Source organism: Medicago sativa, chromosome 7, assembly GCF_051527215.1.
Source record: "Medicago sativa cultivar Bolivia chromosome 7, Bolivia_mono, whole genome shotgun sequence".
Classification (NCBI taxonomy): domain Eukaryota; kingdom Viridiplantae; phylum Streptophyta; class Magnoliopsida; order Fabales; family Fabaceae; genus Medicago; species Medicago sativa.
Window position 1 is genome coordinate 18,696,223 of NC_140755.1, and position 72,089 is coordinate 18,768,311.

Genomic DNA, 72,089 nt, shown 5'->3' on the forward strand with positions numbered 1-72,089 from the left:
TTGCTCATTCAGAACCAATGATGATGTAACTTTATAATTATGGTCCTGTACACTTGAACAAATATTAGCTAGTCCAATTTACAATTTTTAATACCTTGTTATCATCAAAACTCTTTAAGGTTTATTGTTAAACAAATTTTGTTCCAACAGAGCTTACTCAATAAACATGAACATTATTTAGATATCTAGATTAGGGAGTAAAATGATATAATGCTAATTGAGAAGAGGAGTTTATATAAATATCCTTTCTCTCTGTGCGACACTATTCATTTTTACATTAAAAAAACTAAAATGTTAATGTTGTTCTTCGATCCACCATAGTTATTGTTGAAGTGTAATTATACAAATATATTAGTGAGACTCATTTAATTAAAAAAATTGTTCTAAGGTGTTTAGTTGAAGATTGAGTGTTTATTAAATATTTCATATTAAAAAATTATAAACAAATGATTTGTACACGTGAAACTCATGCAAGTGTTTAAAGTGGACGAGCTCTTGTAAAGCTCTTACAAAATAAAACAAAACTAGTGTTTGGTTGGTAGATATTAAGCTTTTTCTTTGACAAAATATGTTATCATGAATATATATATATACATATATACATACATATATATATATATATATATATATATATATATATATATATATGGGGTTTGCTAGGATACACCCACTAGTTTTTATTAAGGTGTGTTTTAGCAAAGATATAACTAAAAAGTTGTTAAATACACCTTAAGGTGAATGTTGCTAAAACACACCTTCTAAAAAATAAGTGGGTGTATGTTAGCAACTCCTATAGGCATTTGCTAGGATACACCCACTTATTTTTTAGAAGGTGTGTTTTAGCAAGTTATAACTAAAAAGTAGTTAAATATACCTTAAGGTGTAGCTTGCTAAAACACTTCCACATAAAAACTAGTGGGTGTGTTCTAGCAAACCCCTATATATATATATATATATATATATATATATATATATATATATATATATATATATATATATATATATATATATATATATAGGGGGCTGTTAACTTGCACCCACCTAAAAACACTAAGGTGCAAGTTAACAAGCTGCACCTACTAGTTATTTACCAAAACACCCATGTTTTTCTATTATAAACAAATATTATTTATGCTATTTACAAAAATGTCCTTTTAATTAAAATAAAGTTTAATAGAGACAAAATGGTGTTTTAGTAAAGTACAAGTAGGTGCAACTTGTTAACTTTTAGGTGGGTGCAAGTTAACAGATATATATATATATATATATATATATATATATATATATATATATATATATATATATATATATGGGTTATGATAGAAGACACCTTTTGTGAAGGTGTCTTTTATCAAGTTACTCTATGAGCATTTGTTAAAATACACCAACTACTTTTTATGAAGGTGTCTTTTATCAAAGTTATAACTAAAAAAGTGAAAATCACACCTTGAGGTGTGACTTGATAAAAGACACCACACTACTTTTTATGAAGGTGTCTTGTAACATAACCCTATATATATATATATATATATATATATATATATATATATATATATATATATATATATATATATATATATATATATATATATAATAGTTTTTCTATAGATAAGGAACAAAAACAAGACATACCAATAAACATGAACAGCAAATTATTAGTATTATTAAGCAATTAAGTGCAGTGTATTTTCACTATTCTATTACTATGTTGGTTAATAATACCAATAATCATGTTGAGGTCCCTTTGACAAGATGTTCTCCAATTAAATCTATCATAGATTGCATATTTAGACCTTAGGTTTTATTATTTTATTTCGAATGTCAGACTTTAAATTTTCCATTACATAATTGACATCTTTTAATAATTCAAAAACCATAGTGATTCTTTACCATAGGAGACAAATTCAATGTCAAACTTCTGGCTAATATACCACCCACTAACTATTGTAAATTGTGGATGTAATTGGCCATTTTACTTTTTAAATCAATTGACTGTGTTGAAAATCCTACATTATATAAAATTTGACCCAAAAATATGTTTATATATGGGAAAAATATTCTTCACCTTACAAGTAGGTGCGTAAGATTGAATTACACTTAAACCAAATTTCAAAAGTATCAAAAGCAAACAAATATCTATTATCACTTAACATGTTGGAAATCTATGATCGAAAGACATGTCACTTTACATGTTTGATTTTGTAAGAATGAGTTACGCTCAACTTTTAAAGAACAAAGATTTGGTTCACTTTTTTTTTTTTTTTAGCCTATCTTTTATCAATCAATATAAAAACGAGAGAGAAAAAAGGATATGAAACATACTCAGAAATGCCCTGCCGAGTAATAATCCAGTAATACAAAGGTGAAAAACAACCACAAAACCTTTCACAAAAATAAACCAATGTACATAGGATGCACAAAACCCTAGCCTAATGTATCACATCTTCATCACTAAAAGAAACAAAAGAAAAATACACAAAAAACATTACTAAATTGTTGCTTGGCTCTTCAAGTACACCAGTGCTCTTGACTCAGACCAATGCAGTCATTTTACATTACAAATCTTAGCACTATCTTGTACAAGATTACCAAGGGGCAGACATTACAACCTACCACACTCCTTTTTAACTCTTCAAACTAGTGGTGTTTCCTTAAACAAAACAAAAAAAAAACATCTTTTCGATTCATAAAAAATACAAATTTACATAATTCAATCTTCAATATCTTATATATAATATACTTGGAGTTCCAGAGAGTTTTCTTATTAGTGTCATCCATTAGAATCATTTGATGGAGCATGGACTACTCTGTCATCAGCATTTGATTCTGCAGCAAGCTCAATAGGGGTTCTTCCATCCTCATCCACAGCTCGAGGATCGCCTCCCCTGCATAGTTACAGATTTCAGAACTATTCAGTTTTCACAATTCATGAACCATGGATAGAACTCCTTATATTTTCACATATATTAAGAAAAGTATGTATGTATTTAATGTATCTAAAATTAGAGGTATATTTTGTGCATAGATGTCAAACTCGTGAAGCTATATTTTGTGTGTAAGTGTTCCAAAATACCCTTTCATGTATATAGATGTGTTCAATTCTGACTCCTCATCTTCCAAGACACTTTGTAGCATTAATTAGAGGTATATTTGAAAAAATAATAAATATATTTAGCAATTTGAAATAGAACTTAAATTTAAGAAGAAAAATTCAAATGGGACTTATATTTAGGGACAGAGATAATGAATCATAAAAACTAAGTACACGAATCAGCAAATAGCCCATTAATACTTGAAATGGTCACTCAGTCAAATGGCAATGTCACAGAGGTGAAGCTGGATAAACCAAAAACCATTACATAAAGTTACCACACTGACCTTGAAAGTAGCAATCTTGCAATTATAGATCTTCCTTTGAGAATACAACGATGTAAAGGAGTTCGACCTCTCAAATCAGTTGCATTAATATTTGCGCCATATTGCAGGAGGAGCTCCACCATTCCAATGTCTGCAGTTTCACAAGCAATGTGAAGTAGTGTGCACCCTTCGAGATTGACCATCGGCTGGCCTTCTTTAGTACCCACCAAATTCATAGAGCAATTAGAAGACCAGTCCAATGCGTTCCCTGCCAAATTAGGGCCGTGATCATTGTTAGCCTGTTCTTGTAATAGCATTACTTTGGCAAGGGTTAAAGAGTTGTTGCATGCTTGCTCATAAACAACGTTGACATCAACATCCGAATTAACAATGTAGCGGTATACGGCTTTCTTGTCATTAGCACGAACAGCCTCCCAGATCTGTTGTGCTACCAAGAGTCGGTACTGATTGTCCTTCGGTCTACGAACAAAAATCTTCTCTGCATACTGCCAAGGGATTTAAAAAAACAGAAATATGACTCATGGAAATATCCATTTTCAGTGTAACATCAACAACAAAAGAACAAGATCACATGATGTATATACTTTAGACATTTAAAAAATATGTTGGCAGAGGGAAGACGTATTCAGTTGCAACTATCATAACTTCGATTCCAGACCAAGTTGAAAACAAGAAGGGTGAGAAAATGCAATATTAGAAATGTGATTCATCTATTTCATGTGATGCCTAGGAATTCTAGTGTGAATCCTATATCATTTTCTTCAGTTTCCTCAATCTGTTTCTGACAATAGTACTTTAAATTAGTACAAAATCAAAACCTTCCTCCATTCTCCATCATTTTCCAAAAAACCAATCAGAATCATAAAAGTAACTTTTTACAGGTTTTGATTTAAACACAACATCTTTGTCCATTAGCAAGAGCTTATGTAAAAGAATACCTTTGCCTGGATGAACTTTTCCTTCACTGCTAGAGAATCATATTGACCAGGTTTGGTGATGAAAACTGTTTGTGGCTTATCGGACTTGCTCGAGCTTCATAATTAGCGAAAATGTGTATATCAGGAATACTTGGTTAAAATATAACAACAATAATGGGTGAAAGTAATGCAAAGATAATAGTGGGGATTATTTACCCTGTAGGGACAAGATCAACCTGAAAGGCACTTCTTGATTGCAAAAGTTCCTCCCAGACAGAGTTGGCAAACGTATTCCCAAGAGACTGAAATAAAGTTATCACAGAAGGTTCCCACACCTTAACGTCCAATGTAAGAGAGCGAACCTACAACAGAATGGAGAAAAAAATATACCAATTGAGAGGAAAGGAATTAAAACAGGCACATGTTGTGATAAACATAGTATCAAATAAGATATTTCGGTTACAAAATTGTCAATATGAAAGAAAACATGTGATCAGTCATGAAAAGCTAACATTCCTACATTTCACACGAGAAGAGTTCCCTATAAACAACCAATTTGAACATGCATAATTTTTAAAACAATAAATACAATGTCAGCAACATTTTCATGTGATACAGTATATGAATCAGCTGTAATCTCCATTACAGTTTTAACCACTAAAGTTAATGGCACTTATGCAGTGTCTTGCACTTCATAATACATATATCAACATTTATTTTTAGTTCATTGTAAAAGTTGGATTTCTACCTTTATTTTATAAAAGAATTTAGCAGACGAGAAATAAAGAACAGGGCAATTGAAACCCCAGTTAAGACAAGATACATACATGGAAGATAAAGAAATTTAAAATAAAATAAAATAAACTATTATCATTGTCAAGTATCCTCACAAATGATATTCACATGTAAGCAAATGATTTGCAGATATAACATATACAATGATAAAGGGTGTGCATTTGTATGGTCTACCTTTGATATGTGCACACCAAGGTTTCGATGAACACCGGAACATTCAATGCAAACAAGAACGCCAAGATTTAGTGATGCCCAATCTGGTTCAGGGGCCCCACAATCAGCACATTTATCATTCCCAATAACTCTTCGCAACACATCAATTGGTTTTTCACTTTTATTACAGGATCGCTGCTGGTTCAAATTTCTGGACGTACGCTCCAGGTGTGAAGACACAAAACATCTATCAGCTGTACTTTCTTCAACAGCACAGTGGTCAAAATCTGAACTTTCAAAAGAACTACTCTCACTGGTAGACCTGAGATGACCACTTCCCATTGGACTTGCCGGCAACAACTGATAGAAATGGATAACATTAATCAAACTGACTAATTCATTGTTGTATGGTAAGCAAAAGTATACGAAAGTTACCCTTTCAGGAATCTGAGAGCTCAGCAATGAGGCAATAACACCTGTGATTTTTTCAATCCAATCCATTTGGTCCAGCGCACTCTCTGCCTGCACTGACAAGCATAATTAAGGAATGAAAATATAAAGCTTTAATCACAATCCTTATACGGATAAAACACTATTCAAAAAGTCATTAAAATAACCTGCAAAGTGTAGTTCTTTGTTGGTGAAATGATGCGGAAGCAAAACCTCAAATCTGATTGGTCAGCATCAACTTTGATTGTTGATGTAAGCAGGTTCACAGTGTGATGAGCAACGGATTTCTCATCATGTACTCCACCATGATGATGATGATGAGAAGACAGCCATCGACTAAGAAGTCCAGAACCAAGCTCCGAACTATTCCTCTGACCAGAATGTTGACTGCTAGAGCCCTGCACGTGATAAAAAACCACAATAATATCAGATGAAATTTGTTACAAAGAAACATGGCGGCTCAAATCTTTCATAAACCAACTTATTGTTCACATTAAACTTCTTACAGATGGTTTGCTGCATTGTTTACGGTAGTAATACAGCATTCCCCGACTATCAAGAACGAAAAATCTCCTTTTCCAGTCCCCCCTTAAGTTTGACGAACGCTTGGAGAGATAACCTTGTCGAATAGTCTGAACCTAAAATGATAAAGAAAAATAAAGATTAAAATAAACCAATGGGAGAAAGTAAAATAACTAATAATTTAAATCAACTATTTCCAGCTCTCTTTTCAACCTTTCCCTTGGCAGCATTCTGCATTACTGCTTCTATCATCTTATGTGAACTTCTACCAATGGCTTGTATACCATCTCCATTAGGAGATCCATTAGAACCATTAGAAGCCCACCTACTTTCTCGATCAATCTGTCGCTTGTAATCTTGCATTCTTTCATTGAGAGCTGCTTGCTCATAATTGGACCTTTCTCTTGACTGCTGAGCATAAGTCAAGACCTGCAAAATAATTAACCGGCAGTGAATCATTTGCATTTTCACTATGGGTCAACTGTTTACAAATCAACCACCCTTAATATAACATAAACTTCCACGTAATTAAAGGGTTTAAAAGCAAAGCTGATTTTAAACCTGGTTAATGTACGGCTCCATTTGATGTAATAGTTCATACCCCTACAAGTGAAATGAATCAAAGATAAGAATGTTGTGACAAAGACTATGGGAAAGAATATTTAAAACAACATGTCTACCTGTTTGAAGTAACGAAGATGTGCATCCATGGTCCCACTGACTGCTTCCAAAAACTCAAATCTCTTCTTTGCTTCAACATTTGAGAGAGCAGTAACCTGGACAGAGACTCTTCAAGTTTATTTGGGAAAGTAATTGTAAAATTAACTACTTATATACTTCTGATTAAATGAATTTACTAACCAGATTAAATCGAGTTTGCTCAAATGTAGTTCTTGCACTATGAAGCTCCTATATCATGCACAAAACATGTAAGTTTAAAGAATGATATAACGAATTTCAGCTGACTCAACAAGGGAGATATACAAAAGCCTACCTCTTCTAGGGCAGTAGCTACATCACTTTTTGTACCTTTTCTCAGTGAAAGAAACTTTTCACGAGTCTGCAAGAGTAACAAATTTGGCAATCATTAGAGAAAAAACGGTTTTGCAGTTTTGAATATTGTAGGCTAAAACAAGATTGTTAAAAAATCCAATACCAAGGGGTAAATTGTTAAAAAAATAAATGCTTCAAGGCACTTCTATCACTCTGTTTCTTTAGAGCAGATCTGGGCATTACTTCATCTTAGTAGTCAGTCAATTCAAACTGATAAGTTAATTATTAGTAAATTGATTTTGTTTTACGTAAATCAATGATTGTCATAGAAATTACATTGCAAATCCAAATTTTAAACTCAGGAGGAATATACAAACTACGCGACAAGATTATAAAGCATTTGGAGATAGGAATGCACCTGGTCATAGATAAGGCTGGCTTTGTCAAAGCGTTTTCGTGCTTCCTGCACTAAGAAAGGATCCATTATAACAAATCCATATATAAATTATGAAACTTAAATGTTTTCAAGAATAACACTTACAAAATCTTAACATGGAAAAAAGTAACCTAGTTTTGATAGTCTATAGAAACTTTGGTATGAAGCCCAAAAACTTCAGAAATGGAAAATTATCGATGTCTGACACGTATCTGATACCGACACATGTCTGATACTTCTCGATACAAACACAGAAAGTGTCCAATAATTTCTTCAATGTTTTGATGAATATTTTCCTTGATACTTCTCAAATACATCATCTTACCAACTAAATGACACAATTGTCATCTAGATAAGATACATCCTCGACTGTCTCACTCCCTCTGACTAATATTAAGTGTCATGTTTAGAATATTTGTTATATTATTTGTCATTTTAGAATACCGATGAAGAATTAATTTACTTAATTGTATCTCAACCCTCCTAACTATTCTGCTAATAGTTTATTAGTAAAGGTTATTTTAGTCAACAAAGCTCATTTTATGATGGAAGTTAGTACAGTCAAAGTTTTTTTGTTGAGAAGTGTGCATAATTTTAGACGACGCTTAATAAGAGACAGAGGGAGTAGTAACTAAAGACACGTAATTGCACACTTTTTGTGACACATTCGTAGTAGAGAGAATATATTCTGATATGGGCGTGGCAAAGATATGTAACTTTGCCTATTTGTTATGATCACAAGAACTTTTTTTCTAAATTGTGATCATATATGTACTAATGAGCAAGCAGTAATGTGAATGTCACTTTACAATTGTGCTCGCGACTGTCCCTCCTTGCCAAAGCACTTCCCTCCCCACTGAACTCCCAATAGCTGTTGGGATAATATAACATAAATTTGACAAGCTTCTACCAACGTAACATCCACCCATGATATTATTTTTTATAGAATCTATTAAAAATAAATACTACGATGCTGCTTTTTCCACAAGGGAAGTATATGTTCCAAAGAATTCCTACTTGAATCCTAAAACCCTAAATCTAAACAAAGAAACAATTCAATTAAGAGCCAAGTAGATTCTATACAGAGCAAAGTGATTTGGAAGACCTACTACTTTAGAAATATACAAACTTCAATTTTTTAAAAAATTTCTATTAAACTTTGCTTTAGTTTGTAGGCATCTTAATGACAGGGTAATAGGAAAATAGTAAGATCTTTTTCAAGTACCTTGACTTCTTGCAAATCAATATTGACAAACTGGAGCAATCTGTCATTTAACATGTGCTCAACCTGAAAGGAAGAAAGCAAACTATGTGTTAGGTCTAATATTAGTAAACATTATTAGGCAGTTATTATTTTATTAGCCAGCAATTATTATAGTAATGTGCAACAGTTATGTATTAGGAAGCAGTTATGTTTCTAGGCAGTTACTAGAGAATAAGTTACTAGATAAATGGGGAATCTGAAGGACAACGTCAGAGGCATTTCGTTTGGAAATGGATATTGGTTGGGAGAGACCAAGCTCTCTAATTCTTGGAGGGAGAGACCCGAGACTCTCGAATTCCTTGGGAACCTATTGTGTAATCATATTCTATTATCAATAAAAGTAAGTTATATATATTATATTTCTATGTTTGGTACCGGTTTCTATCACTATGTCAACAAAATAGCCAGGACGATAGTTCCAAATAGTTTACTGCTAAATATTGTAATGTGGTTCGGCCCCTAAGTATTATGCTTTGACAGTTTGATCTTAACGTTGAGCTCGCACTGGATTTCAATTATTGATGACTACCTTTTCCTTTTTTTTTGGATGAATGAAGAATAGAGAGTGATTGGAGGATCAAATATTCTCCTTTTCAATTTCTCTCTATTTTAAATGCGTTATTGGGAGTCATTGGAAACTAGGAAAATATTAAAAAGCACTCGAAGCATAATGGTTTACCTGTGATCGAAGGACTTCCTTGTATGTCCCGATTTCTCTTAATGCTATAGTGAATTTGGTCATAACAGGGCCTACAGTGAAGTTAGAAACTCAATCAGAAATTGTTTCACCGTTGGCAAGATTATAGGGGAAAAGATAACATCATGATAATCAAATCATGGAGTCAGATAGTAAGTATAGTTGCTTAAATTGCATGCAAATTCTCTTAACAAGAATTGAAAAAAAAAATGCTCTTCCTTGACAGATAACATTAGTCAAGCAATAGAATATATAATTCTTTATGATTAGCAGTTTTTAATAAAAAAAATGGATCTATTAAGAAAGACATTGAGGATAAAGTAATATTGACTATGCGCAGGAACGTAAGAAGTTCAGTCATGTGAATGAACTAAAACCCTTCATTAACCATCTTAAGCATGATGTTGAAGAAAAGAAAAGGCATACCTCCAAAAGCTACACTGATGGGGTCATTATGGCCCCCACCAAAAGTTTCTAGGGCACTTGCAAATGCAATGTCTCCATCATATGCCTCTCCAAGTCCTTCCCTGGAAAGTAAAATGACAGCATTTAGGTCTTTAAAAAATAACAAACATCTTTGAAATCAATATTCAATATATTATGATAAGTTGTGAGAAACTTCTTACAATAAAACTAAAAGAACATACAGTAAATCCATTAACCCACTAAAATTTTCCTTTCGATGATGGGAAATGATTTTTGCATTAAAAACACTACGAAAAACACCCTCCATGGAGAATAGAATACACAAAACCACTAAGCAGTATTAATGCTTTCTTTTTTCCTCATAAAAAAACCTCTTGATTTTTACTCAAGATTTGGTATCATGTTTCCTCAGTAAAGTTGAAAATAAATGTCCTGAAAGATAAACAAATAATATACTGTACGATGCATCTGAAAGGAAAGAATTTTGGAATTTGTGGCTCTAGCGTGTGATACGATTCACGGTGAACTTATGATCACATCAATGTGGAAACAGAAACTCATTTGTTTTTTCACTTTGCGTTGCGCTAGCTACTTTCTTGTAAGTAGTTTCAAAATTCAAAGGTTTGGCACAATTAAGAAAGTTAAAACACTAAGGTGCTGTGCTGCGTATGCTTATTTTTAGTTAAAACTTAAAAGGGAATGCTCATACACGAAAATAGTTTTCAATCCTTAAATAAGTTGCAGCATCAGAAGCTAAGCTGATCTCGAACAATTAACCAACAGTTGAAAAGATAGCATAGCATAGAGAGTAAAGGAATTAAAAATTTGAAAATATGTATAAACTGCAATTTGCATGACATAGATGCTTCCACAAAAGTTCATGGCTATTTATCAATAAATTTTGATAATGAGGCTATTCAAATAACTACATACGTGTATTTTCTGCATCCCTTGTAAAATTTCAAACTTCTCTCTCTCAAAGATTCGGCACTTTCCTCCATGCCCTGTATCTGTTTCACCAAAGAATTAAAAGACAGACAATCTTAGCACACATCAAGTCAATTAAGATAGAAAGAACCTACAAATACAATATTCTGACATGACTTGATTACATAAAATCTCAAACAATTAGGGGATAGAGTTAAAAAGATCAGCATCTATGTTGAAGGTGGAGTAACAGAGCGAAATATTATCATACACTATGTAAAATCGCCAATAATTAGCTCTAACCACCATTCACAAATAATTTTATTAGCCTACAGGTTCCAGTTATCATATCGTTCTACCAGCAAGGAATGCAGTAAAGTTCATAATCTTCAAAAAATTACTTTAGTGAATCAGTAATGCCAGCATGATTTAACAAAGAAACAGGAAATTCATTGTTAAGCTCTCAAAATAACCGAACTGACTTGGTGCCTATCTGTGTTAGATTTTATTTACCAAAAGTGGGATAACATTGCTTCTAAAGACACTTCTTACATCTCACTCAACCCAAGATTTTATCATTTCAACGAAGATGCATCAGGAAGCAGTATTTTTGCAGTTTAGGGCAAATAAAGTGTAAGATAAACAGGCTATAACAGCATGTTTTATATAAGGATAAGTTCAGTTATAGGAATTAAATTCCTGTGAAATATGAATTTACATATATTTGGTTCAGAATTGGAAGGGTGGATATTTTGGGAGTAACATATTATTCCTCCCTGTGTTGTCGAACAATTGCAGAAAATAGCAGTTTGTTCGAATTATGCTACACTACATTGCTACAGCGCCGCTACCTGACAACACTTTGAACTAAATAACCTCTCGGAGAACAATAGCAGTTGTTCAAATTCTGATACACTATAGCCGCTATTTGACAGTACTTATTTCTCCTTGTTCAGGGTTTAATCCAGGTTGGGGTAACTAGGGTTTGGGCTCACCAAAGCCCTGTCTAAATCTCAGTCTATGAATAAAACCACTTCCTTCTTTTCGCACGGTTTCTCAGAATCAGAAAGTAACCGTAAAAGCTATAGGCATAAATAAAACTTTAGTAAGAGTTAAGCATTCAATTTCAGACATATCCCAGTGTTGTCATTTGCAGATCACAAAGACTAACAGTTTGTTCAAATTCCGCTATGCAAAGTACTTTAGTGTCATTAGTTCGCAGAACAATAACAATATCAAAATTTCAAATTCCATTTATCATCAAGCCATCAATTTCAAATTTTCCTTAGAACAAAATAAACACTAAAAAACCCACAAAACACTGACATATACAAGAACACCGGATACAACACACAACACAGACACCGACACGTCGACAACACCTATCATAGTTTGAAACTATGACATAATTCAACGTAATCACATGTGTCGGTGTCAGACACTAACATGTGTCGAACACCAGACACACCTTCGATCAGAAGTGTCGGGATAAATTGTAAAAAAAAAACCCTTAAATCAAGGTTAAACTTAAATATAAACTAAACCAACTATCACCAACACATGAATCACATACCCTACCCTATGAAATTCACCTAACATTCATTGCACACATACACACACAAAACCAAAATTAATTATATTAAAATTCAAAAAATCAAAATTTAAAAAAAATCAAATAAAATGAAAATGAAAGAAGAAGAGAGTGAGTGAGTAACCAAACCTGTTTACGGAACATAGGAGAATCATCAAGCTTAGCGAATTGCATTTTTGATTTTTCCTCAAAAAACGATAATTCCTAGGTTTATGTCAATTTAACAACAGCATTATAGAATCAACAACAACACTCGATCTAAGAAACATTTGCATCAATTTCACTTTTTTCACTTTCACTGGTTTTGAATTTGGTTCAAAAACCTAAAAAACAGAAACCCTAGCGAGGAAAGAGAAAAAGAGAAAGAGACAGAGAAACAACGTTGGATTTTGTTTGAGACTGTTTGCTACTTGCTTATGATTTGATTTTGATGTCTTCTATTTTTTGTGTTTTGTGTGCTTTGTTGAGTGTAGTGAAGATGGTAAAGTAAAAAAAAAAAAAAGTTTAATATTTATTTATTAGGAATTGTTTATTTAATTTAACTATAACTATATGGTTGAATTGAATTAAATTAATTAATGTAGACCTAAATTCTCGAATGGATCCCATGTGTGTAAAAGACACTCAATTGGGATTAAAGTTGGCACCTATGAATTCCTTTTTCTTCCACTTTTCTCTTTCTTGCCCCCCTTCTTTTTCTTTTTTTAATTACCTTTTCCTTTGTTTATAGAATTGTATCATTTCCTTGACAGATTACATTAATTTTTGACAGTAACGTTTATAGATTAATTAATCAATCTTATCTTATTATTAAAATCTCATAGTAATAATTACCATCGCACATTGTTTTACATTTTTTTCCATTCGATGATTTTTTTTGTTGATTTTTTTTTGTGGTGGTTGAGTTTGAACCCGAAACCTTACATACATTATGTGTTGTCTTGTCAATTAAGTTAAGCTTACGAGGACTTTCATTCGTTGATTAATTTGGTTAATCCAATTTCATTTATTATGGATCCTTTTGATAGTTCTCAATGAATAAAGATATAAAAAGATGTAAAGCTCTAATTATAAGATACTCCCTCAATCCCGCAATAGATGACCCATTTGAAAATGTGTAATTTTGACCTAACTTACTTTGACCATATTTTTCTACTAATATACAAAGATAAATAATATCATATAAGATGTCGTTAGATTTGTCTCGATGAGTATTTTCAAAATATCAAATTTTCATAATTTTTTCTAATATATCATTCAAGATATTTAAGCTCAAAAGTATGCTTGGCGCGTAATAAGGTCAACTGTGTCAAGTATTATGGGATGGAGGGAGTAGTTATCATAGAACAAAAAATTCAGCCTAATTGATGTATCACTTTTATGTGTTGTTATAAGGGACTTCTACGGTGCGATTAAAAACTGACTTTTTGGTAAAAAAGTTATTTTGTTTAACCAATAGTATAACTGTCGATGTCATGTCACCTAGTGTCCTACTGGTGGATTACTCTAAAATTAAACTTTACTTTATTACAAATCAGTCATCATACAAAATATTAAGGGGAATTTCAATATTGGTGCACAAATGTGAATCTATGTTTAATTTTGATTTAATCAAGGACACAATTGTAATAAGTAAATATATGATGACACACCTTATAGGCAAATGTACAATGCATCATTTAATATGATGTGACATGGATTAAATACACAAATGCTCAATGATGTACCATTTAACTTCACCAGAAAAGTCATTTTCATGACTTCACCATAGAATTTTCCTGGTTTATAGACATATCATATTTAAGTGACAAGATTATCCTTGTGAAATAGAGACTTGTATTTTTTTAAATTAATTTTTAATATTTTCAAATTTATAAATTAACAAATTATTAAAAAAAAGTAATTGAATAACTATATATAATATAAAAAAATCATTGATACTACTAAATAAACAATTCAATTTTTTTAAAAGATAGTTAGTAAATAAATATTTCTACTATATATTTAGTCAAAAAAGTTTAGTCGTATATGTTATATGAGTTAAATAAAGACATGATATATATTATTATATATATATACAAATGACAAAACTACTTGTCTTTGTAAGCTTAGCTTCATTGATAGAGACGGTGCATTTGACATAGTTATCCTATCTTACCTTATTTTTCTACCATCAAATAGACATTGAAGATAAATTGACACATACTCTTGAACAATAAAATTGATATAGTACCCCTCTAAAAGATAAAATTGATACATTATATTCAATTGATGGAGAATGACAAGTTCTTTTGTTAAAAATAAAAATAAATATGGAACTTTTTTCTTGAATAAAAGATGTTTATAGCAGTTCATTAACAACAAGATGTTCAATACAACGAGGTACATTAGAATAAATGGTGGGATTAGTTGATCGGCAACCCGATGAGGGTGTGAGTTACCTTATTGGTTTGTTGTCGATTAAACTCGACCTTTGAGTTTGTGAAGTAAGAATTTAAAAGTCTTCTACAAGCAATGATAATTTGTCCAAATTCAATGACATTTGGACGGTGATGGTTGAAAACATCTGGACGATGATGGACGAAATCGACACTGTCAAACCTCATGTCACTTAGCCACTCCAATGCATAATAGAGACACGTAGTTTCTCCGACATTAACAACATGCATAATCAGAATCGAAATAGTTTTAGCAAGAACAAACACACTATCCTCATCACAGATACATATCCCTATTCCAGTCATACTCAGTTGTACCTAAACAAAAGTATCCACGTTACATTTTCCCTTGTCACTATGTGGTCAATGCCACGAAACATGGGACATACCTAGATGCGTTTGTTGCTCATGAATATTAGCAAAAGACAAGCTAGCAATATCCACCGGAGGAAGTATGGAGTTGGAAGTTGAGTTGTGAGTTACATTACGGTTAATATCTACTACCACCGGAGGCAGAGACGAAGCCCTTCATGGGCTAGGGTGGCCCACGACCCACCCGAAAAAAATAAAAAATTAACGACTATAAGTCTACTTTGCGAGATTTTATACAATATTGTGTCGGTTTTAGGTTTTGGTTGATCCAAATTCCCACAAAGTGGTGTAATGGCTCACCCGAAAAATTTAAATAATTCAATTATATGTCTATTTTGCGAGACTTAAAACAATTTTTCAGCAGTTTTAATTTTTGACGGTTTCAAAAGTGACATACGTGATTTATGTGATGCATATACTTGACATGTTAGCGGAGGTTTATAGACCTTAAAATTTGCATGGGTTTCAAATCTCCCGCATATTGTCCTGTCAACTGAAAATTCTCTCAGTTAACAGTTGTATTGTACAAAAAGTTTCATAATTTATAGTAGTTGTAAAATATGTAATTATTTAAGTATCCACCTTAGCTTTTTAGTCAAACTCCATCATTTCAACTTCGTACTTAATGTTTATTACGACTTTAATTTGTGTTTATATGTTATAAGAGAAATGCTAGGGTCTCATGTTATAATTTATTTTAGTGGCCTACCCAAACTTTTTTTTTCTGGCTCTGCCACTGACCGAAGGAACGTTGGCTAAGCTCCAATTCTCTATGAGATGCAAAACTATGTCAACAACTTGAGTTGTTGTTTCATATACATCTTGTTAAAGCTTAAGGTTTGTGTGCTTCCACAAGAGAGCATATCTTTTCATAAATACTACTTTGACTTAGTTAAAAAAAAAAAAGGGTTAATAGTGTTTTTCACCCCTGTAATATAGGCTATATCCAGTTTTCGTCCCTATAAAATTTTCTGTTTGATTTGCATCCTTTTAAAACTTTTTTTTTCTTCTGGAAAACACCTCTCCTCCATCCAATTCATCAAATGCGCATATGTGGCGCTAACTTGGCTTTTTTTTAATCTTTATTTATTTTTAATTGCCCATATCAGATTTTTTTTTTAAATATCTGAAAATTAATTTTAAAAAAATCAAAAAATCAAAAAAAATATTCAGATTTTTTTCCAAAAAATTTTAAAATAAAAAAAATCAAATATTAAAAAATCAGAAAAAAAGATAAGACTTTTTCGAAATTCAAATATTAAAAAAATCAGAAAAAATATTTGGTTTTTTTCAAAATTAATTTTTTTTAAAGATTCTGGAGTTTAATTTTCAAAAAAAAAAGTCTGATTCTTTTTTGGAAAAAAAATATTTTCAAAATTTTTTCTACAAAAAATATTCTGGAAAATATTTTATTTCTAAAAATCAGGATACAAATTTTTTTTAAAAATTTAGAAAAAATTCAGATTTTTATTTTCGAAAATTTTATTCCAGATTTTTATATAATCTTTTTTGAAATTAAAATTTTATAAAAAAAATCATTTTTGTTACAAAATTTTCGAAATTAAAAAGTTCATTTTTTTAAAAAAATATAAAATTTGGAAAATATTTTTCGTAATTAAAAAAATTCCTGAATTTTTTTATTTTCTAAAAATTTATTTTCAAATTTTTTAAAGTATTTTTATTTCTAAATTAATATAAATGAATTTATATTATAATTTTTTTATAAAAAAAGGCACAAATGCCACGTGTACCATTAAAAAAATTAAAATTAAAATTAATTATACAGTCAGCACGCCACATAAGCATGTATGCACAGTCAGCATGCCACACAGTGTACCACGTCAGCAAATATGCACAGTCATATGGGGGAGGGGTGTTTTCCGAAGGAAAAAAAGTTTTACAAGGATGCAAATCAAACCGAAAATTTTATAGGGGCGAAAACCAAAAATGACCTATATTACAGGGGTGAAAAACACTATTAACCGAAAAAATAAATACTACTTTGACTATACTTTAATAAATACTACTTTCACTATTAACCGTTGTGTAGTCTTTATCCGCGCCTATATGAGTTAGCTGAGAACAAATTAGATTTGGTGGCTGACATGTTTGCGAGAGGTTGGGGGGTTAACGGGGAGGCGTGGAAATGGCGTCGGAGACTTTTTGCTTGGGAGGAGGAGCTGTTGGGGGAGTGTATTGTTCGCCTAACCAATTTCTCTTTTCAGGTTGACCGTGTCGATAGATGGATTTGGATGTTACATGATTCTAACTGTTATACTGTTAGTTCTGCTTATTATTTTTTAACAGACATAGAGCTTGATAGTCATCAGCAGCCTAATAATAATTATGGATTCTTGTGGCTGAAAGCGGTGCCTCTAAAAGTGTCGATTTTTGCTTGGCGTCTGTTCTTAAATCAGATTCCTACTAGAGATAAACTCTTCCAACGGAAGGTCCTGCTTGCTTCTGAACAGGGTTGTATTGCTAATTGTGGTCTTAATGAGGACAGAGATCATTTATTTCTTACGTGCGGATTTTTTGGTGGAGTGTGGAGTACGGTTACGAATTGGCTTGGTTTTTCAACAGCTTTCCATTGTCAATTCTTTGCTCATTTGCATCATTTTAGTGGTTTGAGGGGCTTCTCAAAGAAGTCTACCGAGTCCATGCAGATTATTTGGTTGTCAGTAGCTTGGACAATTTGGAAAGAACGGAATAATAGAATCTTCAAAGGAAAGGAGGACAACTTGCAAGCGCTTGGTGAAAGGGTGAAGCTTCAGGCATTTTGGTGGTTGAAATCGAAATACGTTAATTTTGATTTTGACTATCAAGAGTGGCGGCGTAGTCCTTTAACCTGCTTAAACTCAATTTTATAGCTTGTTGTTTTTGTTTTCTTTGTGTTTTTGCGCCTTCGTGGCATGTACAGGATTGTTGAACTCTTTTGTGCCTAGGCGTTTTGGCACACCTTGTGCTTTAGCGTCTAGAGTTGTTTAATATATTCCATTTTGGCTTTTTTAAAAAAAAAAACAATTTTATGTATATATATTTTAGAAGGAACAATTTTTTATATTTATTTTGCTAGTTGAGTTGGTATGTGTTGCAACACGCGCCAGAAAGGAGAGTGTATGTAGTGAAAAAATGTCATGGTTGGGCCGTAGTACAGTGTACCGTGGTGGGCCAAAAACTGAGTTTCCCTCCATTTTCCCGACCATGTTGGGGTCCCACTCTCTCCCCCCAATACTGCCTCGCATGCTCATCATTTCATTCTCAACAAGTAATAATAAAATCCTTTTTACCACAATTGTGTTTTACATCGTTCTTGATTGTTACATCTTCATGTTACTCTTTTGGAAATAATTTTCTTGGGTACATGCATCTCTTTTGGACATGTTTGTTAAATCATAAAACATTGGTTCAACATACTATCAAGCAGTTTGCTATTTTTTTGAGGAAAGAAGTAGTTTGTTATAAAAACCTACAAAGTTGAGTATAGTTGAATTAGAAGACATTGTATTTCTACAGCTTAACAAAGCAAGATTCAAATGTTAGATGGAAGAGATATGTCTCTAATAAAGTCATATTTAGTTCTGTGAAAAATAAAAATAAAAAATACTCCCTCCGTCCCGGAATAACTGACCTATTTTCTAAAAAAAAGTGTCCCAAAATAACTGACTCATTTCAATTTTCAATACAACTTTCATCATTCCCAATACAATATAACACTAAATAATACTCCCTCCGGTCACTATTATAAGCAAATTTCTACTTTTTAGATTCATTCAATAAATGATGTATGTGGTTTACAATGTAGACCACATACATCATTTATTGAATGAACCTAAAAAGTTAAAATTTGCTTATAATAGTGACCGGAGGGAGTACTACTTTTATCATTCCCAATACAATATATTTCACTTTCCCCTTTATTTATACACTTTTCTTAATCTGTGTGAAAAACCAAAGTAGGTCAATTAAACCGGGACGGAGGGAGTAGTTTTTTTTTGGTTAATAAAATATTTTTTTTAAAACAAAATATGTTAAAGAATGTTTTGTGAAGAAAATTGATTGAGCAAGTTCAAACATACAGCTAGCTAGCTATTGAATCCAATCATGAAAGTTCAGCTGTCACAATTATAACAAAAAAAAGAGCCAGAGTGTTTTGCTAAGTTATTGTTGACTGTTATTAGGAAAAATGGTCTAGCCTAAACTATCATTTTGATCTATAAAGTCTTCTGTGTATTTAAGGTTTCAATTCATAATCTATTATTTTATTTTATTTTCTTTCTAAATCTTTTGTTTTGACGAGTTTAACAGTGAAACTCACACAAAATGTCGAGAAGTTAAAATATTTGAAGTTTGGATTTGCGTTTTAATATATCAAATGTCTCTGCAACCTTTTACCATATAAATTAGTCTTACGTATATGACTTCTTACTTTGCAAATTTAACCAGCCACCCTCAGGATTTAAACAGGTTGATTCCATATGGACTCAGATTTGAACGAGTTCAAGTAAAATATGAGTTTGTTTGGCTTATATCATTGGGTTGAACGGGTCTAACTGGACCTCGAACACCCCTACATATTATCGCTAACTCAATAACGAAAATTCCCTAAACTCGTAGAGAGAAATTAATATAAAAAAACCTAATTAATAATATCTTCTGTACAACCACTATTATTTCCCTGGGAAAGATTCATGAAAACCTCAATAAAAAGGAGAATAAATGCAGTAACTCCCAAAGGTTGTATATAGTCCTAGTCCTATAATGGCAGTAACAGTTTAATAATACTATAAATAAGGGAAAATTTGACCAAAAAATAATGCAGGGACCCACTACTGTAGACTCCAAATGGTATGTACACTACTACTCTGATCCTTCTTGCACTACAGCTTATCAGCAATTCTTCCAAGAGCATTTGCAAGCTTATCAAGCACAGCAACTATGCTACTTGCAGTTTCATTCTGCTGCTGGCGATCCAACTGAAAATTGATGTTCTGAGCCTCTAATTGTTCACTTAGCATCTTCCCATTTTTCTCCAATACATCAATTAATTGACTATGCAAACTTTCCTCCTCTTCATTGCCGTCTCCATTGGTTGCGAACCGCTTCCTCTTACGTTCCCCTTGAGATGTAGAGCCCGTTTCTGGATTCGAGGCTGGTTGTTTCTCATTGTTGGTACCTATAAAAGTAAAGGAATGTATAAACAAATTCAAATTAGAATGATGTCATTAGTAGATTGTGATTGTCAAACCAGAACCTTAAATCCTACCTTTATGCCTATTATATGTACTCGACATAGTCACATCCTAAGCTGAAGGTCAAAAGTTGTAAGTACTATGTAATGGCATAATTAAAGCTTGTAGATAAGAAAACTGTTTACCATTCATGAAAAGTGATAATATTATTCTAAAGATAGTTGCTCATATTATTTGAGCAGGCTTAGATTGTGGACCCCTAAAGAAAAGTCACAAGGAGACATAAAGTGCAACACAATGTGCTAACTGTATGTATAAGTAGCACTTCTAGGGAAAATATACAGCAAGTCTGGTACACACCATTTATTCATAAGGAAGTTCAATCAAATTCATTTTGTAGAGATGCATGATTTAAACATGAGCTTTCAAGATAAATTTGAGTGAATCACCAATTTAACCCTAAGATTGAAGGATTTAGGCTCTGAAATTAACAAAATTGCAAAACGATCGTGTTAATCCGAGACAATTTCAGGATCCACACATTTGTCTTTCCGAGACAATTTCAGAAACGAAATTAACGGATCCAAAGAAAACTATTGTTAGAGACCATTTTGAAATTTTGTTAATTCAGAGATCAAATTAACTTAGAGTTGAGGAGCTCAATTGGTTTGAGTTAAGGGATTAAAGGAGTTGAGGAATTAAAGGTTCATGATTCAAGTCATGAGAAGGAGAAAAATACTAACAATTAACATACTAACATTTGTCATTAAAAAAAAAAAACAGAGATCAAACTACCCAACATTTACAGTTTCAGGACTAAATTAATGATTCACTCCAATCTTAAATGAACAATCACGCCTTGGATGTGTATCCTATAGAGTCCTGTTCGCACAAAGGTTGTAAACAGGGGGTTCATTGCAATCCTATGTGTGTCCTAGCATTATTGAAATCCCAAAAATGCAATAGCAGAAAAATAATGTAGAGTAGAATAAGCAACTGGACTTGCACACTACCAATTAACCAAAATTCATCTGCGGTAAGAATCAGTAGCATCGTAAACAATAAAAGGAAACAGACATAAAACAAATGATGGACAAGAAAGCAAGCTGTCTCATAAAGGGTTTTAGCTTATTTGAGAGGTACATAAGTAGCACAATTTACCATTTTTGGAGACAAAGAAAGGACATAGAAGATAGCTTTCATATTTTGGTGCTGTCATCTTGTGATGAAGCACTTTGACTATAATAGGTACTAAGTTTGGGGCCTATCACATCATCTTGGTCAGATGAATAGGGACCTAAGCCATGTCCAAACAAACAAATATAAGGTCACAACTCTCAAATCATAATAATACTGGTGATAAATATATGATTTACCACGGTAACATTGCACAAAGCTATTAATTGGTGCACTAGTGTGTCAAAAAAAGGTACGCTTGTACGATTTGAGCCCTAACATAAAAAAAATATATATCTACACAGCCGCAATGCGATTGCAGTTGAGGCCACATCACATTCAACTGCGATTCTCCGCAATACTAAGAATCACAACAAGACCAAGATTTAAAACCTTTGGATTTATCCATGATTTCAATCATTAAATTTATGGACAACTATATAAAGATTTCTTTCAAATAGTTAAAACTATTGTTATCGACTGCGGATGGCAGACCATGGCAGAAAGCCATGAATCTGCGATTATGAGTCATCATAAAACACCATGGTGCTGCCATCCTTCACAAACTGATCATGGCAGTTGTAAAAAAATCTCCCACCGCAATCCGCCATGGCAGATATTTGACAACATTGGTTAAAACTATGGACGCGTCATTATCCCAAATATATCACATAAGAACGAGTTTATAGCAAGTGTTAACAGTTTATCCATATCATTCTAGTATTAAAACTAAGCATGAATTCCAGTCTATCATCAAATCCATTAAGAACACTATTTACCTTGAGCATTTCCTTCTCCTTGGCAGCCTCGGAGGAGTGGTAGAAACTGCTTCTCTGCAAATCAAAATAAAAAATATAAATTAATAATCAAGGACAACAACGGCGTAATCTACAAAATCTTGCACAACAGTACCATTGTCTCCCAAACCCTCCAACTTTAAAACATAAAACACTATTGCTCGAAATAAAAATAAAAAAACAGTACAGTATGGTACCATCAATGCTAGTGACATTGAAACACTGCAATTTAATAGGAAGGACAACACAAAATCAATTGTGTCTATCAAAATACAAACCTAACACCAGATTCGACACTAACCCTAATACCTGTAATTAACACTATTATATAATGAAACTGATTTAATGTAATCACACGCTGTGTTGTTTTAATGTTAGACTAACATGTTAGACATTGACACATCACTCACATGTACCTCGAAACCTGTGATTATTCAAAAAAATGAAACTGATTGAATGCAATCACACATGTTTGATGTTTGACGTCGGTTTCTGACACATCACCCACACGTGCCCCCAATAGCTGTAATTATTTAAATAATGAAACCGATTGAATGTAATCACATGACATGTGGTGTTGATATCATACTCGAGACGTTAGACGCTGACACACACACGATAGAACCCCGAAAACAATTTCAATCTAAAATATAAGTACTACATCAAATCAAAATAACATTTTTGTATAAGCTTATACAATCAAAAAGGTAACAATAAATCCATGAAACAAAATAACCAACCTGATATAGGAACAGGTGAAGGAACATGAACATTCTTATTAGCCACCAAAACCTCATCCTTCTCAAAATCAGAAAACAACCCATCCTCACCACTCACTTTCCTATTACTATCATAAATATGAACCTCCTCATCCCCTCCAACCGTCTCCGAAACCGACACCGACACATTCACCGGAACAACAACCGATGCTGCCACAGCTGCAGCCGCTGCCACCGCCATCGACGGCGAATCAAGTATCTCATAAACCTCCTTATCAAAATACCCAGGCAATTTCCTCTCTCTCCTCAAATCATTCCTCATCAACCAAAACGACTCCGTTTCATCTCTCACCTGACTCTCCCACTCCTTTATCTTCTTATAATCCCCGGCGAGGTTGCTCCACCGCTTCCTACACTGAATCGGACCCCGGTTCACACCGTGTTTCTTACAATACGAAGAAACCAACGCCCATTTCGGTTCACTCGAACCAAACCCAGACCCATTCCGACCCGGTTTGAACCGGCTTTCAGCATCACTCTTTCCCTGTATCAAAACCAAAATCTCCTGCCTAGTCCAACGTGGCAGCCTCGCCGTTGGTTTTCCATCCTCGCCACCGTTCACGGCGGAGGACGGTGGTGTTCCGTTACCGTTAACAGTTCCATCATCGGAATTAGGGTTTGGTTGTTCCAAAGCCATAAAGTGAATGAAATTAGGGTTTTGAAAAGTCACGTGACACGCACGAGAACGTGTTCCACTATTTTGTGACGGTGCCTCCGTTAACGGCGTTTTAGAAAGAATGAAAAAGAAAAAAAGGGTTTAGTTCTTAAAACACTTTTTTTCTTCTTAAGAATGAAGGAGATTAATAGAGAAAAGGGTTTTTGTTTTTTTGGCTTAATGGCTTTTGCTTATGAATATGAGGTTTTAATAATTAAAAAAAAAATTGTGATTTTTTTTTATTTGTTTAATTTTTTTACTGGCTGTAGTGTGTAGTAGATAGGTTATTGACCCTTAACACTTAAAGAAGGGTTTTTAAAAAATTAATTAAAAAGTAATTAGTATTGATTACTATTTATTGGGGTCATATCCTTATCTTTAATTTCTTAATTGAATGGGATTTTCTTTGTTTGTAAAGGGTTACTTGTTGGGTTGGTTTGACATCAAATTCTTCAAACACCACTGTCACGTTTCATTGTCTTAATCCTTAACTCCTCTTTTAGGTCATTTTCTAAGGAATACTTTTGTGTGAATATATCAAATTCCTCTTCATACACCTTTCATTCATTTCATCATATCAAATGGTGCCTTTCCCTTCCTTATTGGGAGGTTTTATGTAACGTGTAAAATACCACCCACAACCTCTTGATGTAACTATGGGCAATTTCAATATGCATTGCATCTTTTCTTTTAACGGGTGTGTGGTTTTTATGTTTATTTTAGGTTTTATACTTACTAGTCCTCTATATTTTAAAAGTTTCAACTTTTTCTCTTATATTTTAAAAATTTTAAGTTGGTTTAAAACATCACTTACATTGAAATAAATTAGTCTATTTTGTCACTTTGTCATTTAGAGATATGAGTTAAGAATACATGTGTTGGAATTTAACTTATTTTAATCTTTTTTGTTTTATTAAACTCAATATTATTTTATTTTTATTTGGTACAAAAACTCAATATTATATCTCACTAAAGACTAACTTATTTTAACATGAACAACGTTTTTAGACCAATTGAAACAATTTTTTAGTAGAAGGACCAATTGAAATTTTTAAAATATAAATGATCAACTTAAAATTTTTAAAACATAAATAACTCACTTGAAACCTAAAATAAACTTATGAGTCCCCGTGAGCATAGCTCAGATGGCAGGGACATGCATTGTTATATGGAGGGACTGGGGTTCAAACCCACTTATTCATCTTTAAAAAGCTAAATTCTAGTCACTAGACTACCTAACAAAAAAATAACTTAAGTATGAAACATGCAATTATGCTTTTTTTTTTCTTCTTCCAATCTCATAACCCTTTTTCAATTTTATTTATTTTTTAACCAAAGTGTACACAAGACTAGAGTATTCGCATGTCCGTTTTCCTCTATCATTCATGCTCTAAATCTTTTTTTCTCATCACACAATGCCCTAAATCTTTTTTTCTCTTCACATAATCTTTTGTTACGTGTTCTCTATTAATCGGTTAATGTTGTTCATGTTCACAAATGTTCGTATTAAAAGTTAAAATTTATTTTATTTAAATTAAATAGAAGTTACATAGTTTTATCTAGTTGTTTTTTTATTTTTCGACCAAAGAGTGCATTCTATCACAACGCATAGAGTGGGTCTGTAAAATTTAGTTGTTTAATTGAGTAAAAATGTTTAAATTCATTTTCTGATAAAAAATAATAAAATAATAAATTAAGGAATGATTAGAAGAAAATTGTTACACTAAAACCCCACATCTCTTTTCTCTATAGATATAAAATCTAAAATAAATAAGTTATTTGATTAAGTGAAAAACTCAAAATTTTATTAAAATAATCTAAATAAAATAAAAATTAAATGGAAAAATTACATCAAAATTGAGTATTCTCTTTTCCTCGTATGTTTTGAGGAATTGTTGGACACTTTTTTTAACTGAAATTCAAACCTTATTTTACTATGTTGCAAGAGTCTAACATCTTCTCTTCCGTCGAACTTAATTTTCGTTGATAATTTAGTATTATCGTTATAGGTAACGATTAATAAAGTGTATTAGAGAGAAAGATTTAAGAGATTTTGTAACCTCAAAATATGCTATCAAAGGTTCAATAATACGAAACTCCCTTTTAAAGAATCATCTTTCATATATTAACACAATTTTTTTTTGTCAAATTATATATTGGTTAGAGATTCACATTTTTTTAAATGAATAAATAGAAAATTCATTTTCAAACCCGCTCACAATATTCATTTCAATTGAGCTATGTTTACAAAGACCACGTCAATATTACTCTATGCTAAAGAAAATGAGGTGCGGTGGACCAGGAGTTGTTGATAAGGGTATGCTACCCTTCCTTCCACTAAACATTTATTTCCTTTCTCAATCTATCTTATCTCATTATCGAATAATCTCCCTCTAATCCTTGCTTAATGGTTAATTGTGCATATGGATGGCCCCTCCATTCATTAAAGTCACTTTATTTCTTTTCTTTCTTTGTTTACACCTTTGACAAAACCTTGATTAAGGTAGCTATACATTGCACTAATAGGCACTAGCCTCATAGTACTTGAATATAAATGCACACTAAAATTATCACACGCCTCATATGTGAGGTGTGATCCACGTATATAGTACTATTTAAAATAAACAGAATTATTTAATTATTATTAGTAGAATTCTTCTTCTTTTTTAGCAAATTCGTAGATTTTTTTTATATAGGGAAAATTAGTAGAATTCTTTTATGCCTAAACATTTTACTCCTTTTGTCTCGAATTAAGTATTAGTATATTATTTTTTCCAATGGAGGTTAGGTCTATCAAGAGTGGCTAAACTTTTACGATATGATGAATCAAAATTTAAATTTTAATGTCCCGTGATCATATCTCAGTTGGTAGGACAATGCATTATTATATGCAGGGGCCGGGGTTCGAACCTCGGACACCCCACTTATTCACCTTATAAGGTGAATTCTAGCCATTAGGCTAGCCATTAGACTACCTGACAAAAAAAATTTGAATTTCAATTAAGAGAAACACCTATATTTTTTTTTAGTACAGAGAAACTCCTATATTTATTGTCTCACACACTTCTAATATGATTACCTTCATTTGATATACATGAGACCAAAAAATAAATTGTATTATTTGTAGAAGGCTAGCCATTAGACTACCTGACAAAAAAAATTTGAATTTTAATTAAGAGAAACACCTATATTTTTTTTAGTACAGAGAAACACCTATATTTATTGTCTCACACACTTCTAATATGATTACCTTCATTTGATATACATAAGACCAAAAAATAAATTGTATTATTTGTAGAATATATGATTGTCTCATGTTAGTTCTCATCGTTGAATATCAACATAGAATTTATAATACTCTTACTTTTTTTATTTAATTTATTGTATCTTAAAAATTAAGCTTATCTAATTTGGTGGTTTGATTAATGATGATTTGATGATAAAATAAGCTTCCTTGACAAATGGTGCCGTTTTTAATGATGATTTGATTAATGGTGGTTTGATCAAGGTTGGTTAATTGGTTTTTGGTTTCTCTCGTATTTGTTTTGGTTTGGTTTGCCTTGGTTCATTTGGTTCCGTTCAGTTTGATTTGGATTTGTTGTTTTCAATTTGTTTGGTTGTTGGGTGAGTCAAGATAGTATTCACAATTGGTTTGTGTGTTTGGGTGAGTCAAATGTTCACAATTTGGTTGTTTGGTGAGTCAAATGCTCACAATTTGGTTCTTCTGATTGACTGCATTTCTCCCTATTGGTTCTTCTCGTTGATTGAAGTTCTCCCCATTGATTCTTCTGTTTGATTGCACTTCTCCCTATTGGTTCTTCTTATTGATTGAACTTTTCCCCGTTGATTCTTCTGATTGATTGCATTTCTCCCTATTAATTCTTCTGATTGATTGCAGTTCTCACATTTTGATTCTTCTGATTGATTTCAGTTCTCCCCTGTTGGTCCTTCTGATTGGTTTCATTTGAAATGTAAAATATAAAACATTGATTCATTGTGTTATTCAACTTTTATACTACCACATTGAACTTAAACTTGGTATAAACAACATTCATATTGCAAATAGGCAATCATTTGATCATCTACTACCAAAAAAATCAACATTTACATAAACCCTAACATTTTATCAATTTAAACAACAAAATCTAACATATAAAACAAAACAAAAAACTCAATGCAATGGAATCATGAACACTTGCTTGTAGTTGAAGTTGAAGAAATTGGTTTGTGGGAGTATGGAGAGAAAAATGTTGAGATTCTAAGTTTTGAAGGAATGAGTTAACGATAATTGTTGTTCTGAATAAACCAGAATGCAACAACAATTAATTGTGTTGTTGGAAACACTTAGCGAGCAGCAATTAACGGTGTATATAGCAAATATTTGTTTATAGGGGTTATATATAGCAAATCTCACCAAGAGGGCCTAAACATTGATTGTTGAAGGACTGGGCTGAAGTCTATTAATGTTTGGGCCCTCTTGGTGAAATTTGTTATATATACCCTCTAAAAAACAAGGCTTTCTATACACACCCTCACTATAATTAATTTTTTTTGCCCCCTACAGGTCTGGACCCTACAAGCTTGTTCTTAATAATGTGTCAAATGCATCTAATATTTAAAATCTTGGTGATGATTATGAACAAGAAGTTCCTCATTTTGATATTTATTATCCAAGAAATCTGGAGAATCTTGATAACAAAATATTTGGTGATGATTATACTAGAAAATAAAAAATCGCGAGATTAGTGATCGAAAATGGTTAGTTTATTGCAAATATGTTGACAAAGTATATTGTTTTTGTTGTAAATTGTTTAAATCATCTATTTCTAGTAACTTGAATTTGTTAGCAAAGTGAAACTTAAATGATTGAAAGAATATTAGCCAAAGACTCAAACAACACGAAAATAGTGACGAACATATGACTAATATGAATACTTTGGATGAATAGAGAATAATATTAGATAAAAATCAGACGATTGATACGCACATGATAAAACACAATATAAACTATTCTATCATATCTATCTTATCGTGACAATTAATTGGGCTAATAATATCATTGTAAAAAATGTCAATAAAATAGTTTCTACAAATGTTAAATAAATCAATACCATATCTTGATTGAGATGATATTGATTTGGGAACTTCAAGTCACACCTTAAAAGTTCTAGTTACACCTTAAAATTAACAAAATAACCTTAAAATAAAATAGATTTCCAATAGCACTCAAAGTCATGTTGCACTCGCAAATTTGGGTTACTTACGTAAACTGAGTTTACAAAACATGCTTTTTTTGGTGGTGTCCGAGGTTTGAATCTCGAACATTGCATATTAAACATGCTTTTTTTGGTGGTGTCCGAGGTTTGAACCTCGAACCTTGCATATTTTATGCATTGTCCTTACCAACTGAACTAAACTCATGTGGAGTTTACAAAGCATGCTTAATTTAATTTTACGTATTTCTCTAAAATTTGAATTTTGAAAGGTATGTAAACTTTTTTTTTTTTTTTTTTTTTTATAGAGAAAAAGGTACGTAAACTTAGATCACGTACAAGGAAAATTTCAGTATTATCATTTAATTTTAATTAAAATATGGTGTAATTTGAATTTTTTAGGATGTGGCTATATATATATATATATATATATATATATATATATATATCATATCATATCATGCTGACTCATGAAATCAAACACACATTGAAGCTTCCTTTTGTGTATTAATGTCATGTTTTGCTGCATTACCTTTTAGAAGCTTCATTGGAAGCTGTTTGTTTTTGGGTTTTGCTTTACTTCTTCCTTCTTGTATCAAGACAGATTAGGTCGGCTTTTTTTTTTTTTTTTTTCATGTCTGCCCTAGTTGTGAGTTTTTATCACCAATCTGCCCCACTTGAAAATTTAAGTACCAATATACCCTAGTTCAAATTATGAAGCATGAGTCTGCCAAATAAAATGGCGCACTCGTTGATGACGTGTCCATGAGTTTGCCAATTAAAATGGCGGACTCGTGAAGACCTTTTATTTTATTTTTTATTTTTTTTTTATTTTTTTATTGTTGTGATTTCATATCATTCTTTTTCAATTTTAATTATTAAAACATAAAAACATAAATTAAAAATAATTTAAAAATATACTAATAAAATGCACAATAAAATATTACTTATAAAATGCAAAACAAAATAAGTAATATAAACAAAATATGTAATATAAACAAATAATTCGGCGATGATAATGACGATGAAGAAGACGTGCACGATGAGCCATCAGATGAAGAAGACACACCATCCATCGAACCATACTTTTAATTAGTAATATTTTATTATGCATTTTATTAGTATATTTTTAAATTATTTTTAATTTATGTTTTTGTGTTTTAATAATTAAAATTGAAAAAAAAAATGATATAAAACCACAACTAAAAGAGTCACGTAAGTGTAGCTCAGTTGGTAGCTACCAGGGATAATTTGTGCAGGGGCCGGGGTTCGAACCCCGGATTCCCCACTTCTCCACACATTATGTGGGTGAATCTAGCCACTATGCTACTTGACAAAAAAAAAACCACAACTAAAAGAAAAGAAAAAAAATAAAATAAATGGTCTTCACGAGTCCGCCATTTTAATTGGGAAGCTCATGGACACATCATCAACAAGTGCGCCATTTTATTTGGCAGACTTATGCTTCATATTGGTACTTAAATTTTCAAGTGGGGCAGATTGATAATAAAAACTCACAACTAGGACAAACATGAAAAAAAAGGCTTGGTTTATGTTGTTTAAAAAAAATTATATTATTGTTTCAAAAAAAAATTATATTAATCTTTTTCAATAACTTCAACAATATAACAAATACGTATAATATAAATTCTAATCGTTTTGAATGACTACAAAAATATAATATTTTATATATGCAAATATATTTAAGAGTATAATTAGAAGTAAAAAAGTCAGTCCAAAACCATGCATTCCCTTTATATATATATATAGTATAAATTATAGATACATAGGTATGTAATAGATTCTATGTGCATCAAATAAAAGTGTATGATATTCATATTTTATCTATCTTTATTCAATTCTTTTATCTTACTTGTTCATAGAGGAGTGCTTCTTCAACACACACTTTAATACTTACTTTTTTACGAGGTAAAACATAGTGGGTCTCATCACTTAACGTGTGACTTATTTTTAAAATGAGACCCCTATACATTCGTGTCAATAAAAAAGTAAATGTTGAAAAGAGAGCACTCCTAATGTTGTTCTCGTGAGTGTATCCTATTATCTCAAACACATAAATAAGGTAAAGATACATAATTAATTATCATCGATGCTAACTCATCAATTCAGACCCAATATAAAATAGTCTATAATATTCTATCTTGTTCTAATAATCAAACATACCAACGATATCATTGTGAAAAGTGGGAATAAAATATTTTCCACAAATGTTAAATAAATCAACACCGTCTCTTTTTAATGATATACGACACGACAAAGATTTAACAGTTTCTACTCACACCAAACACCCTCGAAATATAACCAAAACACCCTCAAAATTTTGGTTACACCTTGTGACTCAATGTTTTAAGGGTTATGTTAGGGCACTTGTTAAAGGAATCAAAAGTAGTAGGTTTGCATTTGATCTGACAATATTTTAACTTTTAAAAAGTTAAATTTTTATTTTTCACCGTTTCACAATGCAATATTTTTATTTTTATCCTTTTAACCAATGCTCTAAGGAACACTCTTTAATATTTCTTATCTTTTAATATTTCATTGTGATTGATTACACATCCCTAAATGTTTGCGAGTAAGAGGAGGTGAAGATTTAAAGCGATGATGAAAAAGGAAATTTGAAAAATTTATATGTACATAACCAATTTTGGTATTATCATATTTAATATTAATTAAAATTGGGCGTAACATGGAATTTTTGCAGTGCGATGAAAAAAACAAAATTGTCCAAAGACCAAATTATTATTTATTTTATTGTTTTTTATTGTTTATTAAGTGACATGACAAAGATTTGAAATTGTACCGACACATTTACTATGTAATAAAGTTGAAATTAATATTTTCTTACCACTAAGCTACTCGACAAACTTGTTAAAAAAATAGTTACTTGACAAACAAGTTTGAAATAACTAACATCTCACACTCCACCTACTCGCCGGAAAACTCACAGTTCCGGCACCGGAAACTCCTTAAGAAGTTAAATAAACTTGATTAAGGGGTTAACGTGCATTGCAGGAAAAAGCTTTGGATTGAAGATCTTGTACGGCACACATTATCCAAAAATCCTTCCTTTCTGCAACTTCTCATCTTGCCTTATTCCTTAATTTATTCTTTCTCTCTCTCTCAATTCTTCTTCATATTTCATATATATAATCATCTTCCATTCTTGTTATTTCTTAAGAAGATTTTCAATAAGCTTGGTGCTTTTGCTTTGGTTTTCAACTTTTCTATTTGTACGTGTACTTTTCATGCTTTGATTTTTTCTTTATGATATGCATGCTTTTAATGTATTTATTATTCCCTCCATTCTTTTTTGAATTCGGATTCTATACGATCATTTTTTAATCCATCATTCACGCATTCAAGACATCGACGGACGTTTGATCAACACTAAACTTATAGTTTTTTTTAGAGTAGTGATATTTGAACAACCATTTGAGACAACTTTTGATAACAACTTCTTTTATCTCTCTTATCATTGGTTAAAAACAATGGAGAGAGAAAAAAGAAGAGAGAGAATAAAAGGATAATGTGAGTATGAGAGAAAAAGTTGTTACAAAGTGGTTGTACAAATATCATTTCTCTTTTTTTTATATGATTCAAAATACTAAGCTTGAATTTGAACCATACAACGACCATCAATGTTCCGAATGCGTGGAATCTTCTGACCTTATAAGAAAAAGTTTTGTTGCTTTTCATATTTCCTCAAATACCCTTAACTATTTATTATTTCATTCTATCTATTTATGTCTATACGACAAATAGTTAAGATTATTATTAATAAAATAATATAGTTAATGTTGCTTTGAACTTTTATTTATTTATTTATATCCATAAGACTGAAGGAATTTTTTTTTATTTGGTTGTTTTTGTTGGGGTGATAATCTAATTAAATCTAATAATATTAATTAATGATTTAATATTAGTTCGTGATGTTTGTGATCTTGTTAATCTTTTACAATATTAGTGGATTTTGCAATTACTATTATGATGTGTCAATGTGTGATTGCTACCTCCACTTTAGTGGATTGATTACAGGTTGCATGATTGTATTTATTTATTTTAGTTTAATGAGTCTTTATTTTTCATAATCTTTCTTAATTAAGTATTTTTTAAGACAAAACAATCTTCAAGTTATTCTTTATAATTGTGTGATAACTTGGAAGATTTTGCTTACAAGTTCTGTTTGTTATTTGTAGTGTTCATCTTTAGGAAGCAAAACTACTGAATTGACTACTCTACCCTTCTGTGATCAAAGGATATATATAACAAGTTTATAAGTTTACTTTTTGGTTACATATATCTGCACATTTTGAGGATAATCATGCCTTGTGAAACAATGGATTTCAAATGTTTTTCTTCTTCATCAATGTTTTCCTCTGAAGATTCTTGTTCTTCTACTGAGGTATCTTCTTGTTTCTTGTTAAATATATATTCCATTTTATATTGGACATGTAACAATGCTAGTGTTTTAAGTCCTTAATTATTCTCATTTTCTCTTTCTGTTATTTGTAGAGTCAAGCTGGATGGTGGAAATCAGATAAACCTTCCAAAGGCCATGGTAAGTATTACTAGTTGAAAAACGAGCGCTAATATGTCCGTCTGTCTTTTTTTTTCTTTCTATTGCATTTCGTTGTATATATATATATTTTGTTGCATTTCATATTATTTATGTTACTGGAGCATATTTATTTATGCATGTTTTATAAATTTAAACTTAAATTTGGAAAAGGGTCGTGTTGTTAAGGCGAATTTGAACAGAAAAACGTTCGACCAAAATTGGTAGTTACTTTCAAAGTTTCCTTTGTATTATGGTATAGATTCTTGTTATGATTGTGCAGAAATAAAGTCAGAGACATGCATTGATGCATTACTTTGTTGGTAAAAATGGCACATCCAATTATTCTTTGACTTTGTTATGTCATGTAGATTCTGATAAAGGAATAAAACCCTTTGAAGATAGTAAAGATGATGATATAATTGCCTCTCGGCACGAAAGCAGCCTTTTCTCAAGTTCTCTATCAGATTTGTTCAGCAAGAAATGTGAGTTTTCTTTGCAAAATTGTATGCTAAAGTTTCTTGTGAAAATTGTTAGCTAATCTGCTATGTCTTTGTATGTTTCTGTTTGTGTAGTGCGATTATCTGCGAATAATGCTTTATATGGACATTCAGTGGATACAATTGCATCACATTATGAGGAAGAGAAGCTTTCTGACTCTCTTGAAGAACTCGAGGCTCAAATTATTGGAAATCTACTCCCAGACGAGGATGATTTACTTTCTGGAGTGACCGATGGGAACAACTACATCATCTGTGATAGCAATGGCGATGACATAGATGAGCTAGACCTTTTCAGTAGTAATGGAGGTTTTGATCTTGGAAATGTTGATAATTCATCCTCTGTTGAAAGGAATTCTGAAATCATCAGTGGAGTTCGTAATAGCTCAATCGCTGCCGCTGGAGAAAACCCTTATGGTGAACACCCTTCTAGAACATTATTCGTGAAAAATATTGATAGTGATGTCAAAGATTCTGTATTGAAAGCTCTTTTTGAGGTATGCTTTTTTTGTTTTGTTTGTTCTTTAGACATTTCCTTCGTATTTAAATAACTTATTTTCTTCTTCTTTTTGAAGCAATTTGGAGATATTCACACTTTTGATAGAGCTTGCATGCATCTAGGGGATGCTATGATATCATATTATGATATCAGAGCTGCTCAAAATGCAATGAGAGCACTCCATAATAGACTCTTCGGCCGCAAGAAATTTGACATTCATTATTCTATTCAAAAGGTTGGATGCCACATTTTTATTTCCTCATTGAAACTTGGTCTTAATTATTTTTGAAGTGTCTGCATGAATAAGTTGTCATAGTAACTACTCATAGTTACAGCTTGTTTGTATTTACTTATTTGAGTTTGTCTACTAATATAAGTATTTCTGAGATTGTTTGCGAGAGCTTATGACATATCCATAAGCTGTTTTCAGCTTATTTTCATAAACTATGCGTGATAGTTTGTGAAAATAGCTTATAGCTGATGTATCTTTTATTGTAGAAATAACTTGTACATAAGCATTTATATTATAAGTACTTATGATGTAAGTGTTTAATTAAGTTGCTTATCCAATCAAAGACTTATTCGACTTTGATAATACTACATTGAACTGTGCTAAGACTCTGATACATTATAAGGTAACACTTAAGTAATATTTGTATAGAGTTCGCCAATAATTCCTATTTATCTTACAAATTTCTCAGGATAGTCCTTCCAAAAGAGGTGTGAATCAGGGAACACTCGAAGTATTTTTATATGATTCATCAATTTCAAATACTGAACTTCAACATATATTTAATGTTTATGGTGGAATCAAAGAGGTAATTTTGGTTACAAATTTATCTGTTACAGTTACAGAAATATTGATCAAGATAACTTATATGTGATTAATTAACTTTACTGAACTACTGCAGATTCATGAAAACCCTCAAAGTCAGCGTCACAAGTTGATCGAATTTTACGATTTTAGAGCTGTAGATGCAGCTCTCCATGGTATAAATAGAAATGATACTACCATGAAGAGGTTAAAGGTTGATCGAAGCCAATCGATAAACTCAGAAAGGTAGTATTGTAATTTGTAAACTTTCAACTGCGCTTTTTCTCGGCACATGTTTTCTCAATTTTATTTTTGCTACTGTTACATAGCAATATCAGTTTCATTTTGCATGGAAAATTGCTTCTATCACATTTAAGTATGCATTTTTTTTCTTTCAAGAAATTGGTTAAATGTGTCTACTAACTCTTCTCTTCTTTTATTTTCCAGCAATATGATTCAACAGATTCATCCCGAATTCAAACAAGAATGCGACCTCTGTCTTCATCAGAAGAGTCCTCTTCTTAAGCCAACAACTAGCTTCCAAGGTAGAGAACATATTCATGCATTATCAATTTAGAAGCGAAGCTATATATTTTCCTCCACTGATGTTTTCACAATATTGGAAACAGACTTGCATGGTACCTCTTCAAGTGTTCCGAACATGTTACCGTCTCCAATCGAAGTTAAATCAGTTGGAAACCAATGTGAATTTGCTGAATCTAGTTCACCAAGCCAGTTGAACTTTGATGCTCATGCTGCATTAACTTCTCATCCTCATTCCCTCCCCGAAAGACATCATGGTTTTACTACCGGTGTTCACCGCAATCCTCATGAAGAAGCTGCAAACATCAATCTCCATACACCGGAAAGAATAGATAACATGCAGTTTTGTCAAGTAAACTCCAATGGACCCTTCGTAGGTTTTGATGAATGTGGTAAGTCAACAAGTGCAATTGATTGTTAAGTGTAGTAATTTTGTTTCCTGTCTAAGTGATTTGTTTTTCGTTTAATTCGTATACATCGTCAGTGCAAAGTTTTTTTTATACCATCAATCAATCATAATGGTCAGAGATCTTGCCTTCTTCTTTTTTCAGTTTCAAATTCCTCTGCTAATATAAGCTCAAGCTTCCCACTTCCTGTCCATCATGAACAATGGAGCAACTCCTATCCACCTCCTCGAACAATGTGGCCGAATTCACCGTCATATTTTGACGGAATTTATGCAGCAACTACCCTTCAAAGATTGAATCAACTTCCTATGTCACCATCACATATGATAACCACTGTTTTACCAACAAATAGCCATCATGTTCAATCACCTCCTTTTTGGGACAGAAGATATACCTATGCAGCTGAACCTATGACACCGCACTGTGTCGACTTTGTTCCTCATAACATGTTCCCTCATTTCGCACTCAATGTCCATAACCAAAGAGGCATGGTGTTTCCTGGTAGAAACCATATGATTAATCCATTTGATACTTACAAACGTGTTCGAAGCCGTAGAAATGTTGGCGCGTCAAACTTGGCTGACATGAAACGGTTTGAACTTGATATTGACTGCATTAAAAGGGGCGAAGATCACCGAACAACACTTATGATTAAGAACATTCCTAACAAGTAAGTAGCATCAATGTTTTTCACATTCTCTATGATTTAAATCATTTTCTCAAAATCTCATTTCTCTTGACTACGACTTTCATCATTTGCAGGTATACTTCCAAGATGCTGTTGGCTGCAATCGATGAACACCATAAAGGATCTTATGATTTTGTGTATCTACCAATTGATTTCAGAGTAAGTGCTTTTCTCTTTTAATGTTTAATTTATTTTGGCATTCCTTATATTTTTGTTAATTATTCACATGGAATCAACATTGATTGCAGAACAAATGCAATGTTGGATATGCATTCATCAACATGACTAGGCCTAGCTTGATTGTACCATTCTATCAGGTTAGACACAGAAAACGATAATGATTGCGGCTAAAATTAATCACATACATCAGACACACATGCCATGTATCGATAGACTAAAGCCTGTGATGCAATTTTCGCAGGGTTTCAATGGGAAAAAATGGGAAAAATTCAACAGTGAGAAAGTGGCATCACTCGCATATGCTCGCATACAAGGAAAAGCAGCTCTCGTTGCTCACTTCCAGAATTCAAGCTTGATGAATGAGGATAAGCGCTGCAGGCCTATCCTCATCGACACTGATGGTCCAAATGCTGGTGATCAGGTATAAATTTTCTTTAACATCTATTTATCAGTTACGCTGCATGCATTCTTTATTAGGTTTTTATATTTAGTCAAACTCATCCTTACAAAACCGGTACTATTACTGGTGATCAGGTACAAAACCGATACTTATCTTATCTCTTAAGAAAAATACTATATACTACCTGCTAAGATTAAGGAAATTACTATGGATTGGCTACTAACTTTGCTGGTAACACAGGTCCCTTTCCCAATCGCCATGAAACCTGGAAGATTGAGAAGCAATATTCACGAGGAAGACAGTATTTCAAAGGATTCAGACTAAGGATGTCACATTTGTTTATTTGCCATCTCAATGATTTTAGTGAATCACTAACCAGATAAATCAAACTGATTTTGTTACGGTTACACTAATAAAGCTTCTCATATTCGGAGTATATGTACATAAGTTTCCCATTTCATTTGTCTTTTGTTAATAAATCCTAAACATGTTAGGCCAAGTGTCACTGTCGGGTCTGGTGTCCGTGTCAGTGCTTCACTGACATCAATCGGATCTGTCTCAACTTTTAGCGTCAAGTCAAAGATTACACGGACATGAATTTCTGGATTATGAACATTGGAGAGACTTGTATAGTGATTTGAGGGTATTTTTTTTTCTTGTAAATTTTAGGTTGCCTTTCTCAGGTTTTGTGTCCACCTCTCATTTTTTTAATGCAATTTTTTATGAGCAAATTATGTATTTTGCTTTGCCAAGTGCTTCTTTTGTATACATTATGATTGTTCATCATTGTTAATATTTGGTATGTATGCATACTCTTGCAAAATATGTATCTGGATGTAAAGAACTCAGCTTCTTAAAAGTGAAAATTGCATTTAAAAAAATAAACTATGGAATTATAATCACTGATTGGAAAATCAACAATTCTTCAAAAGTGTAACTTCATGAGATATGAAGAGGAATACACTCCAAAGTCCAAGACTAACACCAGATTAACCCAAGTGGGTTTGAAAAGTACAAAACTTATTACAATTGAAAAAATTTAAAGCCTTAACCAGCAAAGAATCATATCCATATTTATTCTCCAATTAAGCTACTCCAAAATTAACATTCAAACTTGATACTAACCGAAAACTTGATAATATATAGATATTGCTTTAATATAAGCCAACGATTTCCCACGAATGGTTCACAAATAAAAGATGTATCAAACTACCGACCATGCTTTACTTACATTCAGGTTGAACTCCGGATTACCAATGACCATTTCCTTTAAAAACCACGAGGTTAAGGACTAAAATAGAATAATCAATTAAACCTATCATCATAATATCAAAATAATGCGACTTCAAGTTCATTATGAATTATCGCCACCTAAATAAAATGTTTGGATTGAGAATTTTTAAGGTCTATATTTTTATTACATTTAGAATTTTAAAAAAATTTAAAAAATAAAATCATAAGTGATCATAAAATTAACATTTCAACCGTATTTAATTGAGTTTTTTTTTGTGGTAGCCGGGGTTCGAACCCCAACCTTGCATATAATATGCATTGTCTATATCAACTGAGTTAAGCTCACAAGAACGTATTTAATTGAGTTTAAGAAACATTTGTAAGTTCCTATAGTTAGAAAAGAATGCCTAAAAGAAAAAGTAAAATTAGTTTTCACCTATCTTCTCTTACCTTCAAAATTTTTCCATCTAAACTTAGTCTTACCTAAAATTAATGGTATAAATCTTCTGCAAAAGTTACAAAGAAAACTCTACTATCAAATTTATTTCCAAGAATAACCTTGAAACATAAAAGATGAGAATTTTATTTTAAGGTATTTAAAAAAAATGTTTGTTTAACATTATAATATTCCTGGGAACCATAAAAATATGGATTATAATATGCAATTACACATGAATTTATTCCCATCTTCATGAGAACTTTATTCCCACCATTTTTTGTGCGAAATTTTTTCTATTCCCAGGAACGTTTTATACCCGATAATAAAATTTAATAAACTTGTAACAAACATAGGCATGCAAATTTATATCGTTGTATTCCAAGAATCTACGAATATAACTTAAAACACACGCGCCATAAGTACGTTCATATAATCTAAAAACTAAGTACATTTTTTTTTCTGGTGGCCGGGGTTTGAACCCTAGACCTTGCATATATTATGAATTGTCATACCAATTGAGCTAAGCTCACAAGGACAAGTACAAGGTTAAATATGTTTTTGGTCCCTATAAATATGTCAACTTTTCGTTTTAGTCCCTCTAAAATTTTCCTTCAACTTTTAGTCCCTATAAAATTTTCAATCACTACTTTTGGTCCCTATTTTTAATTTAATTTTTGTATTTTTTAATGAAATTGTGCAGAAATGTATAAAATATTCTAAAAAAATTTCCTAAAAAAAATTAGATTTTTTTAACAAAACACATAAAATATGAATTTGTAACCGTAAAAAATATAAAAATTCATATTAAATTCATGTTTTGGTAAAAAATTCTAAATTTTTTTGGGAGTGATTCTTATAAAATTTTGAATTTTTCTGGAAGAATTTATTAAAAAATATGAATTCTACATATGAGTTTGCTTTAAAAGAGGGACCAAAAGTGAAGATTGAAAATTTTATAGGGACTAAAAGTTGAAGGAAAATTTTAGAGGGACTAAAACGAAAAGTTGACATATTTATAGGGACCAAAAACATATTTAACCCTAATCTAAAAAATTGTGCATTAAATATCTTAATGCTTAAAAAATTATCTTTTTCAATATTTTTTTTTAATTCTTTGTATTTTTTAGTTTTTTAACTTGTTTCCTTAGACCTCTAAAAAAACTTGTTTCAAGAAAAAAAAAAATATGAATGTTTTATCAAAATATACTTTTTTTTGAAGAAATTATCAAAATATACTTTACCCACTCATAACTAGACTATACAATTCATGAGCTATCCTATTGTTTATACCTGGGATTTTGAAATGAGAGAAAATCTAGAACAAGTTTTATCTGCTATATTTACCTAACAATTTAGAGATGGCCTTATTTTTTTTAATTTATATATACGAAAAATTAACGAAATTGGTCGTATTGTTAAATTGTTAACGAATGTATGCATGTTATTTGACATGGCAACAAAGTCCATATCCGGAGGTACTCGTCCGAACCAAACCTAAATTGATGAGTTTTTTTTTCTTCCGTTTTAACTGAGTTTAGGTATGAGTTTGAGTTTTCCCCGATTTAAAACACGGGTAAGAGACGAGTAATGAAGATATAAGTACCCACCCCGAACCCATACTCAAACTCGTCCCGAATATAAAAAAAAAATCAATTCATTATCCTTCTTATATAAATAGAAACTCAAACCCTAAATCATTTTACTCACACAATCAAAGTCTCAGTCTTTCAAACGACACTCACTTCTCTAAGTCTGCTCTTTTCTCCTTCCACATCTCACACCCTTGGCCTCTCACTTCTCCATCACCATAGACATCGATTGCCATCATTGGTTAATGCATTACAACATTGAACCCGTGACTGAAAAATACTTCTTTTTTATTAAAAAAATTATCCACTACAGAGATGAGGATGAGGTGGGGATAACCGAACCCGTTGAGAACGAAGATGATATTCGATTTCTCATCTCCGTTGAGTATAGGTAGGATAACGAGTAAGTATTTAGGAGTAGGGTATGAGGACGGGAACGTAGACCCCTCCCATTGCAATGCCTATATGGTATGTTGTATTCTTTTTCTTTTTATTGAAAAAAGGATCAGAAAAAGGGAAATCTACATGCATATTTAGAGGCTACAAAGGTTTACAACATGTTTCATGCATGCCTTGCCAAAAGCTTATATTCGTAAAAAAAGAAGCTTATATTAATGTTATTCTTTATTAAAAGGGCGTCTTCAAATTTTTATTTTTTTTGAGGAGACATTCAAATGATTATTGACCGTAGAATCAACGGTTATTAAAAAGATTATGGATTTGAGTATCCTAATACTACTCAATAAAGTTGCTTATAAAAACTGGCAAAAAAAAAAAATTTGCTTATAAAAAGAAAGCAACTTCTTTCGGTAGTTCTTTAGTTTGTCATGTATGAGAATTAACAATTAAAAAGACCCATCAAAAAGGGCATGAACCAAACTAGGTTTAAATTATCATTTTATTGCTACTACAGACAAAATAGCTTTCAAGGTGGTTAGTACCTACGGTACGGTGAGAAATCCTACCAACATCTTTATATATTTATTGATAAAAATCTGTATATATTTATTTATTTGTTTGGTTTGCATATATGCCTGTGTTTTTCTAATCAACAGTAAATAAATACATTCCTTGAAAAAAAGTAAACAAATACATAAACTTAATCAAACAAATATATGTGTGTATGAATAATAATGATATGAAGCATGTAGTTGTAGTCTGTAGACCAGGGCTCCGTCACTGCGTCATATCACGAAAGACATTCATGCTACGATAAACGAGGCAAAACCAATCATTTTAATTTTTCTTTTAATCATCACGAAAGACATTCATATTACTTAATTTATTTTAGCTTTTGTATTTTAAGCCTGTCAATATTATGGTTATATCGCTTTTCTTTTCATTGTTAACATAATGTAACAAATATTTCTTCTACTTTAGTTCTTCTTTAGCACTCCTTATGCTTGAGAAACTAAGTTTTAGTTAATATATTTTATTTTAGCTTCTTTTTCCGAACTCCACATGTCTAATATTTGCTGTGCGATAAAAGTTTTATTGATGTATTGATAGTGTAACAAAGGGAATTATTATAATAAAACACAAACATTTTTTTTTAAAATGACTTGTAATAAAATACGGAGAAATTAAAAAGTAAATTACCAAGGTGAGCGGGCTCAAACTCGCATCACACTCAGCATATCAAATGCTCCTGCAGGCTTTTACCATCTGAACTATACTTACGAGACTAAGCACACTTGCAGAAAGTTCCGACTACCATGTGACTCTGGAAAGTTTGCTGGATCGCCTAAATACAAATATGCATGAAGCATGCCTTCAGATTGATAAAGAATGCAGGTGAGAGAAAAATATTGTCTCTTTTGTTGCCACGATTGCACGCAACTCTTAGGTGTGTTTTGATCCAAATAATGAAGCACAACCACATTACACTAAGCGCGTCCCAAAGGCACCACATTCAGCCGGAATGACCATCCACATCCAAGATAAAAGAATTATCATAACCCATGCGAGCTATTAATTAATCAACGATTAATCAACATTTTTTTTAGGAAAACATGCTTATAGCATTTCATTGATAATAAAAGTTTCAATACATTCGGGTATATCAAATTAAATAGTGGGACTAGGTAGTAACGTGGTTTCTCTTGCAAGAGCATGAGCAACTTTGTTAGTTTGTCACCTAACAAACTCCACCCTAGAGTTATTAAAAAGAGAGCTAAACAAAGAACGATAAGATGAAATAATACAACCAAATTCGGACGTGTCGTTCCTAGTAGAAATAAAAGCATCAGTCGTCAGCTTAGAGTCTGTTTCAAAGTCCACGCTATCAAATTGCATATAACTCAACCATTGCAAGGCCGAATGTAAACCCAAAGCTTCACCCACATCGACAGAAACAAGGCAAGGATAACTGACAGTCTTGACCAAAACAAAAATACCATCAGAGTCACGAACGCAAATACCAATACCTGTTCGATTAAGTTGAGAGGAGAAAGCATCGTCGATATTGCATTTATATCTCCACGACAAAGGGTGTTTCCACCTAGTTGCAACATGTGGCAACGAAGTGGAAGCTCCCTCATTAAGAATTGGTGGCGGGTGTTGCTGAGTAGAGGCTGCGAGAGTAGCGGGAATATTAGCGAATGACCAATCACTATCATATGTCTAGCACGCTCCACAACCGTAGCACTGGTTTCTATAGCATCATTCCAAACTCTGAGATTACTGTGTTTCCAAATTCTCCAAAGTGTGGTTGCCAAACGTTGGGTAGAACAACGAATAAATTTTCAAGTAGAGAGCAAATAGCATCCATAGCCGAAACAGTAGTAGATAAAGCATGCTGAATTGAACCCCAGAGACCGGTCCTATTCCAAACCTGCACAACAAAAGGACAATAAAAAAAAGACATGGGTAAGGTCTTCATGATTCGATGCAAAACTAGCACAATTAGTCGGGCAAACAACACCTTTGTCAAGAAGACGGACACGAGTCGGTAAACAACCCCGACATATGCGCCACACTACATTCTTGACCTTCGGGGTACCTTGAGCTTCCAAATCCCCGACCAATATCCCGGACGCCAAAGATGAAAGGAGTCTATTAACTCAGCTACACATAACCTGTACGCACTACAAACTGAATAACGACCATGCCGTTCTGCCTTCCATATAATCCTATCCGCATCAACCTGAGAAATAAGTGGCGTATGGAGTATTTTACATGTTATGTCATCACTAAACACCTTCTGAACCACTTGTTCATTCAAACTTTTATCGTATAAATTCATCAAACTATTGATGGTAAAATTCTGAACAAAATGAGCACGTGGAATATCACTAGTAATACACTTCCCATTAGGTAGCCAAGGTTCATTTAGAATAAAAATAGACACACTTGAACCTATACTCCACCGAGCACAACCACGAACAAGAAACCTAGCACGCATAATACTGCGGCAGACATAACTGGGATTGTGTCCAATTTGGGCCATGAGAAAGGAACCATAAGGAAAGTAGCGCGCTTTGAAAATGCGAGCCACCAGGGAGTCCGGTTCTGAGATAAATTTCCAACCCTGTTTTCCTAACATAGCCAAATTGAAATCGTTGAGGTCTTTGAAACCCATACCTCCATGAGTTTATGGTGCGAATAACTTCTCCCAATTCATCCAATGAATACCTCTTTGTGTAGTTGATGACAGTCCGTCATATCACATTTTTAGAGTTTATTTAATTAAGTTTTTAGTTTATTTTTATTAGTATAGTGTTTAATTTTAGACTCATTTTAAATAAATTATCGTTTTTGATTTATTGAATCAAGTAGTATATTATTACTATTATTGGTTAATTAGTATGACATATTCTTGGTTAAAGAGAATGATAAACAACTAGTGTTGTACCATTTGTCTAGCCTAACAAGAAATGGAGGTGTGAATAGAAATATATGCATAATTAGATGAAAAGTTGGGCTTTGACCAAGTGAGAGTTATTGACCCGAGAGAAGAAAAGGAAAGGCATCATGCTATGATGTGAAGGGAGCGGCACATACTGTTTTGGCAGAGAGCAAAAACACATTTTGGAAACTCTTTGTACAGGGAGCTGCGCACAACCAGAAGCAAGAGCACCATTTTTGGAGATTTTTTGGGTTCTTAGAGAGAGATGGCATTTCTAGAGAAACACAAAGCAAGTGGCATTTCAAGAACTTGCATTGTTTCTTTATTGTTGATTGGTCTTTGTCATTTACACACCGAGGCGAAAATGCTTGGTCCTGTGAGCCTTTGAAGCCTACCCTTATTTAATTTGAAATTATCCTTGTTGAAAGCCAAATTGAGCCGGTAGGTTTAGATCTTTTTGTTCGGTGACAAACTACATATTTAGCCTAGAGACTTTTAAGATTTAACCCAAAATGTTATATTTGAGTTAGGCTAAGTAGGGTGTTGCTAAACAATAAGTTTGGGGTTGCTTTTGGAATTTGCAACCAACTAAGTTTGGGGTGGGGTACTAAAGAACAAAGAACAAAGCATGAAAAAATACACACAAAAATGGTGTATCAAAAAAAAAAAAAACAGAGAGAAAAATAGAATGAAAAGAAAAAGGGGACAAACAATGAAATATTTGAGTAATTTCAAACTCGATTGTTCCGATAGTTACAAATAATCTCTAGTACCTTTACAATTGTTGTTTCAAAGGATGAATGAGGGATTGAATCTTTGCTTTAATTTTCGTAGGAGTGCCTAACTCAAATTTTATGTAGCCTACTTATCCAAATATTATCCCACCTTTACCTAAGCCCCGTTTTAACCCTGAAAGACCTCAAAGTGTGTAATGACATTGATTTTGATTGAAGTTTAGAAACTTTTCAAGCGTATGGTAATATGTAGACATGCACGTTGATTGAGTGCGAACCCTTGTCATATTGTTGCGTGGAGTTGTGAATGGTGGATGCATGAAAGTCAAACTAGTTCATCATTGGCTAGAGGGAGATGAACTTTTGGGTACTACTACTTGGTTAGGTAATTGTTATTTTATTGTCGATTGTCAATTTTAGAAGTAAATTCCTTGAGGACAAGGAATGGTTCAAGTTTGGGGTTGTGATGACAGTCCGTCATATCACATTTTTAGAGTTTATTTAATTAAGTTTTTAGTTTATTTTTATTAGTATAGTGTTTAATTTTAGACTCATTTTAAATAAATTATCGTTTTTGATTTATTGAATCAAGTAGTATATTATTACTATTATTGGTTAATTAGTATGACATATTCTTGGTTAAAGAGAATGATAAACAACTAGTGTTGTACCATTTGTCTAGCCTAACAAGAAATGGAGGTGTGAATAGAAATATATGCATAATTAGATGAAAAGTTGGGCTTTGACCAAGTGAGAGTTATTGACCCGAGAGAAGAAAAGGAAAGGCATCATGCTATGATGTGAAGGGAGCGGCACATACTGTTTTGGCAGAGAGCAAAAACACATTTTGGAAACTCTTTGTACAGGGAGCTGCGCACAACCAGAAGCAAGAGCACCATTTTTGGAGATTTTTTGGGTTCTTAGAGAGAGATGGCATTTCTAGAGAAACACATCATTTTTTTTTTAAAAAAAAAGAAATAAAAAATCCTCACCGCATCACCCCCAATGTGGACACTGGCTGTCCTAGTAAAGTCATCAGCTGCTCCACCAAATGCTGCACCAGTAGTTCTACCATGACCCCACCAAAAAGAATTCATCATTTTCTCGATGGAATCAATCAAAGTGGATGGTAACTGAAATATGCTCATCACATACGATGGAATTGCCTGCAAAACAGATTTTATCATAACTCCGCGATCTGTTTTAGAAAGACACTTACCACTTCATGAGTTGATTTTCAACCAAACATTATCCTTAGTATAGGCAAACATTGCATTACGGTATCGACCTAACATAGAAGGTATGTTGGAACAAAATGTGTTTAACAATGAACCGTAAAGAGTTTTGATGATAACACGGTATTAAAAATTGTAAATTGGACTAGCTAATATTTGTTCAAGTGTACATGACCATAATTAAAAAGTTACATCATTAAGAGGTTCTGAATGAGCAAATAAAGAGCAAAAGGAATCAACAAAATTGAAGCTTAGACGCTCCTGAAGGCAATATGCTCCTGAAGAGAAAAAGCGCTCCTGAAGTCAAGCTGCTCCTGAAGACTAAAGCGTTCCTGACGGAATAATGCTCCTGAAGATTAGTGCTCCTGAAGACAAGAGGTCCAGAAGCGCCACGTCATCATCAGAAGCTACATTATCAGAAGCTGCCTCATCAGAAGCCATTTCACCTGAAGCTGAAGATCAACTGAATTTGAGAAATTCAAGGATTCAAGAGTTGTTTGATGGATCGAAATTCATCAAAGGACAACAAAAGATTAGTGGAATTTTGCAACGGTCATTTCAAAGGTGTTTGAAGGCATGTGCTTGCAATTTTGGACGAAAGCGTTGACATTGTACCTTTGTACGAACTGTACAACCACCTTCTCCACTACTCTGTTTTTGTGTCTACGCTACAAGACAAAAAAACAGCTCCAGAATACGGCTTCGCCTGCAAAGATGTTCCTTTGGATAAGGAATGGATTTCAAATTTGTTCTTCATAGGACAACAACCAAATCAGGCAAAAGATCATTGGTGAAAGATCAAGCTTCAACAACGACTCTTTGATGTGCTGGCAATTTCACAACGTATCTTTCACACCTCTATATAAAGGAGTGAAGACTTAGAGATTTGGCAATGCTGAACGAAAGACTCTCAACATTTTTACAAGTGCCAAACCTCTGCTGAAATTGTTCTGCATTCACTTAGAATTTCTGTGTCTCAAAGTTTCATCTTAGAAATTCTTAAGTTATTAAGTCTGTATCTGATTTGTATTGTGAGCACCTCTGATTGTATATCAAGTGTTCAACCTTAAACAATTTTCTATGTAATTTTGTTTAGCTAGAAGTCTCTTGCAGTTGTGCTTGAGCATAGAAGTCTCTTGATAGTGTTCTTGAGCATAGGAAGACTCTTCCAAAGTGTGCTTGAGCAAAGGAAGTCTCTTGCAGGTGTGCTTTGTTTTATCTTGGTTTTCGGGTGTCAAACATTGATTACGTTTGAACCTTTTAAACCGGTGATATCTTATTTTTTCTTGGGAAGGGAAAAAGTAAGCAAAACCCTTGAGAATCGAGGTCCGGGAGTTGTTTTCGCTACGGGAAGGTGTTAGGCACCCATAACGACTATAGTAACCTATAGGAACCGTCTTTAATTTCTACGCGCGCGCTTTATTTTTAAATGCTATTTTGAAATGTTATTTACACCTAAGAATTACTAAATGAAGAATTGGAGGGAGAAGAATGTTTTTGAATTTTTATTTTAGTTGAATTGAAGGAATTTTGTTCCTTGCCTACGTACCCGATTAAGGGATCAAATCCACCGTAGTTCTCTTCCGAAAATGTTTTTGTTTTTGTTGGTTGATTTTAAGTTTGAAAATTAGAGTTTGAAGAATAGAAAGAGGCCTCAAGGGCGTGAGATTGTAAAAAGTGGGGTTGGATTAGTCATTTGCAAAAGAAGTCAAATATGATTATTTTCATTGAAATTTGATTAAGAAAATGAAAAAGAAAATACAATGGGATTTTGGATCCCAAGGTTTATTTGGAAAATGGTTTGAGTGAAGTTTGTTCATATTTTTTGGAAAATCGGTTTTTTCTAAGTATAAGTCCTAGGCATTCATCTAAACATACAATCCTAAACATACATCTAAACATGCATATTCTAGCTATATAGTGGTGTGTGTGCATGTGTCGGTGCTTGTGTCGGTGTACATTATTAGAGTCCATTGTCCTTTACATCACACCCTAGATACATTCTATGGCCTCTTTGCCAAGACATTAAAAGCATGAAAGAATATTACAAAATTTCCTAAGTGTTACATTCTAAGCCATGGTACAAGTTAAATTGCAAGAAGATAAAGGTGAATATGAGAGGAGATGGGAATGCTTATGAAATGATGAAACATGAAATGAAGAGGGTTAGTAGCACAAGATATGAAACAAATCAAAGCTATCATAACAAAAGTAAGAAAATTAACATAAAAAACAAGCAAAAACAATGCAAAATAGGCCTAAAGATTCATCAATGATGCAAGGCTTGAACAAGACCTATAATCCTCATATTTTAACAAGTTCCCAAAGAGTTTTATTTCAGTCCCAACACAAAGATTAATAGGACCTATCAAGCCATGCCTCCTAGCATATTTTTAGGCATATTTTCCACTTTATTTCCACAAACAATTATTTACATGACTTGTAAAACAAGAAACTAACAAACCAAACTCCAAAACAGTAAAGAACAGCACCAAATCATAGGCATACACATTGTAAATTCTCATATCAAGGGTCAATATACCATAGCAAGATTTTGGGATCAAGAACATGCAAGAATTTCACAAAAAAAAAAAAAAAAATTTTTTTATCAAAAAGCAACATAAAATCACAAGAAAATTCCACATATATTTTTATCAACTTCAACATGCAACAATTATCACCAAAATACCACAAAACTATCAAGAAACATGCATGAAAATTTTTAGAATTTTTAGAGAATTTTTAAACGCAAAAACACATAAAATTTCACAATTTTTAACAAAAATAGCAAACAATTTGTCAAGAAAATATCACACATTTTTAACCAAGACTTAACACATAAAAACACACAAAAAATTGTCAAGAAAACGATCAAGAACACATAGAATTTTTTTTAGGAATTTTTAAAGGATTTTCAATGAAACAAACGGAACAAATAGCAAGAATCAGTGTATGAACAGCAAGATAGTGGAGTAAGACAAAAGCTGCAAGGGAAATAGGCCCAAGCCCAAAGAGATGGGCAGGGTTATGGATATGGGGCGGTTCGACCCATGGGTTATGGGTATGGGTCGGTTTAAGCACATAAAAGTGAAGGAATTGGTATAAACAATTTTCCTGAAGCAAATAAACTCCTTCTCCTTCTACCTTACGCGTGAACTCCCTCCTCCTCACAGCTCTCAACCTCGTCTCCCTCTAACAACTTTCCGGCGGCGGTTGGCCGGCCAGGGGTGGCGGCGCCGCCGCCTGGACCTCTCTTTCTCTCTAACAGTTCCTTCTCTCTCTCTCTTGTTCGATTTCGAAATCCAGTTTCGGCGAAACAAACTCACAATCAAATTCAGTTTTCATGAAGCAAATCAAACTAATCCAAAACCAGTCCCAAAAAACGTTAATCAAGAAAAGGAGAGGAAGAAAGTGTGACCTGTTACCGATTCAATTGTGCTTTCGCCGAATTCGTCGCCGTTGTTCGCGAATCCAATTGCTTGCTGCGTTTTCCCCTTTTCTTGAGCGTGATTCTGGATTTGTTCCTTTTTGCTTTCAGTTCTGATTGTTGTGTGTTGTTGAATTTGCGAGAATCTTCTTTGATATAATGGATGTTTGTGCTGAACCGAATTGCCTCTTTTCTACTTCTCTCTTGTTTCTTCGCGATCTCGATTCGAATTCGGCGTTGAAGATTGGAACGAATTTTGTTATGGTTTGTGGGAAGATTGTGATGAGTGATGATGATTCACGGTTTTGAGGTGTTGTTAATGGGGGTTTTTGGTGAAATTGTGGTGGTTTTGATGGAGGAAGTGGTGGTTTTGATGGAGGAAGTGGTGGTTGAGTGGTGGTGATGAATTGGTTAGGGTGGTGATGGAGTTTGTTAGGGTGGAGAGAGAAGGTGGTTGAAGGTTGTTATGGTGGAGAGAGAAAGTTGTTAGAAGAGAGGGAAAATAGAGAGAAAATAATTAAAATGGTTTTTATGATTTTTTGGAGTTTTTGTGAAAATGAATCGAATTGTGAAAATTGACCACAAGTTTGACTTATATAGGTGATGTGGGAATGTATGGACCAATGAAACAACGCCACATGGCACTGGACTTGTAACAAACTCTTAAGGACCAATAGCATTTGGACACATGGCACTTGGACTCTAACAAACTTAAAAAGGGATTAAAATGCAAATAACAAAAGCGCGAGGACTAAAATGAAAATTAAAACAAAAATTGAATTGAAAAAGTAAATTGAAAATTAACGTAAAGCGAGACGATTAAAAACAACAAAGCAGATTAAAATGAAACAGAGACATTATGTGAAATGACCAAAACGCCCCTAGGGACTAAAATGACTCGAAACGACTCAAATGCAATTTTAAAATGGATTTTTAATAGAAATTGAATCAAAGACTCATACAAGCAAAATTAAAAGACTCAGGGACAATTTTTAGGATTTAAACAGTGACTTGACACTTGAAATGACCAAAATGCCCCTAAGGGCAAAACTGACTCAAAAATGACTTCAAATGCAATTTTTAAAATGAATTTTGACATAGAATGAAACAGAGACATATTCACACTACTTGAAAGGACTCAAACAAAATTTTGAAAGACTGAGAGAAATTTGACACAGGAAATGACTAAAATGCCCCTGGGGGCTAAACTGACTAAAAAATGACTCAACTGATATTCTTGAAATGGATTTTGACATGAGATTGAAACAAGGGCTTATACAAACCAATTTAAAAGACTCAAACAATTTTCAAAGATTAAAATGAATTGAATGCAGGAAATGACTAAAATACCCTTTTACGTGAATTTTGCAAATAATATTGAGATAAAATGCAGAGAAAGATGCAATTGATCAAAGACATATCAAATGACTTATAATGCAAGAAGAGAAGAATTAAACAAGTATTTTTAGGTCCAAAATTAGGGTATAACAGCTGCCCCTATTTAAGTTTCTTTGTCCGGAGAGTCAAGAGACGAAGTCTTAGAATTGACGGGACGAAGATACTTAAATATTAACATTTGCACTGCTTTTGGACATAAAAATACGCTTTCAGATTTTCAAAAACATGAATGCCATGCAACATTTTGATTATGAATGCAAGACAATCGAACCGGAATCTACGGGCTGTGTCACACCACCAAGGGATTTATAGACATCAAGGTAGAAAGAACGGGCAACAAATAGACAGGTACAGATTTTCAAACAAACACGAATGCCATGCAACATTTCATTTATGAATGCAAGACAAACAAACCGGAATCTACGGGCTGTGTCACACCACCAAGGGATTTATAGACATCAAGGTAGAAAGAACGGGCAACAAATAGACAGGTACAAGCTGTTCTTTGGATCGAACTTGCCACTTGACCGAGAGATACAAACAAGAGACGGGTACAAGCTGTTCTTTGGATCGAACTTGCCACTTGACCGAGAGATACAAACAAGAGACGGGTACAAGCTGTTCTTTGGATCGAACTTGACACTTGATTGAAAATACAAACAGATAGACAGACACAAACTGTTCTTCGGATCGAACTGGCCGTTTGGCTGGAGCTATAGACAAAAAGGGTTGATACAAGCTGTTCTTTGGATCGAACTTGCTTGTTGGATTATCACCACGTCATGTGGGAGGGTGCAAACTGTTCTTTTAGATCGAACTTGCCGTTTGACCGATAACAAAGCATAAGCTGGGTACAAACTGTTCTTCAAATCGAACTTGCCGTTTGTCCGGAAGCATAGGTATATAAGCAGGTACAAGTGGTTCTTTTTTGGATCGAACCTTGCACTTGACCAGTAACAAGATACAAATTGAAAGTCTGGTTTAACAAGATACCAATTGAGGGTAAATTGTCATTGACTTGATTTGAAAGTAGACATGACCATTTTTGTTGGCCCAAGAGTAAATTGACATTGATTTGAACTGAATTGAAAGTTGAAATTGACATTGACATTGACATTGGCTTGGAAATTGAAATTGACATTGACATCGACATTGACATTGGCTTGGCAATTGAAATTGACATTGACATTTGACATTGACATTGACATTGGCTTGGCAATTGAAATTGACATTGACATTTGACATTGACATTTGACATTGACATTTAACATTGGCATTGGATATTGACATTTGACATTGACATTTAACATTGACATTTGACATTGACATTGATATTGACATTTGACATTTGACATTGGATATTTGACATTGACATTTGACATTGGCATTTGACATTTGCATTTGACATTGACATTTGACATTTGACATTGACATTGACATTGAATATTGACATTTGCAATTGAAATTGAAATTGGCATTGATTTTTGACAGTTGACAGTTGGATATGCAACATGTATGTATGGTATAGCAAGATTATTGGATGTATGAGCACACAAAATGCGTGATTATGCATGTATGAATGCTTGAAATGCATGATTGGCTTGTAACTTGACAGAGAAAGTTTCACAGAGGCAGACAAGACATTGGAAGATTGGGCACGTAGTGGCTCGTGCTGCGACATATTCACAGGGGGAAAACCTCTTTGGAGAGACCGTCGTTGAGAGACGTATCGAACCCATGGCTGAGGGCAATAAAACTTGTGAAGGAGGACCCTTGGAAGATTCTTGGGTACAGGTCGCCGTTGCTAGGCGTGTCAGTGCTGGGTAAACATTGGATGTTCGCATCTGTGGTCCATGCTTTTTCAATATTTCATTCTTTCATTTTTCATTTTCAAACCCCACTTTTGCCTGAACCGCCCTTTCGGGTTTTCGATTCACCGGGGAATAATATTCTTTTCATTGCCCCATTTTTGCCTGAATTGCCTTCATAGGTTGTCAATCAGCGGGGTGCTCATTTTTGCCTAAGCCGCCCTTTCGGGTTTTCGACTTAGCGAGCTTTTCATTTTCATTTTTCATTTTTTTCATTTTCATTCTGTTTTTTCATTCTTGCCATTGACCACAGATCATCCTGGGGAGTAACCTGCTTGTAACATGTATTGAAATAGACATTGACATTCATTTATTCATGCGTGTTTCATTGAAATGTACCCTGTTGCTCAGGTTTGCTTTCAAAATAGACAGGAAAAGATTTTTCAATTTTCAAAGATGTTTGTTTCAGACATTGACATTATCAAAATAGAAAGAAAATGTTTTGCACATAGTATTGAAAGTAGAAAAGAAGAATAGACTTTCAAACAAATAGCACAGGCTCAAATTGATGTAGAAGAGTGAGGGTCGGCCAAAGGCATGACTTCACGGATTTACAAAGCTTGGAAAATGGTAATTTTATTGGTTGGTGATACATTGAACACGATGACCGCTACATTTCATAGAAATTTTGAATTCACAAGTACAGAAGCCTCTGATGAAGATGATCATTGACAGTTGCAGATGCCCCAAGGGTGATGGTGATTTGCCAGATATAGTTACTTGTCTTTTATTGACCTCATCTTTGCATGAACCGCCCTTTCGGGTTTTCGGCTCATCGAGGCGCTCATTCTTGCCTGAGTTGCGTACAATCTCAGCGAGCTTTTTTATATTCATTTTTTTTGTCCCTAACTTTTGCCTGGATCGCCCTTTCGGATTTTCGATCCACCGGGAAGCGCATTTTTGCCTAGGCCGCCCTTTCGGGTTTTCGACCTACCACGCTGTTCTTTTCTTTCTAGACAAAGTATTTCTTGACTATATCGGCATTAACAGGACTTGGGAGTTCAACACCATCCATGTGTGTAAGAATCAAAGCACCATCAGAGAAAGCCTTCTTGACAACATAAGGACCTTCGTAGTTAGGTGTCCACTTGCCCCTTGGGTCGGGTTGCTGACTTATCCTTCTTTTCAATACAAGTTCGCCTTCCTTGAATTCTCGAGGTCGGACTATCTTGTCAAAAGCATTCTTCATCCGCACTTGATACAACTGTCCATGAGTCATGGCATCCATACGTTTCTCTTCAATCAGATTCAATTGATCATACCGACTTTGACACCATTCAGCCTCAGTTAATTTTGCTTCCATGATTACTCGAAGAGATGGAATCTCCACTTCCAAAGGGAGAACTGCTTCCGTGCCATACACAAGAGAGAAAGGAGTTGCCCCGGTTGAACTACGCACTGTAGTACGGTAACCATGCAGGGCAAAAGGTAACATTTCATGCCAGTCTTTGTAAGTAGTGACCATCTTCTGAACAATCTTCTTGATGTTCTTGTTAGCGGCCTCAACTGCACCATTCATCTGAGGTCTATAAGGAGAAGAGTTGTGATGTTCAATTTTGAATTCTTCACATAAAGCTTGCATCATGCTATTGTTCAGATTGGAGCCATTGTCAGTGATGATTTTGTTGGGAACACCATATCGACAGATGATGCTATTCTTGATAAACTTGACAACCACTTGCTTGGTCACATTTGCATAGGAAGCGGCTTCAACCCACTTGGTGAAATAGTCAATTGCCACTAGAATGAAACGATGTCCATTGGAAGCTTTCGGTTCAATTCTTCCGATCATGTCAATGCCCCACATAGAGAAAGGCCATGGGGAAGATATAACATTGAGAGCATGCGGAGGCACATGGATCTTGTCAGCGTAAATTTGACACTTGTGGCACCTTTTAGCATGTTTGTGGCAATCACGCTCCATGGTTATCCAGTAATAGCCGGCTCTTAACAATTTCCTTGACATAGTGTGACCCGAAGCGTGGGTCCCAAAAGTACCGTCATGTACATCATGCATCAATTTCTCAGCTTCTTGCTCATCAACACATCTCAATAAGACCATATCATAGTTCCTCTTGTATAGGATTTCTCCGTCCAGAAAGAATCTGCTAGCCCATCGTCTCAAGGTCTTTTTATCTCTGTTGGAAGCACCAGGTGGATATTCACGATTCTGCAAGAATTGCTTGATGTTGTAATACCAAGGCTTCTTATCATTCACATCTTCGTCAGCTGGATCTGGTATATTTTCAATGGTAAACACATGAGCGGGTCTATCAAGGCGTTGTACTTTGATTACAGGCACATCATTCCAGTGATTGACACGAAACATGGAAGACAAAGTAGCAAGAGCGTCAGCCATCTGATTTTCATCCCGAGGGATGTAGTGCAGCTCAACCTTGGTGAAGTACGTCAACAGACGTCTTGCATAGTCACGGTAAGGGATCAGCTTCTCATGATGAGTCTCCCATTCACCCTTTATCTGATTGATAACAAGTGCAGAATCTCCATAGATGTCAAGGTGCTTAATCCTCAGATCAAGGGCTTCTTCAATGCCCAAGATGCATGCTTCATACTCAGCTATGTTGTTTGTGCATTCAAAAGTTATTCGAGCAGTGAAAGGAATGTGGTCCCCCTGTGGAGTTACAATGATGGCTCCAATTCCTTTACCATAAACATTAACAGCACCATCAAACACCAATCCCCACTTGCTATTGGGATCCGGCCCTTCATTGATCAGTGGCTCTTCACAGTCTTTGGCTTTCAGATACATGATCTCTTCATCAGGGAAATCAAACTTAATCGGCTGGTAATCATCAAGAGGCTGACAAGCAAGATGCTCAGCAAGGACACTTCCTTTGATTGCTTTCTGAGCTTTGTATACAATGTCGTATTCAGACAACAACATTTGCCAACGTGCAATCTTTCCAGTAACAGCAGGCTTTTCAAAGATGTACTTGATTGGATCCATTCGGGATATCAACCAAGTCGTATGATTCACCATATAATGACGCAGGCGTTTGGCAGCCCAAGCTAAAGCGCAACATGTCTTTTCAAGCATTGTATACCGAGTCTCACAGTCGGTAAATTTCTTGCTCAGATAGTAGATAGCATGCTCTTTCTTACCAGTCTCATCTTGTTGACCGAGAACACAGCCCACTGAATCGTCTAACACTGACAGATACATAATCAAGGGCCTTCCTTCCACTGGAGGGACAAGGATAGGTGGTTTCAACAGGTATTCTTTAATGCTATCAAAAGCTTCCTGGCATTCATCATTCCATACAATAGGCTGATTCTTTCTGAGCAATTTGAAAATGGGACCACAAGTAGTAGTCATGTGAGATATGAATCTTGAAATATAATTCAGACGTCCGAGGAAACCTCTGACTTGCTTTTCAGTTTGAGGTGCCGGCATCTCTCTGATGGCTCGGACTTTGTCAGGATCAACTTCAATGCCTCTCTGGCTGACAATAAAGCCTAGTAACTTTCCAGATCTTACACCAAATGTGCACTTGTTAGGATTCAATCGCAGCTTGTACTTTCTCAATCTTTCAAACATCCTTTTCAGATACACAATATGCTGCTCTTCATCACTTGACTTCACAATCATATCATCAACATATACTTCAATTTCTTTGTGAATCATATCATGAAACAGAGTGGTCATACCCCTTTGATAGGTAGCACCAGCATTTATCAGGCCAAATGGCATAACTTTATAACAGAATGTTCCCCACGGAGTGATGAATGACGTCTTTTCTCTATCTTCAGGAGACATTCGTATCTGATTATATCCAGAGAAACCATCCATGAAGGAGAACACTTTGGATTGAGCAGTACTGTCAACAAGTACATCAATATGAGGCAGTGGGAAGTTATCTTTTGGACTGGCTTTATTCAGATCTCTGTAATCAACACACATTCGAACTTTCCCATCCTTCTTTGGTACTGGTACGATGTTGGCAATCCACTCAGGATATTCAGCTGTCATGAGGAAACCCGCATCAATCTGCTTTTGTACCTCAGCCTTGATCTTAAGAGCCATGTCTGGACGAGACCTTCTCAATTTCTGTTTGACGGGAGGACATTCAGGCCTTGTCGGTATCCGATGTTCCACAATCTTGGGATCTAGACCCGGCATATCTTCATAGGACCATGCAAAGACATCTGGATAATCATGGAGAAGCTGAATAATCTTCCTTTTCACTTCTGGCTCAAGTGCAGCACCAATCTTGATCTCTCGCTTGTCTTCTTCAGTACCCAGGTTGATAAGCTCAATCTCTTCCTGATGAGGCTGAATGACTCTTCTTTCTTGTTCAAGCAGTCGAGTGATCTCATACGGTATCTCTTCATCATCATCCTCATCTTCAGCTTCATATACAGGGAATTCAAAATTTGGAGGAACCATAGGGTCACTGTGTTCAACGGGTTTATTATGGTTCAATCTGCATAATATGATCGGGATGATTTTTAGAAAAATGTTTTTTCATGCAGATTTTTAAAATTAATAAGAAAAATACAGATGTTTTGGTTTTTTCTGGCATTACCATTATTTCCAAGAAAAAGGCACTAAGAAGTAAAAAACAAAGAGTCGTGAGAAAGACGACAACTTTTATTGAAAATGGCAATGCCGAAACAAACACGCCCTTACAATGATATCACTTTCGCCTTGGGCAGAGCGAAAGGATTGTTATTTTGAAAACAAAAAACATGAGCAACAAAACACATTACATGGAAGCATGCATGACTAAGGGAATATCAACGGCCTCCCAATTTCTCACAGTGCCTCCTGGTATGACAAAGGTAGGCACGTAACCACCTTCAGCAGCATTTTCAGTAATAGCATTGATGTATCCAGCACTGTAGAAAGTTCCCTTTGAAACAGCAGAGGTCGGGGAGAATCCAAGGCCTTCTTTACGCTTGTTCTCCAAAATCTGAATCACTTTGCCCCAGCCAGCAGCTTGCCCTTCTTGACCCGGAGAATCCTGAAGCACTGGCACAATCACACATACATCACTGACGGTCAAGTGTTTGTCATCCATCAAGCTCTGGATATCACCTTGCACCACACAGCAGCCCATAGGATTCTGCAGACATTCTAAACAAGAATCATGATCATGTTTGAACAGAGAGGCCTGGCAAAGTTTGACATGTAATGGCACCAAGGGAGTAATGACATTGCGGACATCCAACATGGGATCCTCTTGAGGGACAGGAACCCTTTCAAAGGCCTCAATCATGTTGACAACAGCATGGTTTGGAAGCGGGTTGTCGAGGACATGAGGAACACTGTTTTCGAAAGTCAAACGTCCCTTTTCTATCAGGTCTTTCACAATATATTTCAGAGCAAAGCAACCTTCAATATCATGGCCTTGAGCACCCTGATGGAATTCACATGTTAGGTCTTGACGGAACTTGGGAGGTAATGGATTAGGCGGAGGCTTGCCTGGTCTGGTGACGCAGTGTCCCTTAGCCAATAGAGTTGGGAGCAGCTCACCATACCGCATTGGTATTGGCGGAAAAGAAGGCTTGGGTCGGGGACCCTGTTGTTGCTGTCGTTGCTGTTGAGCAGGAGGCTGTTGTTGTGTTTGCTGAGGGATAGCATTGACGGGCATTGGTGGTTGACCCGGTGGCAGAGGATATTGTTGGTAGAATGGTGGGAAGAAAGGATGTTGGGAGTATTGCATGTATTGATAGGGCAAAGGTAGTTGCATGGCTGCTGATGGGTTACCAGATACCATCCCTACGTCAGATTCTTTCCTCTTGTGATGACTGTTACCGTACTTCTTTGGTGCACTGTTTGATGAAGATTCACCCTTCTCAAGGACAATAATACCATCTCGGACGGCCTCCTCTAGGCGAGTTCCCATTGTAACCATATCAGAGAAGTTGTTTGGGGCAGAGACTATCATTCTCTCTTTGTATTCCTTCTTCAGAGTCTTCAAGAACGTTTGTGTTAACTCTTCCTCATCTAGTCGAGGAGAAACACGGGCAGCTGCCCCTCTCCACCTCTGAGCATATTCACGGAATGTTTCATCTGATTTCTGAGATAGGGCTTTGAGAGAGTCCCTGTTTGGCCTTAGACGGGTATTGAACTCATATTGACCCTCGAAAGCAGCAGCGAGTTCTTCAAAAGTATGAATGTTGTCTTTGCCCAGACTAGTGTACCAATCTGCTGCATCATCTGTCAAGCTACTCTGAAAGCAGTGGATCATCAGTGCATCATTGTCGGCATAGTTAGCCATCTTTCGGACATACCGGATAACATGGTTATGTGGGCAAGAAGTCCCATTGTACTTGTCAAATTCTGGCTCTTTGAATTTCTTAGGAACCTCAAATCGGGATACCAAGCACAGATCACGAGCTTTAGCAGGAGCACCATTGTTTCCTCGGCTAGCCTTGACCTCACGGAGTTCTCCAGCCAACTCCATCAACTGTCTTCTCATAGCTTCCATTGCGGGATCTTGTCCACGCGGAGTGTCAACATCAATCACCTGTTGTACAGTGTGTACAATAGGGTCGGTAACAACAGTAGTCACCTGAGGCATAGAAGTACTTGCACCAGCAAAAGTTGTTATAGGAATCTGTCCTTGACCAGCAAAACCAGAGACACCAGCAGCAGTATTAGGAGAGTAGTAAGCTGAGAGGCCATAAGGACGGCCGTTGGGCATAACAAAACGAGCATCAGTAGCCACAGTAGATAGTGGGATAGAGGGAATCACCTCAGCAGTAACTGGAATAGAAGTGGCTGGTTGTTCCTGTGAAGCCATCATAGCGGACATAGCGTCATGAGCCTTAGCCAAGTCTTCTTTCATAGCTGCCAATTCGGCACGGAGCTGAGCATTCTCTTCTTCAAAATTAGCCATCATCCTTCTCTTGTGAAATCTTGTTTGATGAATTCTATCTGGTTGGTAGACTTTGCGAACACGAGCCACTTTTCAGACTGCGGCGGACAAAACCAGGAGGCAATGAGCACGAGAGAAGTTTTTTGTGACCAATGGATGCACATGATGCATGAAATATGTAAATGCATATGCAAAAGACTCTTTTTTGTGTTATCGAGGGGTTTTAGACAAATTAGAAACTTGTAAACATTACTAAACAACAATTGACATAAACGGGAAACAAACAACCAACATATAGTTTTACAAGACAGTTTCAACATAAACAAAGGGAAATAACAACAGGAAATGGAAATCCTCAAGCATAGGAAGTGGAAGCGTCGTCCTCAGAGTCGGACTCTGTTTTATCTTGGTTTTCGGGTGTCAAACATCGATTACGTTTGAACCTTTTAAACCGGTGATATCTTATTTTTTCTTGGGAAGGGAAAAAGTAAGCAAAACCCTTGAGAATCGAGGTCCGGGAGTTGTTTTCGCTACGGGAAGGTGTTAGGCACCCATAACGACTATAGTATCCTATAGGAACCGTCTTTAATTTCTACGCGCGCGCTTTATTTTTAAATGCTATTTTGAAAGTGTTTATTTAAACCTAAGAGTTTCTAAGTGAAGAATTGGAGGGAGAAGAATGTTTTTGGATTTTTATTTTAGTTGAATTGAAGGAATTTTGTTCCTTGCCTACGTACCCGTTTAAGGGATCAAATCCACCGTAGTTCTCTTCCAAAAAGGGTTTTTGTTTTTGTTGGTTGATTTTAAGTTTGAAAATTGGAATTTTGAAGAATGAGAGAAAGAGGCCTCAAGGGCATGAGATTTATGAAATTGTGAGGTTGAGTTAGTCATTTGCAAAATATGGTCTAAACATGATTATTTTTCATTGGAATTTGATTAAGAAAAAGAAAAGGAAAATACAATGGGATTTTGGATCCCAAGGTTTATTTGGAAAATGGTTTGAGTGAAGTTTGTTCACATTTTTTTGGAAAATTGATTTTTCTAAGTATAAAGCCTAAACATACATCTAAACATACAATCCTAAACATACATCTAAACATGCATATTCTAACTATATAGTGATGTGTGTGCATGTGTCGGTGCTTGTGTCGGTGTACATTATTAGAGTCCATTGTCCTTATTACATCATTGACCTAGTTACATTCTATGGCCTCTTTGCCAAGAAATTAAAATTGCATGAAAGTAAAAATATTACAAGAACTTCTAACTCTTTACATTCTCATTTTTTGCATGAAGCTTAAAGTGCAAGAAATTAAAGTGGAGAAAGGGATGAGATATGGAATGCTCATGGTGTATGCAACAAATGAACAAATGGTTAGTAATAATAGGCATATGATAGTAGAAAAGATTGACAAAGAAATAAGGCATGATAACATGATAAAATGGCAAAGAAAGATGACAAAATACATCTAACAAGATACCAAAATTCCAAGCAAACAAAAGACCCATAACCCTCACATTGTAACATTTTTCAAAGAGTTTTGGGGTCAGCCCTAATGTGAGAGTTACAAGAAAATTATAAGCCAAGGAATCATGATATGAAACTAGGACTATTTTTGCACCAATTTACATATTAAAATGACAAATAACTTGCTAACTAAGCAACCAATTATCACCCATTCAAAACAGCACCAAACACTACATATTATGCAACAAATAACACCCTAAGATCACCCATCAAGTACCAATTATCATGAGCCAAGATATTGGAGTTAAAATGTGCAAAAAAGCTTCACAAAATATGATGAAAAACAACACAAATCATTCACAATTTCACATGCACTTTCTCTAACAATTTTCAACATGCAAAAGGTCACAAGAAACAATTCTTAATCACTCAAAACAAATGTAAAAGAAATCACAAGGTTTTTACAAGTTTTTTATCAAGATTTTCAACAAAAATTAAAGAAAAAACAATAAACCAAAGTAAAAAATAATTCTCCAGTATTTCTTGATCAATCTTGACATGTAATATGTCAAAATTGATCAAAAAGTACAAAGAAAATTATAGGAATTTTTTAGGAATTTTTAAAGGACTTTTTGAAAGTGCAGGGGTGCAATTAGCAAAAAAAATAGTAAAACATGCAGGAAAAGGGGGGTGCAAACAATAAAACTGCAAAGAAACCACACAAAAGGCAAACATATGGGCCTAAGGAATGGGGATGGGTCGGTTAGACCCATGGGTTACTTGAATCGGTTTTAAAAAGAGAAGTAATAACAAATGATTTTCTTCACATACAGTACGTGAATTCTTCTTCTCTCTTAAACCACAACACACGTGAACTCCCTCTCTTCTCTCTCAAATTTTTTGAAAACAATATCAAGAACACATCATAATCTTCATCTCCCTCACCTACCTCACCGGAAAATATATGAACATCGCCGGAAAATTCATCAACTCGCCGGAAACTTCATCTTCTCCGGCGAGAAGTGCAGCTTCCGGCGAGTCCCAAAACGCTCCGATCTAAACGAATCTTGCAATTTCGGAACCGGTTTTTATTTCTCTATTCGAATTCGAGCAGGCTTTTCAAAATTAAATCAAGAACAACCTAAATCTAACACGAACAGATTTGCGATCAAATCAAAAGAAATGAAGAGGAGCAGCCTCTTGGAGCTTCCAATTCGAAGTTCTTCGCGAATCGTTCTCCTTTGTTCTTGATTTCGTTCTTCCTTCTTCTTTCCTTGCTTCAAATTCAATTCTGGCTTTTGCTTTGTGTTTGAATGTTTGTGTGGTAAAGGAAAACGAAAATGGATGTGTTGGTGATGGATTATGATGATGATGATTGTTGTTAGTTGAAGGTGAAGATTGATGAAGATGGTGGTGGTTTGTGGTGGTGGAAATTAGTTATGGAGTTTGTTAGGGTGGTGAAGTGGTGGAGGGAAGGTTGTTATGGTGGTGAAGATGAGGAAAAGAGTTAGTTGTGGTGGTGTTTTTTTTGTCACGTGAGAGAAAAGAAGAAAGAGGGAAGAAAGAAAAAAATTTTGTGACTTTTTGGTGAATTTTTTGTGAAAAGTGTGATAATGATTGGTGTTGAAAATTTGACCAAGGGTTTGACTTATATAGGTGATGTGGTGAGCCTTGGACCAATGAGACAATGCCATGTGTACTAGACTTGTAACAAACTCTTAAGGACCAATAACATTTGGACACATGGCACTTGGACTCTAACAAACTTAAAAAGGGATTAAAATGCAAATAACAAAAGTGCGAGGACTAAAATGAAAATTAAAACTAAAATTGAATTGAAAAAGTAAATTGAAAATTAACGTCAAACGAGACGATTAAAAACAACGAAGCAAATAAGAGATTTTATGTGAAATGACCAAAATGCCCCTGGGGGCTAAAACGACTCAAAATGACTCAGATGCAATTTTTAAATGGATTTTTAACAGGGAATTAGAACAAAACCTTATACAAACAAAGTTAAAAGACTCAGAGACATTTTTTTAGAATTTAAACAGGGTTTGGACACATGAAAAGACTAAAATGCCCTTAGGGGCAAAACTGACTCAAAATGACTTCAAATGCAATTTTTGAAATGGATTTTGACATAGAATGAAACAGAGACTTATTCTAACCAAATGAGAAGACTCAAACAAAATTTAAAAGACTGAAAGAAATTTTGACATAGGAAATGACTAAAATGCCCCTAGGGGCTAAACTGACTAAAAAATGACTCAACTGATATTTTTGAAATGAATTTTGACATGAGATTGAAACAAGGACCTATACAAACCAATTTAAAAGACTCAAACAATTTTCAAGGATTAAAATGAATTGAATGCAGGAAATGACTGAAATACCCTTACATGTGAATTTTGCAAATAACATTGAAATAAAATGCAGAGAAAGATGCAATTGATCAGAGACAGTTCAAATGACTTATAATGCAAGAAAAGAAGAATTGAATAAGTATTTTTAGGTCCAAAATTAGGGTATAACAGCTGCCCCTATTTAAGTTTCTTTGTCCGGAGAGTCAAGAGACGAAGTCTTAGAGTTGACGGGACGAAGATACTTAAATATTAACATTTGCACTGCTTTTGGACATAAAAATACACTTTCAGATTTTCAAACAAACACGAATGCCATGCAACATTTCATTTATGAATGCAAGACAATTGAACCGGAATCTACGGGCTGTGTCACACCACCAAGGGATTTATAGACATCAAGGTAGAAAGAACGGGCAAAAAATAGACAGGTACAAGCTGTTCTTTGGATCGAACCTGCCACTTGACCGAGAGATACAAACAAGAGATAGGTGCAAGCTGTTCTTGGGATCGAACTTGGCACTTGACCGGAAACATAGACATATAGGCAGATACAAGCTGTTCTTTGGATCGAACTTGACACTTGATTGAAAACACAAACAGATAGGCAGACACAAACTGTTCTTTGGATCGAACTGGCCTTTTGGCTGGAGATATAGACAAAAGGGTAGATACAAACTGTTCTTTGGATCGAACTTGCCGTTGGATTATCACCACATCATGGGGGGTAGGTGCAAACTGTTCTTTTAGATCGAACTTGCCGTTTGACCGATAACAAAGCATGAGCTGGGTACAAACTGTTCTTTCTAGATCGAACTTGTCGTTTGACCAATAACAAAGCATAAGCTGGGTACAAACTGTTCTTCAAATCGAACTTGCCGTTTGTCCGGAAGCATAGGTATATAAGCAGGTACAAGTGGTTCTTTTTTGGATCGAACCTGGCACTTGACCAGTAACAAGATACAAATTGAAAGTCTGGTTTAACAAGATACCAATTGAGGGTAAATTGTCATTGACTTGATTTGCAAATAGACATGACCATTTTTGTTGGCCCAAGAGTAAATTGAGAGTAAATTGACATTGATTTGAACTGAATTGAAAGTTGAAATTGACATTGACATTGACATTGGCTTGGAAATTGAAATTGACATTGACATTGACATTGGCTTGGCAATTGAAATTGACATTGACATTGACATTGGCTTGGCAATTGAAATTGACATTGACATTTGACATTGACATTTGACATTGACATTGACATTGGCATTGGATATTGACATTTGACATTGACATTTGACATTGACATTTGACATTGACATTGGCATTGGATATTGACATTTGACATTGACATTTGACATTGACATTGGCATTGGATATTGACATTTGACATTGACATTTGACATTGACATTTTGACATTGACATTGACATTTGACATTGACATTGGCATTGGATATTGACATTTGACATTGACATTTGACATTGACATTTTGACATTGACATTGACATTGGATATTGACATTTGACATTGACATTTGACATTGAATTGAAATTGAGATTGGAAATTGCTTCGAATTTGACAGTTTGAAATTGAATTGGATTTGACAGTTGGAATTGAAATTGGAATTGACTCTGAATTTGACAGTTGAAATTTGGATTTGACAGTTGAGAGTTGGATATGCAACATGTATGCATGGTATAGCAAGATTGTTGGATGTATGGGCACATAAAATGCATGATCATGCATGTATGAATGCTTGAAATGCATGATTGATTGGCAGTTTGACAGAGAAAGTTTCACAGAGATAGACAAAACATTGGAAGATTGGGCACGTAGTGGCTCGTGCTGCGACATATTCACAGGGGGAAAACCTCTTTGGAGAGACCGTCGATTGAGAGACGTATCAAAACCATGGCTGAGGGCAATTAAAACTTGTAAAGGAGGACCCTTGGAAGGTTCTTGGATACAGGTCGCCGTTGCTAGGCGTGTCAGTGCTGGGTAAACATTGGATGTTCGCATCTGTGGTCAATGCTTTTCAATATTTCATTCTTTCATTTTTTCATTTTCAAACCCCATTTTTGCCTGAACCGCCCTTTCGGGTTTTCGATTCACCGGGGAATAAAAGATTTTTCATTGCCCCATTTTTGCCTGAATTGCCTTCATAGGTTGTCAATCAGCGGGGTGCTCATTTTTGCCTAAGCCTCCCTTTCGGGTTTTCAACTTAGCGAGCTTTTTATTTTCATTTTTCATTTTTTCACTTTCATTTTCATTCTGTTTTTTCATTCTTGCCATTGACCACAGATCATCCTGGGGAGTAACCTGCTTGTAACATGTATTGAAATAGACATTGACATTGACATTCATTCATTCATGCATGTTTCATTGAAATGTACCTTGTTGCTCAGGTTTGCTTTCAAAAAATAGACAGGAAAAGATTTTTCAATTTTCAAAGATGTTTGTTTCAGACATTGACATTATCAAATAGAAAGAAAATATTTTGTATAAAGCATTGAAAGTAGAAAGAAAATAGAATTTCAAATAATAGAAAGGCTCAAATTGATGTAGAAGAGTGAGAGTCAGCCAGAGGCATGACTTCACGGATTTACAAAGCTTGGAAAATGGTAATTTTATTGGTTGGTGATACATTGAACACGATGACCGCTACATTTCATAGAAATTTTGAATCCACAAGTACAGAAGCCTCTGATGAAGAAGATCATTGACAGTTGCAGATGCCCCAAGGGGTGATGGTGATTTGCCAGATATAGTTACTTGTCTTTTATTGTTAACCTCATTTTTGCATGAACCGCCCTTTCGGGTTTTCGGCTCATCGAGGCGCTCATTCTTGCCTGAGTTGCGTACAATCTCAGCGAGCTCTTTCATATTCATTTTTTTTGTCCCTAACTTTTGCCTGGATCGCCCTTTCGGGTTTTCGATCCACCGGGAAGCGCATTTTTGCCTAGGCCGCCCTTTCGGGTTTTCGACCTACCACGCTGTTCTTTTCTTTTTAGACAAAGTATTTCTTGACTATATCGGCATTAACAGGATTTGGGAGTTCAACACCATCCAGGTGTGTAAGAATCAAAGCACCACCAGAGAAAGCCTTCTTGACAACATAAGAACCCTCATAGTTAGGTGTCCACTTGCCCCTTGGGTCGGGTTGTTGACTTATCCCTCTTTTCAATACAAGTTCGCCTTCCTTGAATTCTCGAGGTCGGACTTTCTTGTCAAAAGCATTCTTCATTCGCACTTGATACAACTGTCCATGAGCCAAAGCATTCATACGTTTCTCTTCAATCAGATTCAATTGGTCATACCGACTTTGACACCATTCAGCCTCAGTTAACTTTGCTTCCATGATCACTCGAAGAGATGGAATCTCCACTTCCAGAGGGAGAACTGCTTTCATACCATATACCAAAGAGAAAGGGGTTGCCCCGGTTGAACTGCGCACTGTAGTACGGTAACCATGCAAGGCAAAAGGTAGCATTTCATGCCAGTCCTTGTAAGTAGTGACCATCTTCTGAACAATCTTCTTGATGTTCTTGTTAGCGGCCTCAACTGCACCATTCATCTGAGGTCTATAAGGAGAAGAGTTGTGATGTTCGATTTTGAATTCTTCACATAAAGCTTGCATCATGCTATTGTTCAGATTGAAACCATTGTCAGTGATAATCTTGTTGGGAACACCATATCGACAGATGATGTTATTCTTGATAAACTTGACAACCACTTGCTTGGTCACATTTGCATATGAAGCAGCTTCGACCCACTTGGTGAAATAGTCAATTGCCACTAGAATGAAACGATGTCCATTGGAAGCCTTCGGTTCAATTCTTCCGATCATGTCAATGCCCCACATAGAGAAAGGCCATGGGAAAGATATAACATTGAGAGCGTGTGGAGGCACATGAATCCTGTCAGCATAAATTTGACATTTGTGGCATCTTTTGGCATGTTTGTGGCAGTCACGCTCCATAGTTATCCAGTAATAGCCGGCTCTTAACAGTTTTCTTGACATGGTATGGCCCGAAGCATGGGTCCCAAAGGTACCGTCATGTACATCATGCATCAATTTCTCAGCTTCTTGTTTGTCAACACACCTCAACAAGACCATGTCATAGTTCCTCTTGTATAGGATTTCTCCGTCCAGAAGGAATTTACTAGCCCATCGTCTCAAAGTCTTTTTATCCCTGTTGGAAGCACCAGGTGGATATTCATGATTCTGCAAGAATTGTTTGATGTTGTAATACCAAGGCTTTTTATCATTTACATCTTCATTAGCTTGATCTGGCATATTTTCAATAGTAAACACATGAGCGGGTCTATCAAGACGTTGCACTTTGATCACGGGAACATCATTCCAGTGATTGACACGAAACATGGAAGACAGAGTAGCAAGAGCGTCAGCCATTTGATTTTCATCCCGAGGGATGTGGTGCAGCTCAACCTTGGTAAAATATGTCAACAGACGTCTTGCATAGTCACGGTATGGGATCAACTTCTCATGATGAGTCTCCCACTCACCCTTTATCTGATTAATAACAAGTGCAGAATCTCCAAAGATGTCAAGGTGCTTAATTCTCAGATCAAGGGCTTCTTCAATGCCCAAGATGCATGCTTCATATTCAGCTATGTTGTTTGTACATTCAAAAGTTATTCGAGCAGTGAAAGGAATGTGGTGCCCCTGCGGAGTTACAATGATGGCCCCAATTCCTTTACCATAAGCGTTAACAGCACCATCAAACACCAAGCCCCACTTACTATTGGGATCCGGTCCTTCATTAATCAGTGGTTCTTCACAGTCTTTTGCTTTCAGATACATAATCTCTTCATCAGGGAAATCAAACTTAATTGGCTGGTAGTCATCAAGAGGTTGACAAGCAAGATGCTCAGCAAGGATACTTCCTTTGATTGCTTTCTGAGCTTTGTACACAATGTCGTATTCAGACAGCAACATTTGCCAACGTGCAATCTTTCCAGTAACAGCGGGCTTTTCAAAGATGTACTTGATTGGATCCATTTGGGATATCAACCAAGTTGTATGATTCACCATATAATGACGCAGGCGTTTGGCAGCCCAGGCTAAAGCACAACAAGTCTTTTCAAGCATCGTATACCGAGTCTCACAGTCGGTGAACTTCTTGCTCAGATAGTAGATAGCATGCTCTTTCTTACCAGTCTCGTCTTGTTGACCGAGAACACAACCCACTGAATCATCTAACACTGACAAATACATAATCAAAGGCCTTCCTCCCACTGGTGGGACAAGGATAGGTGGCTCTAACAGGTATTCTTTAATGCTATCAAAAGCTTCCTGGCATTCATCATTCCACACAACGGGCTGATTCTTTCTGAGCAATTTGAAAATTGGACCACAGGTAGTAGTCATGTGAGATATGAATCTTGAAATATAATTCAGACGTCTGAGGAAACCTCTGACTTGCTTTTCAGTTTGAGGGGCCGGCATCTCTCTGATGGCTCGGACTTTGTCAGGATCAACTTCAATGCCTCTTTGGCTGACAATGAAGCCTAGCAATTTTCCAGATCTTACACCGAATGTGCACTTGTTAGGATTTAACCGCAACTTGTACTTTCTCAGTCTTTCAAACATCTTTTTCAAATACACAATATGCTGCTCTTCATCACTTGACTTCACAATCATATCATCAACATATACTTCAATCTCTTTGTGAATCATATCATGAAACAGAGTAGTCATACCCCTTTGATAGGTAGCACCAGCATTTATCAAGCCAAACGGCATCACTTTATAACAGAACGTTCCCCACGGAGTGATGAAGGGCGTCTTTTCTCTATCTTCAGGAGACATCCGTATCTGATTATAACCAGAGAAACCATCCATGAAGGAGAACACTTTGGATTGAGCAGTACTGTCAACAAGCACATCAATATGAGGCAATGGGAAGTTATCTTTCGGACTGGCTTTATTCAGATCTCTGTAATCAACACACATTCGAACTTTCCCATCTTTCTTTGGTACTGGTACGATGTTGGCAATCCACTCAGGATATTCAGCTGTCATGAGGAAACCCGCATCAATTTGCTTTTGTACTTCAACTTTGATCTTAAGAGCCATGTCTGGACGAGACCTTCTCAATTTCTGTTTGACAGGAGGGCATTCAGGTCTTGTCGGTATCCGGTGTTCCACAATCTTGGGATCTAGACCCGGCATATCTTCATAGGACCATGCAAAGACATCTGGATAATCATGGAGAAGCTGAATGATCTTCTTTTTCACTTCTGGCTCGAGTGCAGCACCGATCTTGATCTCTCGCTTGTTCTCTTCAGTACCCAGGTTCATAAGCTCAATTTCTTCCTGGTGAGGCTGAATGGCTCTTCTTTCTTGCTCAAGCAGTCGAGTGATCTCATACGGTATTTCTTCATCATCATCCTCATCTTCAGCTTCATATACAGGGAATTCAAAATTTGGAGGAACCATAGGGTCACTGTGTTCAACGGGTTTATTGTGGTTCAATCTGCATAATATGATTGGGATGATTTTAGAAAAATGTTTTCTATGCAGATTTTTGAAATTAATAAGAAAATAACAAATGTTTTGGTTTTTTCTGGCATTACCATTATTTCCAAGAAAAAAAAGGCACTAAAAAGTAAAAAAACAAAGAGTCGTGAGAAAAACGACAACTTTTATTGATAACGGCAATGCCGAAACAAACACGCCCTTACAGTGATACCACTTTCGCCTTGGGCAGAGCGAAAGGATTGTTATTTTGAAAACAAAAAAACATGAGCAACAAAACACATTACATGGAAGCATGCATGACTAAAGGAACGTCAATGGCCTCCCAATTTCTCACAGTGCCTCCTGGTATAACAAAGGTAGGCACGTAACCACCTCCAGCAGCATCTTCAGTAATAGCATTGATGTACCCAGCACTGTAGAAAGTTCCCTTTGAAACAGCAGATGTCGGGGAGAATCCAAGGCCCTCTTTATGCTTGTTTTCCAAGATCTGAATCACCTTGCCCCAGCCAGCAGCTTGCCCTTGTTGAATAGCCTTCTGGGCATCTTTCAGTGAAGCCATGCTAGCACCAGCCCTCCGAGGTTCTGCACCCTCGACAGTCAAGCCTTGAAACGACGTCCCCTCAGCAGACCCTGCTTCAACACAAGAGAAAGATGACACTTGGCTCACCAGATATGCTTCTTCACCATGCACAGTGACAATCTTACCGTTCCTCATGAACTTGAGCTTCTGATGCAAAGTAGAAGTTACTGCTCCAGCGTCGTGGATCCACGGTCTTCCGAGGAGACAACTGTAGGAAGCATTGATGTCCATGACTTGGAAGGTAATCTGAAATGTTTCGGGACAAATGGTAATTGGCAAGTCCACCTCCCCGAGAACATCCTTGCGAGATCCATCAAAAGCTTTAACCAGATAGCTGCTACCCCTCAGAGAAATTCCGTGATGGCTCAATTGCCTTAGTGTGGATTCAGGCATTACATTCAGAGACGATCCAGTGTCCACCAACACGTTGGATATCATGTCAGATCCACAATGTACTGAGATATGTAGAGCCAAGTTGTGGTGCTTCCCTGCTTCGGGGAGTTCATCGTCACCAAACCCCAAGTTATTGCAAGCAGTGATGTTACCCACTATTCCATCAAACTGATCCACAGAGACTTCATGATCAACATAGGCCTGTTCTAGTACTTTCATCAAAACTTTCCTGTGAGTTTCTGAGCTCAGGAGCAGAGACAAGATGGATATCTTTGATGGAGTCTGCAGCAGCTGGTCAACAATTTTATAATCGCTCTTCTTGATGAGCCTCAAAATCTCGTCCAGATTAGACTCTTCGATGGGCTGGCCCGAGGGGCTGGCATTCTCT

General features: G+C 34.8%; 5 protein-coding genes and 1 long non-coding RNA gene across 6 annotated transcripts; 2 read left to right on the top strand and 4 right to left on the bottom strand.

The window, feature by feature from the left end:
• Nucleotides 1–2,363: 2,363 nt before the first annotated feature.
• Nucleotides 2,364–12,981, bottom strand: SFC (ARF GTPase-activating protein). Its single transcript, XM_085722670.1, has 19 exons — nt 12,679–12,981; nt 10,965–11,041; nt 10,032–10,132; nt 9,588–9,658; nt 8,870–8,932; nt 7,627–7,671; nt 7,210–7,275; nt 7,077–7,124; nt 6,896–6,991; nt 6,777–6,818; nt 6,429–6,644; nt 6,200–6,331; nt 5,861–6,091; nt 5,679–5,765; nt 5,265–5,603; nt 4,512–4,657; nt 4,317–4,410; nt 3,379–3,863; nt 2,364–2,885 (listed from the first exon to the last, which is right to left on the bottom strand). Exons 1-19 carry the CDS (start codon nt 12,721–12,723, stop codon nt 2,771–2,773), a joined length of 2,499 nt encoding a protein of 832 aa, XP_085578796.1. The 5' UTR covers nt 12,724–12,981; the 3' UTR covers nt 2,364–2,770.
• Nucleotides 12,982–17,505: 4,524 nt separating this feature from the next.
• On the top strand, nt 17,506–18,374 carry LOC146904799 (uncharacterized). Its single transcript, XM_085728369.1, has 2 exons — nt 17,506–17,584; nt 17,667–18,374. Exons 1-2 carry the CDS (start codon nt 17,506–17,508, stop codon nt 18,227–18,229), a joined length of 642 nt encoding a protein of 213 aa, XP_085584495.1. The 3' UTR covers nt 18,230–18,374.
• Nucleotides 18,375–19,960: 1,586 nt separating this feature from the next.
• Nucleotides 19,961–24,074, bottom strand: LOC146904800 (Homeodomain-like superfamily protein). The gene is made up of 3 exons (XM_085724046.1): nt 23,265–24,074; nt 22,507–22,560; nt 19,961–20,535 (listed from the first exon to the last, which is right to left on the bottom strand). The coding sequence occupies exons 1-3, from the start codon at nt 23,938–23,940 to the stop codon at nt 20,240–20,242; spliced, it is 1,026 nt and encodes a 341-aa protein (XP_085580172.1). The 5' UTR covers nt 23,941–24,074; the 3' UTR covers nt 19,961–20,239.
• Nucleotides 20,758–22,500, bottom strand: LOC146904801 (uncharacterized). Its single transcript, XR_015017899.1, has 2 exons — nt 21,713–22,500; nt 20,758–21,582 (listed from the first exon to the last, which is right to left on the bottom strand). It is a non-coding gene; the product is annotated as an uncharacterized LOC146904801 (long non-coding RNA).
• An 8,293-nt stretch (nt 24,075–32,367) lies between the features above and the next one.
• On the top strand, nt 32,368–38,509 carry LOC146904802 (protein MEI2-like 4). Its single transcript, XM_085722936.1, has 15 exons — nt 32,368–32,422; nt 33,389–33,594; nt 33,705–33,750; nt 34,119–34,232; nt 34,323–34,744; nt 34,823–34,981; nt 35,448–35,564; nt 35,658–35,806; nt 36,008–36,105; nt 36,190–36,495; nt 36,655–37,180; nt 37,273–37,357; nt 37,447–37,515; nt 37,620–37,799; nt 38,019–38,509. Exons 2-15 carry the CDS (start codon nt 33,514–33,516, stop codon nt 38,100–38,102), a joined length of 2,436 nt encoding a protein of 811 aa, XP_085579062.1. The 5' UTR covers nt 32,368–32,422; nt 33,389–33,513; the 3' UTR covers nt 38,103–38,509.
• Nucleotides 38,510–43,172: 4,663 nt separating this feature from the next.
• On the bottom strand, nt 43,173–44,619 carry LOC146904803 (uncharacterized). The gene is made up of 4 exons (XM_085728370.1): nt 44,041–44,619; nt 43,723–43,872; nt 43,466–43,612; nt 43,173–43,415 (listed from the first exon to the last, which is right to left on the bottom strand). Exons 1-4 carry the CDS (start codon nt 44,617–44,619, stop codon nt 43,173–43,175), a joined length of 1,119 nt encoding a protein of 372 aa, XP_085584496.1.
• Between the last annotated feature and the right edge of the window lie 27,470 nt (nt 44,620–72,089).

What these genes read in the sequence shown, in the direction of transcription:
- LOC146904799 (XM_085728369.1), top strand. Translation starts at nt 17,506, where the DNA reads ATGGCGTCGGAGACTTTTTGCTTGGGAGGAGGAGCTGTTGGGGGAGTG. An exon ending in TAACCAATTTCTCTTTTCAG is followed by an intron (nt 17,585 to 17,666) that starts GTTGACCGTGTC and finishes ATTTTTTAACAG; the next exon opens with ACATAGAGCTTGATAGTCAT.
- LOC146904800 (XM_085724046.1), bottom strand. Translation starts at nt 23,940, where the DNA reads ATGGCTTTGGAACAACCAAACCCTAATTCCGATGATGGAACTGTTAAC. An exon ending in TTCACCTGTTCCTATATCAG is followed by an intron (nt 22,561 to 23,264) that starts GTTGGTTATTTT and finishes TTTGATTTGCAG; the next exon opens with AGAAGCAGTTTCTACCACTC. An exon ending in AGGAGAAGGAAATGCTCAAG is followed by an intron (nt 20,536 to 22,506) that starts GTAAATAGTGTT and finishes TTACTTTTATAG; the next exon opens with GTACCAACAATGAGAAACAA.
- LOC146904803 (XM_085728370.1), bottom strand. Translation starts at nt 44,619, where the DNA reads ATGGGTTTCAAAGACCTCAACGATTTCAATTTGGCTATGTTAGGAAAA. An exon ending in TTGGAGAATTTGGAAACACA is followed by an intron (nt 43,613 to 43,722) that starts GTAATCTCAGAG and finishes CTACTCTCGCAG; the next exon opens with CCTCTACTCAGCAACACCCG. An exon ending in CTCTCAACTTAATCGAACAG is followed by an intron (nt 43,416 to 43,465) that starts GTATTGGTATTT and finishes GTTTTGGTCAAG; the next exon opens with ACTGTCAGTTATCCTTGCCT.
- SFC (XM_085722670.1), bottom strand. Translation starts at nt 12,723, where the DNA reads ATGCAATTCGCTAAGCTTGATGATTCTCCTATGTTCCGTAAACAG. An exon ending in AAGGGATGCAGAAAATACAC is followed by an intron (nt 10,133 to 10,964) that starts GTATGTAGTTAT and finishes TTTACTTTCCAG; the next exon opens with GGAAGGACTTGGAGAGGCAT. An exon ending in GTTGATCTTGTCCCTACAGG is followed by an intron (nt 4,411 to 4,511) that starts GTAAATAATCCC and finishes CTAATTATGAAG; the next exon opens with CTCGAGCAAGTCCGATAAGC.
- LOC146904802 (XM_085722936.1), top strand. Translation starts at nt 33,514, where the DNA reads ATGCCTTGTGAAACAATGGATTTCAAATGTTTTTCTTCTTCATCAATG. An exon ending in TATTGAAAGCTCTTTTTGAG is followed by an intron (nt 34,745 to 34,822) that starts GTATGCTTTTTT and finishes TTCTTTTTGAAG; the next exon opens with CAATTTGGAGATATTCACAC. An exon ending in TGATTGTACCATTCTATCAG is followed by an intron (nt 37,516 to 37,619) that starts GTTAGACACAGA and finishes CAATTTTCGCAG; the next exon opens with GGTTTCAATGGGAAAAAATG.